We start from the raw sequence: 56,448 nt of genomic DNA on the forward strand, positions 1-56,448 counted from the left end.
TAAACCCAGAAGCTAAATATAACAATCATTTTTAATCGTTTGAGTGATATAAAAAGTCTTCGTCCCAAACAGAAAATATATGCATACGAGAAATAAAATAAATTCCTAAAGAAATATTAAGTAAGCTTGAACAACTATATGGTCATTATGATGATTTTCACAATTATGATGGTAACACAGATATATCTAGTGGTAGCCCTTGTAATAAAATTGATGAATGCTACAATCTTTATATTCAATATTACAAGGAATGTCAAAGAAATTATAACGACACTTTTCGTGAAAAGTTAATCAGTTTAAAGGAAGCATATGATACTAAAATGCACAAGAAACTCCTTGTTCGGGATTACCAAGAATTTTACCACCTACAGAAATGGTTTATGTATTTGTTCCCAGAATAACAACAATTATTGCATTACTAGCAACAATGACTTTACATTTTTTATATAAGGTAAATAAAATATATACATAAAAGCTTGAATATTTTATAACAAATAATACTATTAATTTTACTAAATAATTAAAAGCCTCCCAAAGTTATATTTTTAAGTATATATATATATATATATATATCTTTCATACGGTTTACAACAGTGAAATCATGGTTACATAGTAATTCAGAAAGGAAAAAAATCATTGAACTTGATGAAGTTATAAAAGAAATAACACACTCGTTACAAAACACACAAGAACGTGTAAATATAAATTATGAAGGAAGTTTTTATAATATAGGATACCATTCTCAAGGAAACATTTGATGTATAAATTTCACTTTATATTACGTACATTATAACTTCAAATACTCAGCGATATAAAAGTCATATATAAGGAAGAACGTAATATTAAATGAAATAAATTAAAAATGAAAAAAATAAATATATGTTTATAAAAATAAAAAATATAATGATATAAAAATTATACGAAGAAAAGTTTAACATAAATTTAGGACTATTTTGATATTCAATAGTACAAAAATACACTTATAAATATGATTTTCTTTGAAATGCAAAACAAATAATTATGAAAATTAAATATGTAACGCAAGATTATGAAGTTATTATGGTTCCTAATTATTAAAAAAGAAAAATAAAAGAAAGAAAAAAGCATTAAAACAAACGCTAGTATTATTATTATATAAAGAAAAAAGAATAAACTTAACATAAAATAAATATTCTCAAAAAAAAATATATATTTTTTTTTATTATAATATTATTTTAAATTGTTTTTACTATTTTCTCCCTTGTAATTAAGTAGAATGTAGAATGTAAAATTTAACCTAATATAAAACAATTTTAATATTATTGTTTTCATGTGAAAATTATTTTATGTGGTATTTTCATAAAGATATGTATACATGATGATAGTCGAGAAAAAGTATACTGTTTCTAGATTTTATATAGGAATAGTTCTATCTATTAATTATTTTTAAATACTCCTTTATTAAGCACTATTATTAATTATTTTTTTCTTCTTCAATATACAGTTTTATACTCATAACATTCATTAGGGGGAAACACATGAATATATGATAACTAAATAACATTTACAAAATATACTATATAATTATAAAATGTTCACTGATGTTAATTATATGAACAACGAATAGTATTTATGTTTTTATATTTCATTTTTATTTGCTTTATATAAAAGGAATTTTAAGACAATATTCCAACAAATGTAATAGCAAGAAGCATAATAATATTTAAAAGATCAAAAATATTGAAAGATAATAATTTTCTTCAAATTCTCATAGAGATCCACCTTTATAGTCACCATGGAATATATTATATACACATTTATACGCATATGCTATTTTAGATATGGGGGCTCAACTTTTTTATCATGTAAAAATTTCAGATAGTTTTCTAATTTATGAAATGGAAATTTCAGAATATACACACATTTTAATTATTACACATTAATAAGTAGGATCTTGGAATATAGTGTAAATCCAAATTTTAGCCAATAATTTAGATATAAAATTTCTCGGATTATACTTAATATCATGTTCAATATAATAAACAAAAAAACATATATTTTTTAATTAATCAACATTATTGAAACATTGATATATTCTAGCAAAAATAATAAATTCAAATATTTTTATAAAGAGATACTCAATTATATTTTTCATGACAATTTCGTTACAGTAATTATAAGTTTAGTAGCAACAAAAGTACTAAGAATATTATTTATTTCTCTAATAATTTTGTTTGACACTATTCAGTTTGTTTTATTTTTCTAAGCTATACTTTTAATTTTACCTTATTATACAAACATTGTAAAGTTCATAGTATGGAACATAATGAAAAAAGTTATAAGTAACATTTGGTTACAAATTAATTTATGCAATATCAAAATGAAATCTTTTTAACAGAATTAATCTGTAAAAATTTATTTACCTACTTCACCTACAAATTAAACATATTTTTAATAAATTATTTTCAGTAATATAAAAATAATTTCAAAATTAAAAAATATGTGTTTTCTTCTATTTTAAGAATATATAATTTAAAAAAAAAAATTTTTTTATAGACTAAAAAATATTTTCAAAATTCAAGTTGAATTACATTTAACTTTTTTAATTTTTATATATATATAAAATAAATATATTTTATAATTTCTTAAAATTTTTAAGTTTTTTTTTTCTAATTAAACAAAATAAATTGTATATTTAATAATATATATAAGCTTACAAAATAGGGTAAAAAAATAATAGGTGTAAAATTAGAATATTAACTATATTTCCTAAACTTAAATCTGTGAATAAAATATATATTATTTTATTATATAATTACAGTTACTTGTTTACAATGGAAAATAAAAAAAACATGTCACTAAAAAGCTTTAATTAAATACATTTTATAGTATATTTGTAATAAAAATATTTCATGTAATATGTATTATGTTTTTGAGTAAATATGTATATCAATGTAACATAGTACATATTCTTATTTTCATTAAATATAGAAAATATATGTTTATTTATAATATAAAATTTATATATTTTTTTTTACATAAACAATCAATCATACTAGTCTTGAAGAACTTAAAACATATAACAGAAATATTTTTTATTTAAATATAAATTCTAATACAGTATCAATAAAATTATATTAATTTTAATATTATAAATTCATTTAATTCGCACATATATTTCATATAATAATCTATTTATGTACACAAATATATATATTAAGCAAAAATATTTATTTGTTCGAAAACAGTAATTTATAATACAAATTGAAAAATTTTAAAGCATTCAGATTCACAAAAATATCAACAACAAAATTTATTACTATTCTATATAAAAATGATCACTTATACATGTATGAATCTACAAAATTATAGCAATTCTAGGTATATTTATTAAAAATATTTTATATATATTACAGATAAATTTCACATTAACAAATTCATCATACGAAAATACGTACTCCTATTATTTATTTTACTCAGTCAACAATTTTATTTTGTTATATTTTTCATTGTTTCTTAGAATCTTAGGAATCGTTATATAAGTATGATTGATACTATAATAATAAGTACGCAGAAAGATATTAGATAAATATATTTTTCTAAAACTTGACTCATAGTATCTGCTATAAACTCCATAATATAACTAAAAGGGATTGCATCTGAAAGCTTATCTAACAATTTATAGCCTTTTAATATAGGTAATCCTATTCCCAACAATAAGAAAATAATAAATAGAAAATCCAAATCCATAATTCCTAAGTTTAATTTTTTTTAAAGCTATATCACAAACTCTCTTGCGTTGTTCTAGAAAATCATCGTAATCTTTTTCTTAATCCATTTTTTTTTCAAAATGGAAATGTTTTCCATCAAAGATACAATTATTATAATCTATAACTTCTGTATAGTATTGTTCCTTATTTAATAAACATCTATTTAATTGTTTGTTTTTTCCTTTCGGTCCTTTCCATTATTAGATAATCTTTTCCTTTATTAACTCCATTTTTCCGAATATTTATTTTAAATATACATTATTCGAATACTTATCCTGTTTACAATTTGCAAGTGATCGATAATTTCTTCTATCTAAATTTCCACATACCTTACAGATTTCATCCATAAATTTACTAAATACCCTCTAAAGGAACAGCATAAATATTTTTTATTTGTATGGTTAAATAATTTCATCATAAAAAACAGTATTAATAAATATAGAACACTACTAATATAAATAATGTAAATATCCATATATATATATTCATACCATATCATTATGAAGACAATATATTGAAGTTAAAAGGAGAAATAAGTAAATTTTAATAAACATGATAAACTTAATTTTCTGTTTCATGATATAAATATTTAGTATTCTAATATATTCAGTAAAAAAAAATTAATAATAATATAACGTACATATTATAATAAATGGTACTATATTTATTTTTAAAAATTTCTTCTACTATTTGCTCAGTAAAAAATTAATATAATGTATATAACTATTAATAATTTCAAAATATTAAGAAAAATAAATACAAAAATATATTACAAAATTTTGATCGTAATATTATTTACTCAAATTAACTTTCATTGCAAAAACATAATATGAATATAATTATAAATAAAAAATATATTATTTAATTATTTAACATAGTACATTAATGAAATAATGTTCTATGTAAATTCGTTTGAAAATAAAACTGAAAAAAATATACATATTATGTCATGTAGTTTCTAAATGATCAATGTATATGGAATATAGAACGTAGAGAATATATAATGTACTATTCAGTATATTAAAGCAGTATGTAAAAATCATATGGATATTATACTACTAATAATTCTATACGAATAAACCTTATACTGTAGAAGTTCTTTTATTTTTCTTAAAAATATTTATTATTATAATATAATAATAGTAATAAGAGGTCAACGGATTATTATTTTGTATCTTGTACATCTAACCAGAAAATTTAGGAAATTTCTAAGCACAAACAATCATTCGAATACTCTCATATATAAAAAAAATTGAATATATTTCCTACTACATAATCTATTAAGGAATGTAAATTTTAATATAAATAAAAACTCATTTTTTACTATTGTATAATAATATCTAAGTTCAGTTCGTAATATTATTACTATACTAAAAAACTTTATATGAATGTTCTTTATATTTTTTTTTTTTTTCAAGTATATATTTTTGAAAAAACATTAATATATTTCCAGAAAAAAAAAACATATTGTCACAGTAGAATTATTCCAGATATCTATGCATATATGTATTGTTTACATAGAATAAAATGTTTTAACTAATCGTGGCAATATTTTATATTAAAAAATAAACAAAAAATATAACAATAAATGTATTCCTTGTATTAAAATTTTTATTAGCATTATTTTTAATATTCTCGTATACAAATGTATACATATGATGATCTAATTTTACGTAGGCTTTAAGCATTTTTAAAAAAAAAATATGTATGGGTTTTTACTTTGAACAAACAGTAGTTTTTAATATGTATGTAAACTTCATAACTATATCATATGTTAATAGTATTGTATAGCTTTTACTTCAATATTAGAATATTTGCTATAAAAATAAAATGAATTTGTAATTGTCAACATTAACCATACATGTTCACATAAATATGTAAAAAAATATTAACTACATATATAGATAAGTATAAACAATAACTCAAATATAAAAATTTATTTATACATATATATATATACTGAAAATAGTACATTTTTTCCATTAAACTTAAGGAACATTTAGATTTCTATAGATATGTAGCATATATATAGATGTATATTGTTAAGAAAATTCAAAGAATAATTAAAGAAAAAATTTAAACATAATATATATTAAAATAGTATTATGTACAGTTATTAATTTAATACATTAAGGATGTAAGAAATAAAAAAACTATATAATATATTTATTTATAAATTTTCAATATAATTTATATTTAATTAATTTTAAACAATTTTAATAACAACATATTTAAAAGCAATAATAAAAGTAAAATGTATCTAACTCTTTAGTTAATGGTGAATATTTTAAAAAACAAAGGAATTAAACAAATATATATAAACTATATATTATAAATATTCTGTTTTTTTATATGTTTATAATTTCACTTTTAAAACTTACAAAACTAAATATTTAATAAAAAATCTTTTAATTAAAAGTATTCTATAACATCTATATCACTAAGCATATTTAAAAAATATATGTCTCATTTTTAAGTATAAAATATATATATATATATATATATATATATATATATATATATATATATATATATCAGTGTAATATAATAAGTTAATTTCTCTTTATGAAAACAAAAAAAAAACATATATATGGGCAACTTATAGTAAACATATATTTTTAAATTTTGAAAACATATTGTCATTTTAAACACAAAAAAGTATAAAACTATAAAGCTGTACTTTTATAGTTATATATAAATAGTAAATATTTAATAAAATTATAAACTGTCCTACTGTTAATTAATTATAATGTAAAAATATTTTTTTACAAAGGAACCTTAATACAAATTATATGTATTAAGGCAAAATATTCAATTAATCTGAAATAATACTTTGAAATACAAATCCAAAAACATTAAAACTTTAATATTCACAAAAAAACTAAGATCATGAACGTTTACTGTTGTGTATCAAAAAAATTCTATGTACACATAGGTATATTTAAAACATTTTAAGCAATTATTCGTATTTGTATTAAGTATATGTTAATATATATTCCATTAATTAGTTTATGTTCAAGATATGCTTGCAGAAAAAAAGGTACTTTTTAGTATGTAATTTACCTTTTTTCGAATTTAATTTTTTCATATTTTTTAACTTTTTTATGGTAATAAAAATTCCTGATATAAGAGTGATACTTAATAAAAAAAAGGTACGAAATATATTAGAATACGAAAAAAGTTTCCTAATATACACATATCACTAACGCTTCCTGCTGCATCACACCAGACACATGAAAGTGTACCCGATGATGATGTACTGTGTTGCAGAAGATCTCCAAAAATTTTCAATACTCCTACAAAAGGTGACCATGGACCATTATTACCTTTATCTGCTAATGTTTTTAAATATTCCTTGTCCAAACCTATATGATGCAATAAACTACCTTTTCCTGCAAATTCCAGTGATATTTCTACTATAAATATTATTAATAAAAACAAGAAGATTAATAAAGGTAAAACAATTCGCAATCCGTATTTTTTACATATTATTTTTGTGTAAACCTTATTACTAATTGTCCTGTTATTTTGAAGAAAACTCGTATAATCAAGTTCCTTGAATATTTTTTTTCTAAATGGGAATATTTTTTTGTTTTAAATATACAAGATTTATTTTTCATTCCTGATTTATGACCTGCAATATTTGATGCATATTTTTTCGATTGCTTTTTTTTTTCAGAATCATCATTTTCATTATGAGATATATCTTTTTTTTCGAGAACTCCATTAATTTGAATTTCATTTTTTAAACATAAATATCTTGAATTTTTATTATGTTTGTATTTTTCCAATAAATGATAATTACTTGCATGTAATTTTCTATAGTAATTGTCCCCCCCCTCTAAAGATTTCTTAAGAGTACTCTAAAAAAAAAAAATGTAAATATTGGTTATATATAGAAAAAAATCTAATGGGGAAAAAACAGAATTAATAAAATAGAGCCAAAAAATGTGAATAACATAAATATCATTAAATAATGTTATTATACCACATAACTGTAAAAATGGTATGTCCAACATAAAAGGATGAATGTTGTAATTCTAATAAATAATAGGGTCTTAATATTTTGTTCCATTTTTATTCGTATTTAAACCTATAATATACTTAGCAAAAATATAACTATAATATAATATTCCTTTAATGATAGAGGACACTATTATCATTTATTTTATTTAGTATAATTTATTGTTTTTCCATAAGAAAATATTAAAATTATAAAAGTTATTTTTATTTATGATGACACAATGAAAAATAATTTTAAATATATTCTATAAAATTTTTATCTTAATGTTATTTATAAAAAAGTAACTTTAATTAAAAGAATATAGGATGAACTCAATAATAAATATTAAAAACATATGAATTATTTATTTAATTTAGAATATCAAATAAATATATTTTATATTATTTCTTTTCAAAAAAATAAAATAAAAAAATATATATATATATATGATTTCTTAATATTCGAAATATTAAGTATATATAATATAGAATATAGAGAAATAGATAATGCACAGACATACATATTAATAGAGATATTGTGTATAACATCAAATTTTGTTATTAATAATTCTAACTTTATAAAAGTTACAATTTAAAAAAACAGGTTATTCTTAAAAAAGTATTAATAATTATAAAAATATAATGAAAATGTTAATAAATGAAACTATATAATTAAAACTTTTTATTTTATTTTATTGATATTATTTACATTATTTACTACGTAAACATAATTTTCTTTTAATATTCACTATATACATTATCTAATTTATAACATATCTTTTAATATAATAAAAAAGTATATACTTCAAATGTATATGATGCCTGATATTTTATAAATGTAATAGTTTATGAAGACTATAGCACTTAATTAGATAAAATGTTTACAGTTACTTCTAAATGCAAACATTTTAAAATTATAAAATTTTTTTTTTTTTTTTTTTTTATCTTAATATATATATTTAGATAAATTATAATATAAAATTATAAATATAAAAAGCATAGAGTAACCTATATATTAAACGTATTAACATAAAAATAAACTTGATAGAACAATACACATATTTAATATAGTATAGTAAAAGTTAATATAAATTTTTGTTATCTCCGTATTTTATCATCGATGTTAAAGTAATACTTATAAAATATTTTGAACTATAAATTTTTTATATATAAAAAGTAAAATAAAAATGTTCTTTAAGTTTTTCACGCAATACAAAGTTCAATAATTCTAACCTTGACAATTCTATGTTAATAAATCATTCGTTAAAAGGAATCACATTATCGTTTACTTATAATTTCATAAATTAACTAGAAAAAAAAGTAATTATTAAAAAAATAAATTATTTCAATATATGAGTAAACTTATATTAACCGTAGTTTTATACATTAAATTAAAGGATCATGTAATTATTATAATGCAAATCTATGCGAAATATTTACAAATATAATTTACTAATATACAGTGTATATATATTTATGGTGAATATTTAACCATGTCAATATCACATATTTATGAATAAAGAAAAATATGATATATGTATATGTTTAGTCAAGGTACTAAACTATTTCCAAACAATTAATTGCAACACTAATAAAATATAGAAATATATGAACTATTAAAAATATTTGATATATATTTGTTTACTTTTCTTTATAAATATGTCTTTGCATATCATGTAAATTGTATAATAAAAAATTTATAAGTATACAACATTTAATTTTTCTTAAGCACAATTTCAATAATAATAAAACAAAATTTCATTAAATATATCAAGATTATTAGATATTATTACAATATATTAATTATAACCATCATTTGACTTTATATTCTATTAGTTCAGTGGCTTATATATTCTTAAGACTTTTAACAGTATATAAATAATAACTAAAATTCATAAATAAATAATAATAATCCATTTGAACATGTTTCCTCAAAATAAAATAAACGCCTTAGTATTTTTTCTCTACTTTATAACTAATATCCTAATGGAACAAGAAATAAAAAAAGTGATAAAAATGTTTTAAATGTATTCCTTTATAGCAAATACAAGAGCAATACTTATAAATTCTTAATATTTTAAACTTTTATTTTTTGGGTATTTCAATACATTTCTTATGAATATATATAAGACTGAAAAACACATATAATAGTTTTTTAAAAATGAATATATCTACCACAAAAAATTCCTTACGTGAAACTGATGTCCATTTCTACACAATTTTTGACTGCAAAACATAAATTATCTTTATCCTTAGATTAAAATATTCCCTCCTATCCTGATTTAACATTTTACTTTTCATCCTCCTAATCATCATATCCATGTTCAAATAACATATCATTAATTCTATATTAGTTTTTCCCTTCCTATTTTATGATAATAATATAACAGTTCTTGAGTATACTATTCCTTATTTATAATTCTAATTAACTAAAAACGTATTCAAGGTACATTATAACAACAAAAAATATTTTTATTATTTATAATATAATAAATAAACTTATTTAAACGAAATTACCCCATAAGTTCATATATATATTTATTTAACAAGAAGCAGCAAAAAATATAAAGCAAATTTTCTGCTATGTTCTTGTATCGCACTATGATACAAGATCGTATCCAAATAAAATGGATAAGTGTAATTACTTTAAATAAAATCAAACATTTCAATGTTTAATTTATGTGTTAACTCATGTATTTCGTAGTATATATTGAACTAACTAAAATGTTTACAGTATATTCATATGGTATTAACAAAATGGTAAATTTATTTTCGTTGATATTTTATTTTTTAAAAAGGGATTATACTGTATTAGTAAAAAACTAATATAAAACATAAATAATAAAATAAATTTTTAAAATAAATTTGCTTATATTTCTAATAAAACTATTACAAGGAAATAAACAGCACAATAAATCTATGTAATACTTATTGTTTTAATAAATATCCAGTAGATATTTATATATATCAATAGTATAACAGAATAATTCTAAATTTTAGTTATCCATACTTTTCAGAAAAATAATAAAATAAAATACTTTTTACTTCATGCATAATTATTATATTTTATAAATACAATAAAAAGTATTTTATATGATGAGAGCAGAAATATATGTATATATTTTTAATACAGTTATTAAATATTTTGTCAGATTCCTAATAATAAGATATGTTATTTGCAAATGCTACACATTTAAATACTATTTTGCAATTGAAAAATAAAGATAATTGAATAGTATACTATATTATTAACAGGATGCCAAAAAAATAAAATAAAAAGAGGCAATTTTTTTTATAACACAAAATACAATTTGTCATGTACCATATTATGTAATATAATAAATTTCATTTTTTTGTTTCTTTTAATTTTATTAGAATATTTTATTAGGTGAATTTATAATTTAAATAAAATTAGTTTCACCGTAGTAATATTCATGTAAAATATAGCCAATTTCTAAAGAGAATTTAATTAAAACTTAAATAAATATAATATTGCAACTATATTTATTAACTTCGTATATTCATATAAAGACCAAAACACATTTATTCTTCATTTAAAAGAGATAAGTATTTTTTTAATTACCTCAACAAATAATCATTTAGATTAGAAGAAGTAAAAAATAATAAGAAGAACTAATTATAGATAAAATATATGTTATCACAAAACTTCAATATAATTATACGACTTCTCTTATATATTAATTTTAGTGCCATATATATATTTTCCTTAAAAAATTAGTTAAATACAAAAACAATAATTTAAAGCCATAATTCTATGTTAGATTCTGCAAATAATTTAAAATATCAATAAAAAACATTAAAACATTCATGTTTGCAAATAAAACTAAAAGCACATATTTTTAAGATTGCAGATCAAAAAAGTTAATATGATACAAGTAGATTCTTAAAAACTATATAATTACAGGTATATCTGTTTATTCGATGTATTAATTAAAACTCATAGTGTTTGTTAGTAATGATTGAGTGATCTCTATAATAAGGGGAACATAGTATTATTCAACTTATTTTTTATAAGTGCAAACTTATCATATTTTGCAATTTTTCTGTAAATATAAATAATGGCTGCCATAACTATAAATGTAAATATAACAAATCCTATACTAAAATGATATTGTGTTAATGCTTCCACAATAGCTTTTTTATTAATACAGTTTAAAAATACTATAACATTTACTATTATTATAATTGGTACAAAAAAAAAAGATATGCCATAAAACAAAGCTTCCTTTAATTCTATTTTATTTCTTAAAAACTTGAAATCTTCTTTCGTAAAATCTCTAACTTTATTTTTAAAATATGTTTTGTCAAACGTCCTTTTTTGAAGATATGGATCTGCTCCTTTGTATACAGAAAATTTACTTTTCCTACGTTGTTTTTCTCCTACTGCATTATTTAAGGAACATCCATTTGGATGTTTATATCTTTCTTTTGTTACTTTTGCATTATTAGGTGGATACAATATTTCAAACTCTTCAATAGTTGGTATATCTCCTTTTATCCACACAATATTCGAACCCTTCTTTTGTTCATATTCTTCTAGAAATCGACAAGTTCTTGCATAAAATGTTTTATAAATATTGTCATTTTTATCCAAAGAATTATTATATAAATTCTAATGAAAATATATATTTATTATATAAAAAAAAAAAATAAATTTATATTAACAAAACGTATTAATATAGAACTCTAAAAATATGAATGATGCAATTATCCTTAAATATTATAATCATACCACATCACTGTTTATATGATATATCCAGGTTAAAATAATAAAGATAGTAATTTCAACGTAAAAAAATGACTTACAATTTTGTTTCATTATATAAATTTTTAATATTGTAGTATATTAAGAAAAAAATTTGAAATATATAACAATTTTTTAATGACATATGATCCTATATTTATTTAAAACATTTTCTTTTTGTTTTTCTTCTAAAAAACATAATTAATTGTATCTAACCATAATGCTTTTTGCAACAACAAAAAGGAAAAATAACTTTAAAAATATATCTTTAAATATTTATTTTAATATTATAAAATTCCTCAATTAAAATTATATAATTTCCTTTTATATTAATATTTATTCAAAATATATAATTTAATTAATTAATAGTATTACAATTAAATAACGTTTCTATTAATCCTTATAAAAAAAAATATACGATTGCTTAATTCTTCGAATTAATGAATTCACATACAACATGGTATGCAAAAAACATATGAAAAATATTCTATTAATTAAGAAAATAATTACTAATTTTAATAAAATACTCAATAATAATTTTCATATTATAAACGTTCTATTTTAAAAAAACTGTTATTACTAAAAATAAAAAATTATTATAAAATGTAATTAGCAGAAAAAATAAATGAAAGAAATTATATTTTATACATTTTTTTGTGCTTTATTTGTTGTAAAATTTGTGTAACCTTATTGTTTGTTATATATATAAAATATCAGATTTATTATATAGTACCTAAAATAATTAAAAACTATATATAAAGACAAATAAAAATAGCTTTTTTCTTTTTTAATTATAATTTTTATGTTTAGTTCATACCATTATTTTTAAATGAAAATTTTTATTATTCATTTAATTATTTTTTAATTTTTTTTTAAATATATATATATTTAGACGTAATATTAATATAAAATAAAAAAATTTAAGAAAATATTTTTTCCAAAAATACTATATAAAATTACTAAAATTTTAAATTATTTTTAATTATATATGTTTTGAAATAAGTATGATATACTATGCATAATATGTACATGAAAAATTAAAAATAATAAAAATATAATTTGGAAAAATATATGATTTGGTATTTTTTTTTGCTAACAATATTAGCAAAAATGTATTATTATTTTTCCATATTTTTATACACGAAATATAAATTTTTTTTTAAAATTTATTAAAAATATTATTGCATCTAATAATTTATGAAGCATGTAATTCTAATACTAACTGTTTTATAAAGATCATTTTTTATGTTTACCTTTAAAATAATACGCATAACCACAAAAAACAAATGGTTGGGATTTAACTAAATATGGAAAAACTTTATATAATAAAATTAAATGTAATAAATACAATATTTTCTTAAAGGGTAATTTAAATTATCACTTAAAATAATAAAAACGTAATAAAAAATAATTTTTAAAAATATAAGTTACTGCACTTGCTGCGTTATAATATATTAATTGTGGTTTTATATATTGAATTAAAGGACCACAAATTTACTATAATGCAAAGGTCTATGAAACATTTACAAATAATTATTGCATATAAAGCACATTTTTATTGTGAATATTGGTTAATATCAATTTTACATCTTCATGGTTCAAAAAAAAAAAATAGATTACATATACATATTAGGACAGAATAATAAATTACAACAAAAAAATAACTAATTATACAATATATATATAAAAACATATGATCTCCTAAGAATATCTAATATATAATATTTTATTTTGGTGTATTAATATACATTTACATATTGTACATGTTGCATAAAAAAATTTATATATATACAACAATTATTTTTGTGTATTAATATAATTTCGTTAGGCATAAAGGAAAACGTCCTTAGATATATAAAAATCATTATTTTTAAAAAAATATATTAATTATAACTATGATTCCATTATATATTCTTATACTACAACGGTTAAATTTAAGAATTTTACGAGTACATAAATAAACATTAAAATGCATAATAAACAAACCAAAGGGAATATAGTTCTTCCTCTCTCCAAAATTAAATAATCTCCTTAATACTTATAACCCTGATATATATAATCAATTTTCTAATGAAGTAAAAAAAAAAAAAACTAGTAAAAAAACTGTTTAAAAGAATATATGTCTGCAAAGTAAATACTAAGCAATATTCATATATTCTGAATATTCTAAACTATCTTTCTAGGTAGGATCAATATATGTTCTGTAATTATATATAGGACCAAATTTCCTAAATATTAATTTTTCAAAAAAAAATATAACTAATACTACAAATGGATAACACATAGCAAATATCCGTCTCCTAAGTTATTTTTTTGATTTAGATGTATTACCATTATACGTACAATAACAACTTCGAAAAAATTCTGATTCAATGCAATCTTTTCAATGTCAGAATTAACATATCCACATCCCCTTTACATATTTTTAATTCTATATTACTTGTTTACTTTTCATTTTCTTCGAATAATATATTGCTTCTTGTACATAGTGTTCTACCTACACTGTTCGTATTATCTAAAGATTTATGAAAAATATATGAAAATGAAAATTTTTTTTTTTATTATTTATACTGTGATAAATTTACTTACTCAAAAGTAAAATATCCTTACAAGTATATAAAACAAGAAGAAGCAATATATATGAGGAAAGCTCTCTCCTATTTTAATATACCGCATTCATAATATAAGAACTATGATCATTTAAAAAAAAAGTATACAAAAATAAATGAAGCAAAAAAACATCTTTATTAATTATTATAATTAAAAAAAAAAACTTACAAAAAAAAAATTATTTTAAATAATATAATTTAGAACACGAAAGAAAATAGATAAAAAATACTAAACCATAATATGTAAAATAACATATAATATAATTTAGGAAAATTATTAATACTTTATATTACTTTTTGACAACTGTATTGAGAAGGTAATAGTACATGTATTTTCTGTTAATATGTAAATAATTAATATTCCAATTTATACATTTGGTGTTAACTCTTATATAACAAAAATAAAATATATATAGTTGAAATATATCTATAAGTGTAGAAATATTTATATTTCATATTATTTGTTGAATATAGTGAATATAGATAATTATAAAAATATAACACTCTAAAGGTATTATAATAACTATATCACAATAAATTGACGTTAACTTGCGTAAGCAAATTAATTTTCTAAAAAATAATTTATTAGAAAAAAATATGTAAAATCATTAAATTTTTAGTATTCTGTATAATACCCAATATCCTGAATTATATAGCAAAATTAATATAATTATTTTTGGATTTTCAGTTTTCACATTCATATAGTATATCTATATATATATATATATATTAATATAAATATATTTAAAAAGATTTTTCGCTATTGACTTTTAATTTATTGAATATAGCTATTACTTTTCAGCGTTTGTTACTAATCCAATGAAAAAAAATTAAAGCCTTTTTCTATTTCTTTAATATATTAAACGTATTTCTAATATATTAATATAATTTAAAATTTTACCATTTTTAAAGCGTCAATAGAAAATATGAATATACACAATAATCTTTTATAAACTTCTGAGCAACATAAAAAAAATATTATTTTTATAAAATCCATCTCGTTCAATTATCTATTAAAAAATGTATAAGCAAACTACAATTTTAAATATATATTTGAATCGCTTTTATATTTCAAAATATTTCTTAAATTCTTTTTTGTTTATATATTCGGTTAGTTATAATACATTAAATATTCCTAGATAAAACAGAAGTCACCTTTTATATATTAATTATAATTTTATGATATATTTCTAATATATATCAAATCTTTCGAATTATAATTTATATATAAATTATGTTAAGTGTACTCTGCTTTATCTTTTTATATTATTATTATTTTTTCACTGTATAAAGAAAAATACATATCTACGAATGCCCTTTTTTATTTTTAAGATCATATAACCTATTTTTATTCAATTTATATATATATAATATTGTTTTATTCCACTTATTTAAAATAATTTTCTTCTTATATTCAAAGTGTTTCCTCTATTTTTAGCACCATTTTTAGATGGTTATATGGGAATTAATACAGTAAAACAGCTGTAAATGTAAGAGTAAAAACTGAAATAAAAGACATAAATCATATATCCATTATATATTATACATTAAGTTTGAATTCAGATTGATTTTTACAAGTTAATCCTTAAAGAATATTTCTGTACCTCACATCATTCATTTAAAATTGATGTTCCATAAAAAAACGATCTACTCAACAAGCTATAATTTAGATATATGTAAAATACATTCAGATATCGAAAAATATTTAATAAAAAATAATCATGAAATTAACAGTTATCTAAAATTATTTACACATTTATGACAACTTATATCTATGGAAAATTCAACTTATTCTGTATATTATATATTTAATACATTTTTACAAAATTATACATGCAATTCTTAAGTTATATTAAAAATTCTAAATAATAATAAAATGTTTATAATTTCAATTATTCTTCTATTTCCATTATTTGTATTCCTAATAATGAGCTTGTAGAACACATAAAAACGTAAAATGCATTAGTTTTCCTACTTCATTAATATAACAGAATTTGTAATTATATATACTTTATATTTTTTTATGATTTATAGGTTATTAGAATAACAACATATATTTAAATGCAGAAAATCTTATTTATTTTTATACATATAAAATATAACTTTTGTATATTATTAAAAAAAACAATCAAAAAAAAAATTAATGGAAAAATCTAATTACTTTACAAAATGAAAAACAAAGTAAATATAGATGATTCTCCATTATTAAAAAACAGAATATGAAAGTTGAACTTGAAATAGAAAAAATAAAAATTATTCATTTTTTATTTATATTCTTTTTTTTTCCTTTACATACTAAAGATAATTAAGAATTATTCAATTTTTGCATTATTCTTAACATATTTCTAATACTTCTGATATATTTTTTTCTATGTCCATAGGGAGTTACATGGAATAACAGGATATATATATTTGACTTATTCTATAATTACTATGAAATATATTTTTAACATCCTTTAATATTTTTTCTGTTGTACTTAATGAACATTATATATACTTTTTTCTTTTGCGAAAAGTCTATTACTAAACGAATTTCCAAATAAATTAAACTGACATATATATTAGCAATAACATATATATATTTTAATTTGTTTCTAAATTACAAATTTTTAAGAAAAATAGCACACATATATTTGAACAATTTATTTGTAATTATAAAGAGATGTTAATTTTTAGAGAAAACGATAAACATAAAAAAATTTCAAGCAATAATAAACAACCTGAAACGACTGTGTAAAAAAGACCTCTAGCTAATCTTTCTTTTTTTACTAATGTTCTTATTATAAACAATTAAAAATTTTATTCTTTACTTCTTATAACATCAAGCTCAATGAGTGTAGCTTTATATATTTTTTCTTTGCTTTTAATGGGTTTTTTATATATATGTACAATTATATATAAGATATTATATGGATAATATATTTCATTATATTTGAAATAATTTTAACATTTTTCTTTACAAAGTTAATTGTGTCTCCAAAAACAAGCATATTATGTCCATAAATTATTTCTATATATAATGTTAATATATATAAAGTACGTGAAATTCATATTACAATTATTTTTCTTACTATTTGTAGTAGTACATTTAATTCTATAGGAAGAATTTTAAAAATGTTCGTGCAAATATTTCTCTTCTTTTTAACTTTTAATGCTAATTATATCAGTGTAACAATGATATGGTGCACCTTATAAATGTTTTATATTAATATAATTTATTTCTGTACAAAATGTCTTAATATCAGCTTAATTACCAATTTTTTTTCCATTAATACAAAAAGTTTTCATTATCATATATAAGAAACAATACGTTGAAAAATAATAATGGTTTAGAATCATTCCTTTTTATTCGCTGTATATCATTTTTTAAAGTCTGTTGATACTTTTTTACAAAAACTCCTAATGTTTTTATTAGTTATATGCAACTCAGTATATTAACCATTAATATTACTTATGTTTTGTTGTTATTATTCTTTTCTTTTTGTTTTATATATGAAGACAGTTCTGTTAATATATATAAAAGAAAAGTAAATATAAAAAATGAATTGTATAAACATATAAATTTTTTCGTTCATGAAAGAATTTATATATTTCACTTCATTAGTAATATAACACATAAATTATGAAACATATATAATATTTATAATAAAAAATAAAAATGTACACATTCATTCCCTAATGAACTGTCCTGTATACTTAAAAATATAATAATTGTGTAAAGCATAATAATTGTTACAGAATTATGAATATATGTAATATATAATGTGATCTAAATTGTTCAAATTATTTGCATTTCCCCATATTACAAGTTGCAAATAAATACATATTATTATGAATAACTTATTAATTATTCTTTAATACATAATTGTAGTAGGACTAACGTTATCACACAAAATAAGTATTTTCCATAATGAAAGAAATTAAATGAAAATCAGGAGTCCAATTTCCTTATATAGCGAAGAATTATACGACACTTTATTTATCTATAAAATTATAATTTATTTTAAGTATTCTATAAAACACTATTAATAATATATAATTGAACAAAATGTTTATATATTATATGATAATAATATGTATATTGTATTAAAATGTTTATCTACTAATACTATTTAATTATTTAAAAAAACATGGACACAAATTTGTATCAGGAATAAAAAATATAATTAATATATTTATCTAGAAATAAAAAGTGTCCAATTTCAAATATATAGAATTATAACCATTCTATTTAGATATATTTTAATTTTATAAAAATATATATATATCATTATACAATTTTGACTTTATTTTTATTAAAAAATAAAATAAAGAGTAAATATTATTATAAATTTGTAAACATAGTATAATATAAATAACAGCTGTTTGATTACATAAAAAAATATTTATTAATAAGAAAATTATTAATTATACAGTTTCTATTTAGAATGTAGACTATATTTCATTGCTATAAAAATGTATTTTCTATTTATATTAATGTTAACATATCGCTAAATCAAAAAAATTACTTTATTATGTAATACTATAGTCTCCATTTAATATATAAACATGAAATGTTAGTATTATTAAATATGTATACTCAAAATAAGTTCGTACTATGAATTAATGGGAGTAAAGTAATGTTTTAAATTAATCCCCAAATTATTCTTTTATAAAATTAAAAATAATGATAAAGAAATTTTATCCTTATACTTCATATAATAAAGATATGTTGTGAAATATGTATATAACATAATAAAATAATTTATGCAAAACTTATATTAAAATTTATTACAATTAATTTTTTTTCATTGACTAAATAGATATAATGAATAATTATTTTATTATATTCTTTAATTATATATTTTCACATATTTTATTCATTAATGTTACACGCTATAATAATAAAGGTAAATAATATTATATCATTCAAAAAAAAATGGAATAATATTTTTAAGATTATATTATTTTTTTTAACTATGTTTCAGATGAAAAAATACCAATTGACATTGTACAATAAATATTTAGTATATAATAAGAAGTCTTTTATTCCATCTTAATTGTTATCCTAATTATAATGAAAAATTAAATATATCTTTTATGAATTATTCAGAATTATATTTATTAAAAGTATAATTATCTTCATTTTCTCATTCAACAGAATAATATAAAAAAAAAAAAAAAGTATCAATATAAGAATTAACGATCTTATTTTATATACATATATTATACAGAAAAATTTAACATATTAATCACCGAAACATTTCACTAATTATAAAAAAAATTAAATACATTATAACACTTTAATAGTAGTTATGATTAAAATTAGATAATAATGTTGTCAGAAGATATTACAATAATCATTCAAATTTCATATAAAAAAGATAAGTAAAATGAAATTCTTTCTAAAATCAATAAAACAACTTTTTAAAGAAAATATGTAATAAATAAAAGAACTAAAATGTAATACTGGTACAACTTCGTCTGTATTATTATTAATTAAATGATTTATAAAAATTCTCTTAAATTATTTAAATAAATAATGGCCTCAAATACAAAAATCATTGTCTTAGTCGAATGTACATTATAAAAAAAATAATGGTAATGAAAATATAACACAATATACTTGAAAAAGTATATATAATAATAGTAATTTCAAGTTTGATACATACTATTTGTTAATTACAATTTATTTTACTTATCACAATATTTTGTTAGAAATCATTTATTTGGAAACATTCACAATATTCTAGTTATCAGTATTATAACAATATGAAAAGTAAAATATAATATTTTTAAGAAAAAAAAATATAATATAAAAAAAAAAAAAAAATTAGATAAAATTAAATATACATTATTGTATTACTTATTTTGAAAAAACATTTAATGTCATTATATCATGAGCAAAACTACAATAAGATAGAAATTCATGCTGTTTACATACATAATGCTGATGGTATCTTACATAATATTTTTATTCCAAAATATTTTAAGATATTATGTGATTATTATACGAAACATATCTTATTTTAATGCATTCAAAACGAAAAATTTCTATTGCAAAAAATTACCTACAAAAAAATGAAAAAAAAAATTTACTATAATTCTATTATATTTGGGGATTAATACAATTTTAAGTAGCAGAAGGTGTATAAATAAGATATCATAAAACTGTTGTGAATTTCACAATTCTATTATAACTCTTTTCGTAATTATTTTATATCCTGAACACAATAAAAATAATATTTGGCATATTTTAAATCTTTAATTTATATTATATCAGTTCATTTTAATATCATTATAAAATACCATTATTATTATGATAAAAATATAAAAGTGTTTATTCTTTCCTTTATAAATAATAATTTTTTACCTCATAATTTATTGTAATATATATTCGTGTTATGCTCGTATTTTTAACACTTTAGATATAAAAAATTTTATATGTTATTTAAAGTAAATAAAAAAAAAAAATAATTAAAATAATAATTAATATAATGTATAGAAATTCAAAGAACCATTTTCTTACAATAAATTCATGTACAATTCTTTAAGTAGAGCAATGATAACTGCTAATATTATAGGGATAATTATTTTTTTATCTAATTTTAAATCAATTGTTTTTTATGATTCATATGTATATTCTTATGTGATAATTCTGTCACATTTATAAATGAAAAATTTTATGTAGTTATTCAAATAATTTTGACGAAAAATTTATTTATAATACTCTAGAATCCAGAAGAGTTTCTACAAAATAATTATATTAAAATAGTAATAAACGTAAAATCCATAAAATTATTCATACTGAAGATATAGTTATTACGTGGAAATTTGTATATTGACAAAATATTTAAAGTACAAAATTGATAAATACTATTATTAAAAGACTAAAATAATGAAATAATTTTGTATTATGTAACATATTAATAAAATAAATAAAATATTTACAAATAATGCGTTAACTTTTAATTCTATAGTTTTTACAGTATAATTTTAAACTCATTATTCATTTTATTTGTTTGAAAATTAAAAATTAAAATTTTATTAAATGTTAGAAGTGTTACGGAATATTAAACTTTAACCAGAATTATCGAATATGAACTCTTAACAAATATTATTTATTTTATAAAATAATACATAATATATCATTAATAGTTATGCATTTATTTTTTTTATTTGGATAAGTTAACATTTAATATAATGACATATTCTTATATTTTACTTTCCTCAAATAAAAATGTCAACTTCAGGCGATAGCTCATGGGTATAAATTAATTCAAAATTAAAAAGATTATTAATATCTTATAGTTAAAGTACTATATTCTCGGAAACATGTGTTGAAACATTTATATAAAAACAACTTATAAATTTATATCTAATTCACTGTGTCCTCTTAATTTTCAGGAAAATATTTTAGAAGGATCACCTTCACATCATATATATGAGGAACTCAATAATAATGTTGAGGGAACGAGTTACGATAATTACTGTAGTTCATTCAAGAATTCACAAGATAATACTGACAATGCAAATTATAATCTCTGTAAAAAAATTGCAAGAAATGCACATAAAATATCTAATTACTTTAATACAATTAAGTATACTACTCAGTGTGCACATTATAAATACTGGATATATCATAATATAAAGAAACTTTTAGGAGATAGTACTGATAATGGTAAAGCAAAACTCATAACTGATGAATTCATGCAATCTCAAAATAAATTTAAATATTATTTTAATGTATATAATTGTAAATATGACTTTAAGACTAATATTTTACAAAGATTAAATGATATGGTAGAAGAGAAATACTTATATGATTATTTTGAAAATTTTGACATCATTAAAACGCAAAAAACATGTCAAAATATTAATTCTCAGAATTATGAAAATTATCTTAATTATATTATTACACTATATAACAAGTACAAAAATCAGAAGGAATGTTGCATAGATTTATTTTGGACAGAATGTGGAGATTATTTTAAATGCAATGAAGAATTTGATCCTAATAAATTGTTGTCTACTTTAAAGTCTAACGGAAGTAAAAAGTGCGATAACTTAATAAAAGCTCAGACACATCCAACATCAGGTAGTATAATGCATTGGGGGCATTCCCTAACAAATGTTACAGATTCAATTTATTATTTTATGTGTACAGATATACCAAATGGTAACATTACAAATAGCCAACAAAAAGATGGAAGGCTTAGATGTCAAAGATTTAGGACATCCGATAGATCACATAATAATCTAATATCGCCTTCTCTTCAACCTCGTTCTGTGCAGGTTCCTTTTACGATTTCTGGACAAAGAGGATTTTCTTTATCTACAGAATTACTACGTGATAATTCAATATCAAGAGGAAACAAAGAACAATCAAGCCAATCATCCTCTTTGCAACAATCACATGTATCTGAAAATAACAGCAGTGATAAAAATACGCCATGCAATGATCCATTATTAGTAAGAGATATATCAGGAATATGCAGAGAGCCCGATGTTCGCGAAACTCAAACTATTGGAGTAAAATTGAACACATATGCTCCAGGAAGAAAAATAAAAATCAGATTAAATCCTAATTCTTATATGTTCAAAAACAAAATTTTTCGCGGTGGAATCGTATTTACTCTGATAATGGGAATAATATTCACTATTTACCTTTTTTATAAAGTAAATAAATGTTCCTCAATAAAATCAAAAAATGTATTAATTTACTATTATTAATTTCCATAAAATTTCATAATTACAAATAAAATATATTCATTATATTTATTATTATTAATTTTTATAATAGTTTACTCCTTTTGGAAGATGTTTTCATAAAAAAGTATCAAGGAAAAAAAGAATTGACGATTATTATGATGATCCCTATATGCGGCAGTTTATTATCCGCGCTCCAAAATCGACTAAAAGAAGAACTGGGAATAGGGGATTACAATTCTTTTATTATTCTAGGTGAAATATTGTTTAATGACTTCAAATAAAATGAAAAAGTGTTTAAAAAAAGCATATTGAAACGTGGACCTAAGTAGGTAATACTCGCACTTACACTTATAGAACAAATTAAAAAAAATGAAATATATTCAAATAATACATAAAACAATTCTACAAAGCATACGATCAGTAAGTGAAGAATTTTCCAACCATAGGAATTATATATAATTATAACTCTGTAGTAGTATATCTAAACTGAAAAAAAAAATTAAATACAGAAAATTTGTATATAACATGATACACATAAAAATGTACGATAATACATATAGTTAACAAAGAAATAGTAAATATTGCCTCACATATAATAATTAAAAAGGAAATTATATAACACATGTTAAACAATGTAATATATATATATAAGTAAAATTTGAAATTTTAAAATCTATTTTTACATATAAACACAAATACAAAATTTATTATGCTATATTTAACTAAATAAAAAGCTCATTTTAAAATAAAAGTAAAATATTAAAAATACAACTTTTTACATACATATCAAGAAAATTTAATAATCAATAAAGACTAAAATTTGTCTAATCTAAGGAAAAACAAAGATGTCTTTGTTAAATTTACATGGGAATATTTTATTAAAGAAAATAACTATTTTTAGGAATTATGTTAGTATTTTTAAATTTCTTTTTATACTTAATTTTTTATTTAAAGTTAATAAATAAAATTCATTAATTTATTTTATTATTTTTTTTATACAATAATTTAAATATATCTTATAAAACTTTTTCCATAGTTCCGTGTTATTTTTATACGTTTTATTTTAGAGCATATGCTTTATTAATATAATATATTTTATTTAATAATATATATTATAAAATAAAACTATATATTATTAAAGATGAAAGCAATATTCCTTTTTGTATTAGTTACTTCTTTTATATTTAAATTATATTCCGCCACTGAAAATGGCAATGGTTACATTAGGCGGGTAGAATATAATATTTAAAATAAATAAATTTAGGTTTTAGTTAATTATATTTAAAAACTTTATTACTAAAAAAAATATGTTTTTTTTTAATATTTTATTTAGATATTTACTGCAAAAACAAATCCTCCACTTTGTAAATCTTATAATGGTTCTGAATATATACCAAAATTCTATTTAAGACAAAAGATATGTGGATTTAGAAAATTAGTATAAAATAAAAATGATAAATGGAAATAATGGTTAAAGAAACAGAAAAAAGAAATGATAAAAGATTTTAAACAGGAAAAGGATGCTTAGTTTAGAAACAGAAAGCAGAAATTGAATAATTTTTTTGTACAACTTCGAGGAAAAATGGTTATATTATGTTATTGGTATTAAAGAAGATTTTCAATCAAATTATTTTGATGTATTCTGTAATTGGATAGATGATGAACGGATGGAATTGTTCAAACCACATGTATTAGATTATATATCATCAAGTTTTGAAAGGTTCAATGAAAATATAAACTTTTACAATAAAATTGTTGCGTCTAAATTAATGAATTGGAATGAAAAGAAGAAACATGAATGGGATTCGCATCCTTATAGGTTATACGAAGTTAATTGTTGAACACTCTGATTTAAAAAATTAGTACTTGAAGATCCAGATATTTATATAAGAGTTGCAGTTTATCAATAATGGGACGAAAGAATAAAAAATGAAAAATATTTATGGAACCTTTTAATTAAGCATATTAATAAAAAATATATAGATGACATAAACACGACGGTGAAGAAGCGGTGTAAAGAAACTATGGCAGACTATAACAATCGGATAATATCCTTTTATATAAATTCGATAAAAAATAAACATTGAAAAGGATGACTTAAAGATAAGATAAGGAAATAGACTAGTGAATATAAATAATAAATATTATAGTAAAATGAGAAGAATGAAATTACAAAATTTCCATCTACTTAATTTCCAACATAGATATTTCATCATGTATAAATTAAGACTAGTAGACAGATAAATATGTATAATAAAAAACATATAAAAAACAGATAAATAAATTAACTATTTTTTATTATACATTCATGTGAAATTAATATATTATATTTTTCATAAAATATGAAGATATTTATTGAAAAAAAACTATATATATAAAATGAAATTGGATTAATGAAAAAAAATACTGAAGTGAGCAGTGTTGACATTAGAAAACTCATATTAACTCAAAACATAGAATAATTATATAATGGTGACCGTAAACTTCCTTTTATATAAAAAAAAAATCAGAATATATTTTTAAATTTATCCGCATTTATATTATTTTTTATTATAGAATTTATTTAATTTATGAAAAATGTTATATTTTAAAAAGGTGCTTTTTTTTTATTCTTGTAATTTATAATAATAAATTATTATTTAATATCATATATATCATTATATATTTTTATTAGAAAGATAGTTCTTAGTTATTATTACATTTAATTATATATATCATAATAATACCTCTGTAATTAGGGTGTCTAATATAATTAAATATTTTTTAAAAAATTTATTAATGATAATATTAAAATTCAATCCCCAGTTAAAGATAAGCACAAAGTATAAAATACCTCATTTGAGTAATTTTTCTTGTCCCCTTTATATTATATAATAATTGGGTAAAAAGTGTACTTTTTTAACCACATAACATGAGATGCGTTTTTTTAATTTGTAATAATATAGATATAAAATTATCCTTAATTTATTGGATTAATGGTTATATATTTACTAATTAAATAAGAAATAATAATCATTTTTAATCATAATGTTTAACATTACCATATTTAATAATCTTATGAAAAAATATATATATGTACTTTTTATATTATTTTATATGATATAAAATGAATGGATAACACGCTATATGTGTAACCATTAATATAATAAGTTTAAATTTTTAAATACATTCTAGTGCCTTTTTATATTTATTTTATTCTTTATTCTTCCAAGTGATAGTTTTCAAATTAATTTTTTTTTTTTTTTTCATTCTATAATTATATTGACATATTACCTTAAATTTTATTATTTCTCTTTTCTTTTATTTTTTCTAAGTATTCTTTTAAAAATATATTTCATTGTATTACTATTTTTCAAACAAATATATATTTTTTTTATTTTCTTTACTTTTTTAATAACAAAAAATAAAATACACTAATTTTCCCTTTTTTTTTCATTTTCCAATATATACTGTAACGCAATATTTCATATTAACGAAATATAGAAAATTGCATAATTTACTATATAAATAAATATATGTTCACAGACAAAATGTATATATCATTAATTCACATATACATGTGCCGCACATTATGAATATTAAAAGTGGAAAAGTTGGCGTATTATGGAAATGACACGTAATGATATTTTTTATATATTAATATAGGAAAATTGTCTATAATGGGAAAAATAATTGATTATTAAGAGAAAAAGTAAAAAAAGCATATACATAATTTAAAAAAATTGTACTTAAATATTTTGAGCGTACAGGTAAAAAGAAAAATGGATAAACCCCTTTATTTTAATTAATAGAAATATTTTTTTGCTCAGAAAATTGTAAATAATTAACAACGGAATTAATAGCCTCATTAATAAAAGGTTATAATTTAGAAAAAATACATAGATAAAACAAACAACGATATATCTAACAATAAATATTAAAATATTTATATAATTTTCCTCTACATAACTACTGCAGTTAGTACATTTCATTGGTTCATTATTTAGGCTTTATTCTTACTATCCTATGTTTATGTTTTACATTTTACAAAATAATAACATACAGATTAGAAGCAATGGCATGGAACCCAGAAAAAAATGTTATTTAGTCATATTTTTTATTATATATATATCAAAAAAAAATTGAACGTATTAAAACATGTTATTATAAAATTAAAACAATTTAAAAATAATTGGATTTATGTTAGCGTTTTAATAAAATTTGCATAATTAAAGTTAAATATCATAGTTATTTAGTAGACACTAAAATAAGCATATGATTCTCATTATAATAATAGGGTAATAGAATAATGCTATCCAAAAACTCATCAAAAAAAAAAAAATTAACTAAATTACGTAAAAAAACAAAAGGTGCAAGTTATGTTATCTATAAAATAAGCATTTCATTATTTTTAATTCAACAATTGTTCTACATTACATATACCAAAAATATAGTATATATAATATAGATATTATGGAAATATTAAAGTAATAGCAAAGAAAATATCGGGAAATGAAATATAATTTTTGAAATATCTAAGCCAAAATAAATAAATAATATTCGTATCATTGGAAAATATAGGTAATCTATGAAGTGCATATACATGTATTAAATATCTATCATTTCAAATGCTTGGATATATATCTTGTTCCATAAATATACATCCATTGAAGTAATAAATACAATAAAATAATATAATTGATAAAATATTTTTTGAGTATTAACCATTAATGTGTTTAATGTAAACATAAAATATAATATATATGACTAGTATATATTTTATAAAAAATTTTTGTAAAAAATATTCGCATACCATTGTTAATTTGGAATCTTTAATTATATAGTCTCTTTTGACTTTCTCCAATTACTAATAAAATTAAGATATATTATTATTTTAAAACATTAATTCAATAGGTATACAACAAAATACCATCACTTTAACAAAATGATTTTATTACTTTAAAAAAAATACTTAGAATTAAACAGAACTACTTTTATGTATACTTTCACTATCAATCTTATATATATGTTATATACATCAATATTTTCATTTAATGAAAAAATTTTATATTCTTCTAATAGATATTACAATATTTATTATAACATTGTAAACAAATAAAAATATCATATATTAATATCTGATTAAAACTAATTCAAAATTTTAATATTTTAGTGATATAAAAAATGAAAACCATATAAAATGTATACATATATTTTCATTAGAATATACATTAAAGTAATTCCTACAAAATGAAATTATCTGTACAACTAGGAACAGTAATAATATAGTAAATGTCCTAATCTCTTTAATTAATTGTAATTATTTAAAATCCTCAAGTTATTATGTTATCGTTAATATTTTTTTATTAAAAAAGTTATTTTTCTACCATATATTTATAATTTCACATTTACAAAATGAAAAATATAAACTTCTTTTAAAAACGGTCATACATTGAATTTTTTCTTTAACAGATTTATCACGAAACATATTTTATAGGATAAATAATAAGTATTTTTCTACAAAAAATACATAAATATATATTAATAATACAAAATACATTCACTTCGTTTCATTAAATACGAAACAGGATATATTTATTTTAAACTTAAAATAATATGACATTTTTTTAATAGTATGAATAAATATTAAATTTATACAGAATAAACACAAAAAATTTAATGTACGATATCCTATATTTAAAATATTCACTAACAACATCAATAATATTACATGAATTGTCCTATTATATATTCATATAAACCCCCCCTATGTTCTTAGAAATCTGTTTCAATACAAATATATATATTTGTAATCATACAATTTGGTCAAGTTCACACAGTAACTTAATATATAACATAACAAAACGTTAAAACATACAAATTAAAGTATAAGAACATATTATTTTCAATCGCATATGAAAATTATAACATTTAGATAAATGCACTAATAAAATTTGTTCAGCGGTTGGTTTGTAAGTTAATTATATCATTGAATCTATTACAAATAATAGTTTATAATGGAGATTTCTTAACAAAAAGAAAAAAGTATCTTACTATTCATTTACCTTTTTCTGAATTTAATACTTTCATATTTTTTAACTTTTTTATGATAATAAAAAATACCTGATATAGTTGTGACACCTAATATAATTAAAGGTAAAACATATATTACATTAAAAAAAAATAAATCTAAAACAGCATAGTAATTACGTTGACCACCTTCCGAAGACGCTATTTTAACAGGTGTAACTAACGATTTTAACGGAGTTTCCATTAAAAATGAATAAAATGGTTTCAATCCATCCCATGCAGATAAAGCAGTAAATATTTTAAACAGCGCCTTTATAAGCCCACAACCTCCAAATAAGTCTAATATTAATGCTATTGATAAGATTAAGAATAATATTAAAGGTGAAGCAAGTTTTAATCCATATTTTCTACGTATTATTTTTTTGTACATCTTATCACTAATTATCTTGTTGTTTTTAAGAAAATTTTCATAATCAAGTTGTTTGAATATTTTTTTTTCTAAACGGGAATAATTTTTTGTTTCAAATACACAAGACTTCTTTTTCATAGCGGTCTCATAGCATTTTGCACTCTTTGATGTATATTCCCTTAACTGTTTGTTAATTTCTTTGTTTCCTTTTCTATTATCATTTATGTAATAATGTTCGGTCACTACGTTATTTGGTATTACATCTCCTAAACCTATAATAATTGAATCTTTATTCTGTTTACTTTGAATTAATAATCGATAAGTTCTTATCTCTAATTTACTACAAAGGATGTTAATTTTTTCTCCATATTTGATGAGTATACACTAAAAAAAAAAATAAATATTTAAAGAACTAATCAATTTATGCTAAAAGTTAGTAATAATAATAATAATAAAGTAAAATATTAATAATTCAAATTTCCTTAGATAGCATTAACATATTACATCGTTGTAAAAATGAAAAATCCAAGGAGAAAGGATAAACGTTGCAATTTTAATAAAAAAGATTAAGTTATATTTATATTGCATGATATTTATTTTTAATATTATAATGTATGCAATTAGGAAATATTTAACAATTATGTAATTTTAATGACAAATTGATATTGCATTCATTTATTTTTTTTTTTTTTATTATTATTTTGTAAAGACATAATTAATATGAATAATATAATGTTTTTTACAAAAAGAGATTAATAAATTAAAATTATGTGATTAGTTTTTATTTTAAAGTTACTTGTAATATACTAACTCTAATTGATATAATATAATTTGAATACATTAACAATTAATCAAATTATATAAATTATTTTTTTCACAGAATAATTAATTTATACCTCTATAAACACTTTTCAAAATAAAATGGTAAACAAAAAATATGTGTTTTCATTATATTTCTATATTTTTGTTCATAGAGAATGTAGAGAATATAGATAATGAATTATTATATGTATCAACAGAATAATTAATAATTTCAATTATATTTTCGTATTAACAATTTTAGTTTAGAAATATTATATTTGGAAAAAAACAGTTTTTTTCTAATAAAATATTAATTATTATTATATTATAATAGTACAAGTACAAAAGGGAAATAATACCATTTGTACTAGTTTTTTTGTTACGTTAATAATAAGAGATGCATTTTTTTATGATATATAACATAAATATATAGCAAAATATATATTACACTATATAATCAATAAAAAAATATAAATTTTAAAAGTAATTAATATCTAATACTTTATTTTTTTTATATAATTCTTGAATATTACAATTTTTAATTATGTATAATACATACCATTATTTCTAAATGAAATTTTGATAAGTATAACAACAATTCTTTTTTCCTCTTTTTTATTAAATATATATATATATATGAAGCAGAAATCTAAAAGAAAAAAATAAAAATACATAAGATATTTTTCTGTAAAAAATGTAATATTACCAGATTATCTTTGGTTTAATAATGTACTTGTTTAATTATACTATGAATAAAAGTACATATTTTTTTTGCTTACAATTTGTTTATGTTATAAATATTTAAGTAATTTTTACATGATACAATTAAATAGACATTTACTCAAGGGTAATAAAAATATAATAAATATACCAATTGTTCCTTTTATTTGTAAAATTCTGTACTACAAATATTAACAATCTCCTACATAGATAATTACAAGAAATTAAAATTGCATATCAATATTTTAACATATTGTGTCAATAATCTAAAACCTAAAACAATACCACTTTATATCTGAAAAAAATAAATAATTTCATAAAAGACTATGATTTTAATATTAATGTTTAAAAAATATTCTACAATTTTTATTAATAACTTTGTCAAATTTTTTATACGCATATATTCAAATATTATTTTTAAGATACATAGCTTCAAGAATATTTTTGAAAATATGAAATACTTAAGATTTTTCATTGATTAATAAGGCCATTTCCAAATTTACGTATAAAGTTATTAATAAATAAAAGATTAATCTTAACTTAGGATTTTAATTTGAAATTATGATTCCAAATTAAAAAGAAAATAGTATTTAATTATTTAACAAGCACTCAAATATACTGCACCAAAATCTATATTATTTATCTTTATGTAATTAATACTTTTATAGAAAATATACCCTAATATTTAATTAATAAAACTTGCAACTTACTGTATTCATAGAAACATAATTACATTCATATAAAATAAAACAGATTAATAACATGATATTATTTTTATTTAATATTATATTATAAAAAGTGAAGGTTTACAAATGTAAAAAAAAATTATTTTCTTATTACAAAATACTTATTTTTTGACATATAGGTTCCTACTAATGATGATATCCAATAAATAAAGAAAAAATTCCATGTAACATAAATGTATGAATAACTGTCTACATATAATGATTTTATAGCCAAAAATCGTGTTTACTCATAAAACGTATACACATTATTTTTAAGTCGTCAATTTACTTTAATTATAAACATATTATTTTTATTAAGACAGTTATTTTTTTAGACAAAACGAAAGGAACGATTGCTCTACAGTAATACGTAATATCGGACTAACGTTGGTTCAATAATTATATTTATTTAAATTTTTGAAAAACAGATATATTTAATTTTCTTTTCTTAGAAATATGTAAGCAATGTTCATAAAATGATTTTATATACAATAATTACCTAAGTTAATGAAATGATAAATGCATTTTGTTCTCTTTACTTTATTATAAAGCTTCATGAATTATAAAAATGATTATGTACTATTCATAGTTCATTCTTAAAAGTAATATTATAATACTATATATTTATAATGTCATACATACACTATTCAAAAAAATATGAAGAACTAATAAATATATGCTTATATGAAATAAGATTTTAAATATACGTTTCTTAAAATGCTAATTTCAACTATGATTATTTGTTTAGTTATAATTTAGTTAACATATGGTGATATACAAAAAAAAAAAATGATTTAAATTTTTTTAAATGAAAAACTGTATTAATTATTTAAATTATAAGTAATATTCAATAAATGTATTTTAAAACATCATCAAATAATCACATAAAACCATAAAAACTCAAAATATATAACTGTTAAAAATATAAATCTCTCACTACATAAATGAAGTTGGGGATATTGGAATTCTATACATTAGATTCAGTAAGCTTTTATTTATTATTATAATTATTTACATATAACTTGTACGAATATAATTTTACATATAAAAGACATTATATTATGAATATAGAAAATTTTTAATTCACATTTTTAGTAAGCATATGATATTTATATATGCATATATGTGTATACATATGCTAAACCAGAGTACTAAATTACCTTATAGGAATACATTATAAGATGAACAGAAATATAAAAACAAAAAAACTATCATAAATATTTAATATATTAATAAATTTTTTGTTTCTTACACTTTTGTTTCATTATATATTTTTATATAATCTAGATGTAATCATAATATTTTTAGTCAAACAAGAGATTCTTTTAAGCATATAATTTTCTTAATCACTAAACATAGTTCAATAGTTAAATGAAAAACAAATTTTCTTAAAGCATTATATTCATTATAACTATGCTTTAACTTCATTTTTCCTTACTTCAATTACATATTTTAAGAATTTTACCAGAGTATAAATAATCATTGAAACACTTAAAATAGATAATAATAGTCCAATGAACTGCGAATTATCACGTACATTAGTTAAAAAATTGCTTGTGCTCCCAATTGGCATAAGATCCTTCCATGTTTCAGAGAAAAATTGCGCAAAAATATACATTACAGATGATGCTAAAAAAAGTATTACTGGTAGAGCAAATATCAAAGCTGTATTTATAAATACAGAAAGTTTTAAACTTTTTTTCTGCGCAGGATCTGTACATTTTCTATATTTGTATATAGTACAAAATACTCTGTATAGTAGTTTTTCAAATAAAGTATCTATTGCTATATATGGTTTACATATAATAGACGTGTATTTCTTAACTAATGCTTTGGATTCAAATTTTGAATTATACTTGTTCTTAGAAGCACTTTTTCTACTATGCGCTGATATTCCAGAGTGTTTTTTATGTTCTAAATAATAATTTTTTTTTAAATTTAATTTATAATTGCATTTTAAATTTATTTTTTTAGTCCCATGTTTTGATAATATTCTATTACTTCTTGAAATTACGATTCTATTTTCACAGTTTCTATAGTATAAAGATTTATTAGAATTGCACTACAAAAAAAAAGAAATATTAATGTTGTATATAATGTGATATATTTTCTTACACTTAAAGAAATATTTCCGTTAAATACATATATATATATATATACATTCATATATAACATGAAATATTAAAAATATAAAGGAAATTATCTGGAATGTAATAGTGATACCAAATTATTAATATAAGAGTAAATGAAATTAAAAATGATAAATATTATGGTTTTAACGGAAATAAAATTGTTACTATTCCCCTTCATTTTTTCATGATTAATTGTTATAATATATTTATTTATGTAAGAAAATAGGCTTCATATTCGAGAAACGTCGTTAAAAAAATATTCTCTTTTCATTTGTTATTTTAATTTATCATATTTCTTTTCCTTAAATAGTATCAAACTTTTTAATTATAACAAAAATATAAATAATAGAGAAATGTCAACACTATAAAGGCGTTTCTAAATAACTCCATTGAATTTATTTATAAAAAAATATCAATTAAAATAAGTTTGGTAGAAATAATTGTATTAATAAATCTAATAATATATATATACACTATTCTGATTCGTCTTAGAGAACAAATATTAAATTCTTCTGTTAATAATTTTAAGAAAAAAAAAACGCTTCTCCGATTCTTAAAATTTTTGTTTTATATATTAAATATAAAAAATCCGCTATATAAATGATCACATTAATATACATTGGAAATATAGCAATTGAAGTGTCTAGATTCGTATAAATAAACGTACTTTTGTGCACTTATTAAAATACCTAATATTATTATTTAGAATACAATTCCTGTAATATACTGAAAAAAAAAAACTACATATTTTTGTTGTTGTAAAAATTATAAAGTTGCATCTGATATATACTTGAATTTTTAGTATATTCATGCAGTTTAATTGTATAGGTTTCATTGGAGGATTAAATAAACATACAAACTTTTGTATTTTAAAAAGTAAACTCTAAATTATCTGTTTTATAGGTTTTCGCCATATTATTATTAGTATTACATGATAATTTTTATATAATTATAAAAAATATATATTATTTATTATTGTTAAAAATTAATACACTATATGAGTTCACTTATTTATATAATTTTTTATATCTTGTTAAAATAATGCAAACTTATAAGTTATAAAAAAATAATAATATTAAAAAAAATAAGAGAAAAGAAAAATATTAAAGTAAATTTAATGAAAAAATATACTTACCAATTATGAAATACAAAAATAAATTCCAATATAAAATAATTTTACATTAAATAATTTTAGAGAAACTAGTTCAAGCTATATAAAATATCCCTTTTAATAATGTTATAAGTAAAAGAAGAAAAACTAATATCCCAACATTTTCATCCATTCCTATTTTTTGCATTTGATAACTTCAACTAATTATAAAAATATTATATATTAAATAAATTATTTTAATTATAAATAATTAATTGGTACTAATATATCTAATTAAGTTACTTTTCTAAAAAATTATTAATTGAAAATAAGAGAAAAGAATTATAATAATATTTAATATAATATATAACACATATTACTCTGGAACACTGCATAAAATAAGATAATAATTTTTTTATTTCATGCTTTCATATGTATATACATTTATGTGATTGCACCAAATGAAAGTATTAAGTTTCTTCAAAAGAATATATTATTATGGGAAAAAAAGTTTCGAAACACTATAAATAGTGTAAATAATAAATATGTACATTTATATAGTTATGTATAAGTGCATGATATCTAGCTAGTTTAATATAATAATGCAAACAAAACAAAAAAAAAATTTAATTCATAATTTCATTAAGCGAATGGTAAATCTTAATTATGTACAAAAACAAAAATTTCCTGAAACCAATGTATTCATTATAACTAGTTTTTTATTTCATCTCCCCCTACTTCTATTACATAATTTATAAATTTTACCAGTATATAAATTACCATGGTAATACTTAATATAAATAACGACAATAAAAAAGCTTGCATTCCAGATTTTGTCATAAATCCTTGAAAAGATTCACCATTTTGCCCCAATAATGATGTCCCTAAAGGAGGGCAAACTATCAAAAGTAATGAAAGTACTGTAAAAAAAATTATTGATGGTACAGCAAAAGTTAAAGCCGTGCTCTTACAAGCTGAACACCTTAAACTCTTTTTCTGTATAGAATCTGTACATATCCTATATTCATATATTGCAGTAAATCCTTTATAAATTAATTTTTCAAATATTTTATCTATTTCTACAAATGGTTTACATAATACATATATGCACTTTCTCAGTAATTTGTTTTCCTCAGATACTGAATTATTTTTATTTTTAGTTCTTCCCTTTCCATTGTATTCCGCTCCAGTATTATTACCATAATTTTTTAATTGACAATTTTTTTTTTTTTTTTTTATATCGTTATATCCATTTCTAGGTAAGTTACGCTCTAATGAAACCTTTATTTTTTCATTGTTAAATTTTGATAATAATCTATAAGTTCTTGAATATAATGATATATTTTGAATAGTTTTCATACCTAAAATTTGACCAAAGTTATGCTACAAGGAAAATAAAATGTTTTAATTTTTTATAGTTTGATATATTTTTCTACGCACAAAGTAAATATTTTGTTTCAGTTGATATATGTGTATATATAACATGAATCATCATAAAATATGGAGAAAATTTTCTGCAATGTTATATTTATACCGCATCACAGAAATAATAATATATCCAAAAAAAAAATACAAATATAATATTTTTAACTAAAATAAAAGATATCATTTTATATTCATTCCAAAATTATTTTGTTCAATGTCTTTAAACATGCAAATAATTTACTATATATTTACAAAATCGTAATAAAAATATTTTTTCATTTCCTTGTTTATCTGATTTTATGCATTGAAAGAGTAATAAATTCAGAAAAAAAAAAAATAAAAATGGAAATTTTAAAAAAAAATAATATAAAAAAAATTTTAGTAAATATTTCAATAAATTTATTTATTAAAAAATAAACATTAATTAAAATAATTATTAGTAGCCCTAATTTTATTAATAAATGTAGAAAATATATTTACATTTTAGCTTCTTAACAGAGTAATACTAACTTTCATTGTTAATACATTTCAAACAAAATAAAATAAAATAAATTTTTGGTTTCCTTATGATTTTAATTTATATATAAAACAAAACAGTTTATGTGATAAGAATAAATATATTATCACATAACATTAATATAATTATTATTTTTTTGATAAATATCCTGTAAATAACATCAGCAATTTTGACATATTTTTTTTCTAAGCATTATTTTTTATTTAAAAAACGTAAATTTCACATATAGAATATAATTACAATGACAGTAATGTAAAGAAAAAATAAAAAAATACAAAATTTTTTTTATCGTATAAATTATGATCCAAGATATTATAAATGCCTTTGCATATGTAAAAGGCTTAAACATTCTTTTCGTAAAAATATGATTGTAAGAAGTAATTCAGATACAAAATTTTGGTATTTAAATAGCACAATCCAAATTGCTGATTTTAAACATTTGTAACATATTAATAAAAGAAATATGCAGTAATTTATATATAATTTAAAAAAATGTATTTTATTTATCATTACCAATAATGCATGCATTAACTGTGATAATTCAGATATTTATAAATATTTTAGTTTTATTAAAATATTATATATTTAAAAATTCTGCGGAAATAATAGCGTTAAAAAAAAAAAATGTAAAAACGTATTTAGCAAAAAATTCTTCTTAGTAATTTAGATAATTCAGCGGGAAATTCCAAAAATATATAACGTAAAAAGAAAACGTATAATAATTTACATTTAAAACGTTATATAAGTTATTATATAGTATATTATACAATAAAACTTATAAAAATTTTTTATATATTAATTATTTTCCAGAAAATTTTGAAAAAGGAAAAAATTTGGTAATTATTTTTTATTAATTTATAAATAAATTCTACCCAAATTAACATATTTAAGCATAACCATTATTTATGTAATGTATATAAAATAAATGAGACGCTATATTGAAATATGCGTAGAAAATTACATATATGTGTATATCAATATTTTTATTCGCTTCTGTTTTTTTCACTTATAGTCTTGAGTTAATTATGAAATTATTAAATATTAAATATATTATTTTAATAATATAAATAATAAATTGTTACTAATTTTTTTAATTAATTTAATCTCCTTAAAAAAAATAGTTTATATAAAAACATTATAAAAAAAATAATTTAATTATAAGCGCTATATATAGTATTACTCTAAGAGAAACAATATTAAAATAAGGTATTTATGTATTTCACGATTTCATATTTATATAATGTATAAATCTATTATAAATATATTTATAATGAATATTAGTAAGATAATTAGTTCTACACCTTCGAGAGATTCTTACGTTATCATATATTGCATATTTTAATTTATATAAAAAATATAACGTATTACCTTATTTATTAATACTATATCTTATGCAGATTACTTAATCAAACAAGTTAGATAAAACTATAATCTTTTATCTAATCAATAGTTTTTAAATTATCATGTCAAGTATATGGTTTGACATTTTTAGGATTATTCCTTTTTCTGCTAAATTTTATTTTTAATGATATATTTATTAAAAACATTTATATCAGTCATAATTAATTATACATTTTCATTTAAATGGAAATATCATCTATAAAAAAATTTCAATTTTTAGGTAAATAAATATTCTTCCATTGAATAAATGGATATATCACACATTAATAGGTTCAATTTATAAATATTTATTCATATGTATTTTTTGTATATAGGAAAATATTTTAATTAATATATATATATGTATATATTAATCCATTAATTTTTTTATATCTTTTTAATAAGGTATCATTTATAGTATTCATTTATCTTAATTAAAAACATTATAATAGTAGTTCACGTTTTTTATAATATATACTGTTATTAATATTATATAACGTTGGAGTATATACTTTTTTTATTTTATAATTTAGATTAAAATAATATGATGTCATACCATATATATTTAAATTCAAAATGTTATTATATTACTGTTTCTTTAAGTAACATTTGTAGAATGATCTTTACTGTACAGATATTTGTTCTTGTCCATTACTCTATTACTGCTAATAATTCTATTAAAACTTATCATTTCTGGATTCATTTGCAATTTTTCTTACAGTGACATATTTTTCATTTAACTATAGTATATAATTGGTACTTATTTTTATCATTTAATTTCCTATGGCTAAAAAATATTTAACAAATTCATAGTTGATACGGTTTTATATATAATTATTCAATATAATGTTAAAAAAAAAAAAAAAAAACTTTACTAAATTAGACCATCATAAAATTAATGATTCATTAAATATATGTAACTAGTAGAACTAATATATGTAGTATAATATATTTTATTTACTAAATATTTTGTTCTTTTTTTATGTATATATGTTTTAAGCGAACTCATTCAAAACCAACTAAAAAAAAAAATTGTATGTTATATTATATAATAGAAAGTAATATTAACTATATAATGTATGTAATAATAATGTGTAAATATTAATAATATTAATAAGACAATTAGAGTTTATATCAAATTAAAATTATTAATAAAAAGAAAAAAGCTGTTTAAATTTATATATTACTATAAAATATTCTAAAAATAATTTACGCCTTTTTATACTTTTATAAAATTTTAAGTATTAACTAAACAAATTATTTCATGATAATAAAAAAAAATCAAAAAAAAAAAAAAATTAAAATTACTATATATATTATTTTAAAATTATCACATAAAATAATTTATTATGTTTCAATGGTTTCCTTTTTGAAAATTTATTTTTAGCTTACACAAAGTATCTTTATATTACATGTCAATTTAGACATAAAAAATTAACTCTATGGAACCTATAATTAATTAGTTTTGTTTATTTAAACAAAATAAAGTTATAACTATATAACTGCATTCAAACTTTTGAATTTTCATATTAATCAAAAGACACATTTACTTTTAATTTGATACAAATAATACACTATTTTAATTACCTTATCAAACATTCATTTAGTTGAGTACAAGATAGAAAATCATGAACACTATATTTTACAGTAAAAATAAAAATTCACACATCATGTCAACAAAATAATATAAACTGTTATTTTCTATATTAATTTTAAAGCACATATAGTATTTTTCATAAAAATATAGTTATATACAAAAATATATACGTAAAACACAACAATTTATTAAGGATTAAAAATAATATAATAAGCAAAGAAAAGGAAATTATAATATTCAAATCAACAAAGCAAATAGTAGCGCCTATTTTGTTTATTGCATATCAAAATGGTCAGCTAAGAGAAGAAGCATCGTTTAAATAAAAGCAATTAAATGTATACTTGTTATTTGTGTATATAAAATGGGAACTTATAGATATTAATCTTTATAAAAGCCTACTTGACGGAAAGAAGGATATGCCGTATTATATATATCAGCTTTTATACGTGTTAACTTTGTATATGTTTGAAATTTTTTGTAAAAATAAAACATACTTAATATAACTATAAACATGAATATCACAAATCCTAGAGTTGATAAATGTAAAGGACCAAATAACTTTAAAACATCTAAATAATTTAATTTTCCTAAAACAATTAATAGTATTCCAAGTAATATATGGATGCTAGCTAAAACACAAATCTGAAATACTTTTATTTTCATACTTTTTCTTAAATACTTAAAATCAGCATTTGCCATATAACTAACTACATTTTTATAATATATTTTGTCTAGCTTTCTATTTTTTACTGTGATTGCCGTGTTAGTATTAGATGATTCCTTTTTTTTGTATTCTCCATTATTTTTCATTTCCATCTTTATCCATTTAATATTTGAATGCTCTTCTTTTTTATGTACCGCCATCATTCGACACAATCTCACATCAAATTTTATAATAAATTTTCTATTATCATATGGGGATCTCTGATAAGGGCTCGAAAAAAAAAAAATATATTTGTTATTTAAAGAAATATGTAATATCTTGCTTAAAAATAGAATTAATATAAAATTTGAAAAACATGGAAAATACAAATATAATTAAATAATATAATCATACCATATCATTGTTAAAATGACATATCCAAAATAAAAGGATAAATACCGCAGTTTTAATTAATAAATATTGCACAAAATTTTGCTCCATGATGCATATTCTTGATATTTGAATATATTCATAATGAAAAATAATTAGCAATGCTGTAATATACAACAAATATAGAAGGATACTACTTTCAATATTTTAATTTTGTTTCATTTTTTATATTTTCATAAATTCTCACTAAAATGTGAGGATAATATATTGCATTATATAAAAAAATTTAATTTAAAAAAATAACTTAAAATATTATTATTATGTTTTTTATAATAAAGTATCTCCAATTATAATAATCTAATTCGAATTTTAACTTAAATGTCCAAAATATAAAAATTAATTATTTAGCACTACAGTAATTATTGACGTATTATATGGAATAATTTAAAAAAAAAAAAAAAAAAATTTATATCGACATATTTTTAAATATTGTTTCTATTTATCATATATATATAATTTGGAGACTAAATAATAATATACATTAACTTTTTAATTATAAATTTAAAATATATATTGAACTAGGCATGCTAATTTATACAAACTCTGTCATATAGTTGTTCACTGTTATAATTGAGGGTAGTTAATATAAAATAATAATTAAAAATTAATATTTAAAAAAACAATTTTCCATTTTAAAAAACTATAGGTTATTCCGAAATAATTATATTTAAATTAATATATGCATAAAATATAATATATTATTCTAAATATTTTTTTTCGTAATACATAATATCTGAAAATTTTTATAATATAAAAAGTTTAAACAATAATAATTATTTTTTTATCATAAATATATAAAATATATTGTTCATTTTTTGGAATACATTTTAATAATATTCAATAATATATTATGAATTTATTAATTCACAATAATTTTACAAAATATTCATCAAACAAAAATTAATATTTATATTTATGTATATAAAAATAAATATATCTTAAAATAAATTAATAATCCACTGCATGCAGTAACAATAATTTCAGAAATATTTCATTCTGTATATATCTAAAAATAAAATTTATATATATTATTTTTTGTGTTAATGTACATAATAAAATAATAATAAGCTCAACAAAAATTATCATTAATTATTTTTTATTATGAAAAACGTTCGACAAATTCATAGTTAATTACTTGGTTCCTTATATAAACATACTATGACTAAAATATTTAAAAAAAAATAAATTCAAAATCAAGTTAATATTGTTTATGGAAATTCATTTAGTAAATATAATAATGTAAATCCTAATATTATTGTTCATTATTATAAACAATACGAGTAAAATGTTTAATATATAATAAGAACAAAATATTTTTTCAATAATACATGAAAAACTTCGTAGTTTCTTAAAAAAAATTAATAAACAAAAAAATAAAAAGAATACGATTACATTTAAGCTACAATATATGAATTACAAAAATAATAACACGGTAATTAACACAATAAAATTATTATTCCATAACATTAGATATATATAGTTATTTTATGAGTTAGAAAGGTATATATTTTATTTACTTTCTATAGTTCATTATATGGTCGCCATATATTTGGATTCATTCAAAACATACATTTTTATAAGGATAGTCCTCAAACGATTTTAATAATTAGTAAAAATTTGCATATTGTATTACATTATGAGATACTTTTTAAATGTATATATATCTTATACTATAAAATGATTCTGAATACTTATGTTATACGTATATTAAACTTAGAATTATTTAAAATATATAAGCTATTTTCTTTCTTTTATATATATATATACCTAATTTATTATGTAATTAAATTTCAAGAAATTTTACTTAGATATTATATTTAAACATGAATATACATTACCATGATTAAGTAATGTTTATGTAATAAATATATAACATTACATATAATTGAATAAATTTTTCTCGCGTGCATTAACGTATGCATATGAACTGAACTTTCTATTTTTCATTCTTTTTATATATATTTTTTTTTTTTATTTCTTATAGAAGTGCTTATAAGACAGTGCAATATAGTTTTTTCATACACATATGTTAAAATTATGTTTCGTACTTAGCAACTTTATTTTATAATTACCTTATATTATTCAGATGTATATGAGAACTAATTATTTTTATTTACTGAATTACATTAAATATACAGAGTAGCGATTATGTTATTTTTTATAAATTCACACTGAATCATATATAACAAAATAAATTATTTAATCATATAGAACAAAATTTACAATATACTTAAATTACTATGATCATAAAATTTTAATGTTTTAACTTCATTTCTCATTCCCCAACTAAAATATAACTTGCTTATTTCATATTAAATTATTATAATATCACACTTTATTTTATTTTTTTAAAATAGATTACTTATAATTTAATATTAAAATTTATATTACTTTATATCATATAAAATTTCAAAATCAAATAAAATTAGATGCTCTATTTTTTATCCTGAACAATAATAATAAAATTCATTTAAATATTATTAAAATAATAATGTTATAAAATATTTTTGTTTTCAGTGATGCAGTACATTTATTAAATTCAATTAAGCTTATTTATAGATTATAATGCATATTTAATAAATATATTTTATTTTATAATTTAATTATAATATGTGTAACTGCAATTCTAATTTTTTTTCAATGGTAACTTAAATATTAATACAAATTAAAAATTCTTGCCATGTGAAATTAAAAATTATTTCTTTATTAAAGTTCCTACTAGCAATATTTTCATTCAACACATGTTGGTTATGCGTATACACTAGTCGTATATTCTCTACGTTCTTAAAGTACATTTAAAATAAAAAAAATATATGCATGCATAATTTTATTGACTAAAAATACTATTTAAATGTAAGAAAGTGTAATAACTAAAATGTATATTAATGTTATATAATAATTATCATTTAAATCTTTAAAAAAGCTTATTTAATAAATGAAACTTTTTCATTAATATAACGAGCAAAAATTTTCATGAGAAGCATTATGTCATTCACATATTTAATCATGCCTCATAAAAAAATTAGAATAATTATCTAAAGATATCTTCATAAAACTTATCTAACAACAAATAATATTATTAGTTACTTATTACTTACAATAAAAAAAAAAAAAATTTAATTTTTTAACTTTTATTTTACTTAATGAGTGTTATAAACATAAAAGAAATAGACATTTCCTTTATAAAATATTGTAATTCTATACAATTTTAGTACAGTAACATAGAAATTAATATATTTATGTATAATAATAATAATAAATTGAATAAATATATAAAGAAATACTAACACTCTATTATATTAATGGAAAAAATATATTTATTTTCGTAATCATTAAACATAATATAATTACTATAGATATAAGTAAATATTTTTAAATTATTATATATTATAAAAAAAAATAAAGTTTATACATAAAATATATTAATATATAATTATATTTAATCCATTAATTTTATATTTTAATAATATAATAATATGCATATTTAAATTATTTTCTTATAAAATATCAATATAGCAAACATTTAATACATTTCTTCGAAAATGAATTAATACAACAATTAAATGTTATTTTAACCATTCATTAAATTGAAAGGATATATAATTTGAGAATTATTAAATAATTATAAATGATTCATTCCTAATTATGATATATTTTTATTATATTTTTATAACTTTATATTTATATCATGCAAAAAAAACTAATAGTACATTAAAAAAATTTTGAAAAATATATCTAATAACATATTTCGTATAAAAAATATGTTTTATAATAAATATTTAGTTTATTATTTAATATATATATATATATATACATACATATCGGTACAACAAATATATTATATTCCTTACATTATATATGGAAAAAGACACATTTGTTATTAATTTTAAACTAATAACACATTTTCTTTATAACATAAAAAAAAACACAATTATTTTAGACTAGAACAACATACATGTAATAAAAGTTACCATTTTTCATTTCAAATATAAATTATAACACTTTAGTAAAATTATATATGTAGCATTGTTGTATATTTACTTAACGCTCAAACATATATTTTTCATATAGTTCTACTTAAATACAAAAATGCATTTATGAAACCATAATATATACTTGATCCAAAATCATTCATCATAATACAATTTAAAAAATATTAAAACAATTACAATGTTAAAAACTAAAAATTTAATTTTTTTTTACTGTAATGTATCAGAAAAATCATGTGTATATAGGTAAATTTACAAAAAAACTTCAAATTATATATATGTTTGATAAGTGTAAAAATTCAAGATATTACATTTTTTTCTTCATATTAATGACTTCTTCGTAAGTCGAAAGATATCTGTTATAACAAATTTTACCTTTTCTTAAATTTAATTTTTTCAAATTTTTTAACTTTTTTATGGTAATAAATAATTCCTGATATAAGAGTTATACCAAATATAAAGAAGAGTACGCAATATATTAGAAAATCAAAAAACGGTGTTATATAAAAATCAGTAGTACCACTTCCCCTACTTTTTGGTACTGAATACTTGAAAAACGAGCCTACAGCGGTTTCCAAATAAAAGTGAAAATTCTTCATTAGATCCTTACCTAATGAAAATCTCAATAACTTATATAACCCCCTCCTAAGGCCACAATTACAAGTAAAATCTAATATTAGTCCTAATGAGAACAATAAAAACAATACTAAAGGCAAAGCAAACCGTAATCTGTATTTTTTAATTATTACTTTTTTGTACAACTTATCACTAATTGTTCTGTTGTTTTTAAGAAAATCCTGATAATCAAGTTCCTTGAATATCTTTTTCTCCATATGAGAATATTTTTTTGTTTCAAACGTACAAGTTTTATTTTTCATATGTTTTTTATGACCTCTTGTATTTCCTGGTGAACTTCCATTTGACTGCTTCATTTGTGTTTTCACACTTTCTTCATTATTACATATATCGTTTCTAATATTTAATCCAATATTTGGTATTTCTTCTTTTGTACATATAAAATTTAAATCCATATTATGTGTATACTTTCCTAGTAATCTATAATTCCTTATTTTTAGTATTTTCTTAATCTCGCAGTACTTATCCAATGATATATTGAACATTTTCTAAAATAATAATATGTAAATATTTGTTATATAATAGTATAAATAAGCGAGAAGTAAAAAAAAGTATTAACAAAAAAAACAGAAAAATATTAGTATTTTGAATATCCTTAAATAATATTATCATACAACATCAATGTAAAAATGACATATCCAAGATAAAAGGATGAACCCAAAAAAATTAATAAATATGATTGTCTTCTGTTTTTTTCCCATTATATAGATACTTAGTATTACAATTTAATCAATATAAAGAAGTTAATAATATTATAATATACATCTAATAATAAAAAGCAAAATTCTTTTTAAAATTTTTTTTTTATCATTGCTCCTTAAGTACGTAAAAAATATACATAGCTATAATATACTTCAAAACATCTATGATACAAAAATAAATTTAAAATGTATTGTATAATATTTATCATAGTCATAATTAAGAAAAACTAACTTTTTTTAAAAAGAAATAATTTGAATTAACTAATAAATATTTATAATATCTAATCTAATTATTAATATAGGAAACTAATTATATAATAATTTATTTGTTGTTTTCTTAATAAATTCTGAAATAAATACTTAAATACTTTTTATATTTGAATATTTATTTTATATAGTATATAGAATGTAGAGAATACATATATTATATATTCCTGTATATATTAAAATAATTACTTATGTTAAGAAAGCTATACCATATTAAATTTAAATTTTATAATATTTATTTTATAAAAAGTTCTAATTTTGAATGAAATATTGATTATTATAATAATACAATAATAGAAATAATGAAGAAAATAAATATTTTTTTAATTTAATTATAAAAAATGCATTAATTCATCCCTAAGTAGACACAATTTTTTTTTAGTGTATAATATTTTTTTAAAGGAAATATCTAGCGATCTACCTAATATATGAAGAAATATATATTCTAAAAACAAATAAGGAGTAATTTTTTATTGTTTTACTATAATTCCTTAATATTGCTCCTTTAATTAAGTTTAATTTATATCACTGTTTCTGAATTAGAAATCCCTACATTAATTTACATAATTTTATATATTCTCTATTAATTAATTATATATATTTAGAAAAAATATGAAATAAGAAAAAAAAAAAAAAAGAAACTAGAATCAAAAATGGTATAGAAATATTACAAATAATTTTATTAATTTAAAAATATATAAAATGAAGTAAATTTACAAATAATTATAGTATATGCATGATGTAATATATACATAAGAAATGAAAATGAATAACAATATATTTTACTAATATATATGGTTTTGTAATTTTTCTGCTTATAATTTTAGAAGGAATATATATTTTTTTTATTTATTCTTTTAAAGATACATAATATAAGGAACATATTTTTTTGGCGATGCATAATCGATCGACGCCAATATATAAGTGAATAATATTTTATGAAAAATACTATTAAAATCATAAATATATTATTCCTACAATATGTTGTTCGTTCTATGATTTTTCGAAGAGAATGATAATTTTAAAATTATTGTATATATACCAAAAATTATATTAATCCTGTAAAATATAACATTATAATATTCTCCTTAACAAGTATTTTTTTCGAATTATAATTAAAAATTTAAAAAAGAAAACAAATAGCTAAATTTATAACATTATTTTTAAATTATATAAATTTGCATAATTATATTTGTATTATTTTAATGTATATCTAATCTACTTCTTACAAGAATGATAAAGAATCTTATTTAGCTTCATTTAGTTTTTCGCACAATTTTTTTGTCTTAGTTTTTTACAAGTAATATTACTACATAAAGAATATGATAACCTATTTTTAATATAACCTATTTTTTATATTTACAAAAATATAAATATAAATAAACTATGTAATTTATTTTCTCTAAAAATTAATCTATAAATACGCTTTCTCAGTTTTAGAAGAACTGCTTATTTCTAAATATTCAAAATATATAATTCAATATAGTACAGAAATTAAATATTCTTATATAATTCTTTTAAAAAAAAAAAAAAAAGAAAAAACATATATATATTATTTAATATTTCATTATATTATATATATTTTAAATGTAAAATGTATACATCATAGATTACGTATTATATTATATATTAAGAAACTCATTTCAAATTTTAATAAGTTTTTCTTATTAATAATACTAATTTTGTAAATACTATATTTTAGAACAAATGTTTATTATTATTAAAAAATATTCATTATCATAACAGCAAGATAGTAATAATAGTGATTTAAAAAGTAGAATTTTACAAAAATTATGTATTATATTAATTATAAAAATAGAATTCCTTATGTTATATTATGTGTTTAAAAAATCATATTAATAAGATACCTAACAATATATATAAAAATAAATATTTCTACAGTAATTAAAAAAAAAGAAAAAAATAATTATTCATTTTTGTAGCATAATTTTGAAAATAAGAAAATTTAAATAATTTTAATATATATCATTATTTGTCAATGAAATTCTTTTAAATTCATGTAATTAATTTCTCTTTGCTGTTTTTTTATTAAAAATAAATATTAAGTAGAAATATATATAGTAAATAATAATGAGTAAAAAATGGATAAAAATTATAATTTCCTTAAAAATATTTAATATGATTTCTTCAGTTCTAATGCATATCAAATGAAATAAATTTAAAAATAAGAATAATTTACACGATATAATATATACATAATAAATAAAGTATATTTTAATATAATATGTTTTCTAGTAATATTATTCTCATTATATTAGATAGAATATATTATCTTTTTATTTATTTTTTTGAAAATTAATAATATCAGGAACAAACGATAAGGTTATAAATTAAACAATGATCATAAATAATTAATATATTATTAAATATAACTTTAAAAAAATATACTATTTCTTAATAATTTTCTATTTTATGTATAGTAATCTTTGGTAAGACAATTACTAATATATCATATACAAAGAAACATATTGTAATCATCCAATAATAAAAATTTATATTACTGTTTACTTTAATAAATATTATTCTTCAAATTAACCAATTAAAAGAATTAAAAAACTATATAAAAATATAGCTAAATTTAAAAAACTATAATTAAATTACAAAAAAAAACATTTTAAATTAACACTAACATGCTTTTTTCTTTTAATATATATATATATATATTATTTCCGTGACATAATATACTCAGACATTTAGTTTCTTTTATATTTGTTCCTGAATATTGCTATGTCACATTTTTAAGTACAGTTAGTGTTTTTATATGAACTGTTCGCTAAAGCATTTTATATATTCATAAGAATATTCATATAACTTATAAATATATTTAAAAATTGAACCTTTTCTATAGTAAAATACTCCAATCCTTTTACCTATAAAGCAGATTTTCATATTTTAACAATATTCATTATTTTTTAATACTATTTTAAGTTTTTTTTTAAAAAGTAAATATATATTTGTATAAATTATTTAAATTTTCCAAAATTGTTAAGTCATATACCAATAAATTAACGTTTTAGAAAATACTTTATAGTTTCATTATTAGATATATATAACATAACTGTATTTTTTTTTTTCTTTTTTTGTATGTATCTCAGTAGCCTTTTTCTACTTCTGCATCGTATATATTTTATATTTAATAAATTATATTATTATTAATACAAAATAACAAAGTTAATAAAGGATGTATATTAATTTTCTATTTCTACAGTATAATTTTTATATTTATACTAGTTATATAATACCATAGGTACAAAAATTAAAATATACATATTCATATTTTATTGAAAATAATATATACTTTATTTAGATTCATATATAATTTATGGCGAAAACTTACATTTTGCTTTTCTACAAAGAAAAAATATTTGAATTTTTATCCTTTACTATATTTTGAAATATAAATTATCTGTTTTATTGTGTCTAAAAAGTGTACATAATTCAATTAACACGTAATGCCTTCTCATCTATGTTAACAAATGTTAATAATTATATAACACTAACATAAATATATATGTTATACAAAATGAAATAATTTATGTATACAATTTGATAATATTTATTATATATGTGCTTCTCGTAAATATCATATTATTAATCGAAAATTTGTACACTCCTTTAAATATGTTAATGAATTACATGAATCTAGAGAATCCGAACAATATGCCATTCTACAAATATCCTTGTTCGTTTGTTTAATTCAACAAAATGAAGCAACTTCTGATACTTTTGTGTAAGAATTTATCTTTTTATTTTCAATAATTACATTAACATTTATTGCAGTATTTTTCATATTTTTCCTTTTTTCTAGCACTATAAATTATTTTACTCAAAAGAAGAATATTCTACGCATTACTTTTAAAATGTTCCTACAAGAAGTTCCTGTTTTAATAATGTTGTATATACTAATATAAAAATTATTTAATACTAGTTTATATCACTTGTACTTATCTTCGACATTCAATAAAAACAAATATAAATATATAATGAAAAAAATTCTCCTATACGGATAAACGATTCTGCAAGTTATAAGCCAGTATTATGCTAACCACACTTATTATAGAACATATACTTTACAGAATTACTATTTATAAATGCTCAATAATATATGTCTTTGTACATATAAAATAGAATCCTGTATATTGTAAATGGTATTTATATTAAAAACAATAAAAAAAAAAAAAAAATTAGAATAATTTTTTTAATAACACTACAAATGTAATAGTATATGAATATGATTCTAATAGGATTATAAAAAATTCATAGATAAGGATTAATGTATAAAGTCTTACTAGATACAAAAAAAATATGTTAAATTGAAAGACAAATATTTATAGTTTCATTGCCAACAAATGCAAATATTAACGTATATAACCCAGACAAATAAAACAAACGCTAAACATAATTTTCATATATATTACAATTCATAAGGAAGAGTACTGGATTTACTAAATCTAAATATATAAAGTTTTCACGCGTACACTGAGCACATAATGCTACATTTATTCCTTTTTTAAAAGTATATTTTATAGATGTATTATTATACGTCTCTTCAATCGTATTATAACGTTTAAAATTAATAAAATTAAAAGGACATAATTGTAAATAAAGCACAAATGAAATAAGCCTATATTCATTTTTATTATTTAAAAAAAAAAAGCATTATTAGTATCAAAATATTGGTAATAATAAACATATTTTTGCACATTTTAAAATATATGTAATCATTAATAACACTACTTTTTTCACACTTGTATACAAAACTACATAGTAGCATAAACAGAATAATGATGATTATTACGAAACAAAATAACGTACATTACTAAGGGAAGAGTTAATAAACGTTTAATCCTTTTTCACTGGTATGCTCATATGTGGCAGTTAAGAAAAAATACAAATGGAAGTGTAATATATATTTATAATTCTTTACAATATATATTCAAGTAATTTTTATACATTGAATTAAAATAACATTTTATGGAATCAAATTATTTAGAATATTAATTTTTTATTTAGTTACGTTTATTAATGATCCCGCAAATTATTTGCCAAAAACAACTAACATATTTTTTGAAAAAATATGATACTGTTACACATTTATAACTAATAATTTAAAACCTTAAAAAATTTAAACAATATTTAAAAATCATTTTGTCCCAAATACATATATTAATATATTTAACATAATAAACTTTATATTATATACAAATTACAATTTTATTACAAAATTAAATAAATACCATTTATTTATTATATATTATTAAGAAAAGACATCTACATTTAATTTATAAAAATATCATACATTCTTTTTTTAGTTGGATGACGAAATAATCCTATTTTACTAAAAAAAATAAAGGAAATAGAAACAAAATAAGTGCACATTCTAATGTAATAACATGAATTTCCTACCAATTTAACAAAATTATAATATAAGCAGTTTTTTTATGAATTTTATGAAACATACATATATTTTACAAACAAAAATATAATTAAAATAATATATATTGTATGATCGATGTATTAAATTAAACACAAAGAATATATAAAAATACAAATTTATAAAATAAATCAATCAAATTCAATAAAGGTTATGAATATATATTATTATATTTTATATAAAAACAAATATGCAAGTTCAGGTGGTATTATAAAAATAATGTATCTTCATGTACTTTTCTTGTGAGCATAATATTCTTAAGAATGCTAGATAACTATTTTTTAGAATTTAAAAGTTTTTTTTATAAATGATCCCTACCATTATTACAAATTTGTTACTTATATTTATTTATAGTTCTATATTTTTTAATTTTTCTACAGGTATAAATAATGCCTAATACAATAGATAAGTATATCGCGAATGCAAAACCTAATAAAATTATAGTCACAAGATAATAATATGTATTTCCTAAAGTAGTTATATCCCCTGAATTAGACACTAAATTTGAATATACTAATGATACCAATAAAAATATAGAGGCAGGAATTAATAATATTTTTATCTTCTTTCTATTTATGGCTTTATACTTTTCCCAATCGTTCATTTCTTCGTTATTCTTTATTTTGTCAATGGAATGTAATAAGCTGAATATTTTTTTTTCACAAAATACATCCGCTCTACTAGATAACGAAGAATTACTACTTTTATGCACTTTATGCCATTCTTCTCTATTTAGTTCACTTTCTTTTAATTCATTGCTTTGTAATAATATGTCTTTTTTATTTTTAGATATATGTTCTTTATCTAGCACTTTATTATATCGTCCATCAATATTTCCATTCACTGAATAATGTGCTAACTGTCGATTAGTTGTTAAGTATAAATCTCTATATAACTTATACTTCTTATCCAATAATTCATTGCAGCTATTCTAAAGAAGAAAAAAGTAAACATATTATTTATAAGAACATATATTTCCATGCTATGAAAATGTTATTTTTAAAAATAAAATATTCAGTAACGAAAAATAAAGTATTATGCGAAATATTATTATAATACCAAATCATTGTTATAATGAATTATCCAAAATAAAAAAGTAAATATAAAGATTTTAATAAAAATGATGGAATTGAAATTTTTTTTCATTGTATGCATCATTAATTTTATTATATATTAACTAATACAAAAAGTAACTATAGTTTTATATATTGAAAATGATAAAAGAAGCCATTCATTTTATTTTTTTTTTATTTAATTTATTTTAAATTTTATAAAATGAATTATTATATATATACTTCATTTATTTTTCACAAACAAAAAAAATTTTTAAAATTTAGAACAATTTCAATATAGATTATTATAGAAATAAAATTGAATAAAAATAAATGATAATTGTACATAATATTTAAATAAATTATTTAATAGCAAAGAGATTAAATTTTTTTTATAAATTAGTTTAAAAAAAAAAAATATAATACGAAGAAAATTATTAAGATGATATGAAAACAAATATTATTTATTCAGTGATAACATTTTTTCATTCATACAAAAGAAAGAACTGTACGTAGAAAATATATACTAATATATGTTCATACAATAATTATGAATTTTTGTGTTCCTTCTAAGAAATAATTCTTATTTTATACATGTTTTTTTGTATTACTTCACCTTCTAGTTAAATAAATTGATTATTATTACCGTAAAAATAATAGAAAAAAAATATGAAGATAGGAAAAAATATTTTTATTTTATCGTATATTCATTGTTATTTAACTACAATTTTTTCTTATATAAATTTTTATATATTAAGAAAATAAAATTTTTAGTTATTAAAAAGTCTATGAAATTATGATATATTTTTAAAAGTACCATAATAATTATTCTATTTTTGTATAATAATCTTTACAATTGTAAAATTTGTATCTAATTCCAAATGAAATTTATTTCTATCTAGTGTAAATTTTAAAAATGTACAAATTAGCTTTTTTTTTTTTTTTTTTTTTTCTTCTTTTAAAAATGTAAAGAAATATATATTTTGAAAAATATTAATATATCAGAAAAAAACAAAACGAAGATAAAAATAAAATTAGCATATAAAACAATTTTGTAAAATCCAATAATTTCAGAAATATTTGTAGCAATTTAATATTACAAATAAATGTAACATTAACAATATAATTTTGGGATATACAAATGAATAAATAAAAAAAAAATAAAATTGGTATATGAATGATTTAGTAATTTCTTTGATGAAAAAATATAGAAAGAATTTATATTGTATTGTTTTTTTAAAAAATAAATACAATTACAAATATATTTTTAAAATAAAACACATGAATGTTTAAAATTTTTATATAATAAAAATATATCTTAATATAAGAAAGGTATTTTATATTTTATTTTTTTATTCTTTTTTACATTACAATACAGCTACTAATAAATAAAGAATTATTATAAACAAAATAATATTAAAACAGATCATTAAAAAAAAAAAAAATAAAGTAGAATTATAAAATATATATATAATTTTCATGGAAGAAATGTTTCGTTAAAATATAATAATAATGAATAGTAACAAAAAAAAAAAAATATATACGTTCAATTAAAATCTCACTGCAACACATTCATTTTGTGAATACAATATTTTTCAAAATAGGATGGTCTCGTTTTCTTAATTTATAAGTACTCTTCTACAAGAAAAATATATCTATGGGTTATATAATTGATTAAATAATACTATTTAATATCTATGTAAATGTTATTACTAAAATATGTATTAATATTATCACGCTCATATGAATCTATAAAGAACCAAATTTAATAATGAAAATTACTCTAAAAACAGCTGCATTTGAACCTTATATATTACGTCTATTTAGTTGAACATTATTAAAAAAAATATAGTAACCTTTTTTATATATTTTATTAAAACTTCTCTAAAAAAGTGAAATAGCATTACGTACTTATAAATTACCAAAAAATATAATTCATTTTTTCACTTTCTTTTTTTTTTTTAAATTATCTTAATTTATTGAAGAAATTACTAGTTATTTCAAACTATATGTATATTTTGATATCCTTAAAATGATATGAACACTATAGACTATATATTTATAAATAAGATCAAAAAATATAACATAGGTATATATATTTATCTACTTATCATTCCATTATTTCACAAAAAAACATATTGATTCTCATTACACTTATTGAAAATTTCATTTATATAGATATCTAATCATTTTTATAAGCGTATAAACCATAAAAATCAAAGATAAAAAAAGGAATAAATTACGAAACAATATCTATTAATATACAAGTTCATTTTATTAATTTAAAATTTTATTGTTGTAAAAATAAAAAATATATAATGTATATTAATAAATTTTCAATATATATATATTTAATTCATTCTACTAAAATTAAACTAACACTTAATTAAGCACAATAATAGTATAGTAAATGTTTTTAAGTCCTAATTTAATTTTATATATTTAGAAATACTAATTCGTTAAACTATTATGAATAATATATATATATAAAGGACATTATTTTATCATATATTTATAACTTCACATAAGATTTAAAAAAAAAAAAGAGGTAAGTTTATATGAAAAATAATTTTACAACAAATATATTTCATGATGCGTTTCTCGTAAAATATTATTTACAGAAAAATAATTAAG

General features: G+C 18.6%; 7 protein-coding genes and 4 pseudogenes across 11 annotated transcripts; 2 read left to right on the plus strand and 9 right to left on the minus strand.

The window, feature by feature from the left end:
* Window positions 1-3,451: 3,451 nt before the first annotated feature.
* On the minus strand, window positions 3,452-4,057 carry PmUG01_00039100 (annotated as a pseudogene). Its single transcript is given in 7 exon segments — window positions 3,452-3,508; window positions 3,523-3,717; window positions 3,731-3,796; window positions 3,810-3,811; window positions 3,824-3,919; window positions 3,933-3,965; window positions 3,980-4,057. Coding segments are annotated over 7 exon segments (527 nt in total).
* A 2,830-nt stretch (window positions 4,058-6,887) lies between these two features.
* PmUG01_00039200 lies at window positions 6,888-7,824 on the minus strand (annotated as a pseudogene). Its single transcript is given in 3 exon segments — window positions 6,888-7,245; window positions 7,260-7,612; window positions 7,738-7,824. Coding segments are annotated over 3 exon segments (798 nt in total).
* A 3,918-nt stretch (window positions 7,825-11,742) lies between these two features.
* PmUG01_00039300 (Plasmodium exported protein, unknown function) lies at window positions 11,743-12,591 on the minus strand (the record flags this gene model as incomplete). Its single annotated transcript, XM_029003100.1, has 2 exons — window positions 11,743-12,384; window positions 12,505-12,591. 2 exons carry the CDS (start codon window positions 12,589-12,591, stop codon window positions 11,743-11,745), a joined length of 729 nt encoding a protein of 242 aa, XP_028858947.1.
* A 9,753-nt stretch (window positions 12,592-22,344) lies between these two features.
* Window positions 22,345-24,072, plus strand: PmUG01_00039400 (PIR protein; the record flags this gene model as incomplete). The annotated part of the gene is made up of 3 exons (XM_029003111.1): window positions 22,345-22,371; window positions 22,512-23,783; window positions 23,908-24,072. 3 exons carry the CDS (start codon window positions 22,345-22,347, stop codon window positions 24,070-24,072), a joined length of 1,464 nt encoding a protein of 487 aa, XP_028858948.1.
* Window positions 24,073-24,957: 885 nt separating this feature from the next.
* Window positions 24,958-25,903, plus strand: PmUG01_00039450 (annotated as a pseudogene). The gene is given in 3 exon segments: window positions 24,958-25,047; window positions 25,150-25,372; window positions 25,386-25,903. Coding segments are annotated over 3 exon segments (831 nt in total).
* Window positions 25,904-29,856: 3,953 nt separating this feature from the next.
* PmUG01_00039500 (fam-l protein) lies at window positions 29,857-30,822 on the minus strand (the record flags this gene model as incomplete). The annotated part of the gene is made up of 2 exons (XM_029003122.1): window positions 29,857-30,618; window positions 30,739-30,822. 2 exons carry the CDS (start codon window positions 30,820-30,822, stop codon window positions 29,857-29,859), a joined length of 846 nt encoding a protein of 281 aa, XP_028858949.1.
* A 3,078-nt stretch (window positions 30,823-33,900) lies between these two features.
* PmUG01_00039600 lies at window positions 33,901-34,595 on the minus strand (annotated as a pseudogene). The gene is given in 2 exon segments: window positions 33,901-34,497; window positions 34,512-34,595. Coding segments are annotated over 2 exon segments (681 nt in total).
* Window positions 34,596-36,413: 1,818 nt separating this feature from the next.
* On the minus strand, window positions 36,414-37,197 carry PmUG01_00039700 (Plasmodium exported protein, unknown function; the record flags this gene model as incomplete). Its single annotated transcript, XM_029003134.1, has 2 exons — window positions 36,414-37,085; window positions 37,186-37,197. 2 exons carry the CDS (start codon window positions 37,195-37,197, stop codon window positions 36,414-36,416), a joined length of 684 nt encoding a protein of 227 aa, XP_028858950.1.
* Window positions 37,198-40,999: 3,802 nt separating this feature from the next.
* Window positions 41,000-41,765, minus strand: PmUG01_00039800 (Plasmodium exported protein, unknown function; the record flags this gene model as incomplete). Its single annotated transcript, XM_029003145.1, has 2 exons — window positions 41,000-41,545; window positions 41,679-41,765. The coding sequence occupies 2 exons, from the start codon at window positions 41,763-41,765 to the stop codon at window positions 41,000-41,002; spliced, it is 633 nt and encodes a 210-aa protein (XP_028858951.1).
* Window positions 41,766-46,074: 4,309 nt separating this feature from the next.
* PmUG01_00039900 (fam-l protein) lies at window positions 46,075-47,040 on the minus strand (the record flags this gene model as incomplete). Its single annotated transcript, XM_029003156.1, has 2 exons — window positions 46,075-46,827; window positions 46,954-47,040. The coding sequence occupies 2 exons, from the start codon at window positions 47,038-47,040 to the stop codon at window positions 46,075-46,077; spliced, it is 840 nt and encodes a 279-aa protein (XP_028858952.1).
* Window positions 47,041-53,096: 6,056 nt separating this feature from the next.
* PmUG01_00040000 (Plasmodium exported protein, unknown function) lies at window positions 53,097-53,908 on the minus strand (the record flags this gene model as incomplete). The annotated part of the gene is made up of 2 exons (XM_029003167.1): window positions 53,097-53,693; window positions 53,822-53,908. 2 exons carry the CDS (start codon window positions 53,906-53,908, stop codon window positions 53,097-53,099), a joined length of 684 nt encoding a protein of 227 aa, XP_028858953.1.
* Window positions 53,909-56,448: the final 2,540 nt, after the last annotated feature.

The sequence above is a fragment of the Plasmodium malariae genome, assembly GCF_900090045.1.
Source record: "Plasmodium malariae genome assembly, contig: PmUG01_00_20, whole genome shotgun sequence".
NCBI classification, from domain to species: Eukaryota; Apicomplexa; class Aconoidasida; order Haemosporida; family Plasmodiidae; genus Plasmodium; species Plasmodium malariae.